We start from the raw sequence: 71,095 nt of genomic DNA, 5'->3' as shown, positions 1-71,095 counted from the left end.
TTTTCTCTTTTGATAGCACCTGTTGTTGTGACGGTCTTATCTTTCCAAGCGTAAGCTTAAGGTACTTTTCAGCTTTTTTTTCTGTCATGGTATTTTGAAAAAAGTTCTCTTCGCTCACTATATGCCACTATATGTGTTTTTCTTATAGACACGTGGTATACGTCAATACCAATAAAAAATTTACAATAAGTTAACAAAAGAAAAAGAAAATAAAATTGCTATAGTTTTTTAAAAGAAATTACAATAACATACAATTTCAGTTAAACAGAAAACAAAGGAACGCTCAAAATTATCGCAATCTTCACTTAAATATCAACCATGCTCATAGACTGTATGTTGTCGTTGAATATATGCGCCCGAAGCAGCGCACTAGGTCAGATAGATAACGGTTACACCGTATAGTGCAGTTAATCAAATCATAATCCGGCTATTACTAAAAAAAAGCAAATCTTTCGAAGCCCTCTTTAGTGTCTTTAAACCTTTATACAAACTGTCTGGGCAAATGGTGTTTTACCTTATGACATTCTTGGGAGTGAAAGGCCATGTATGGCGGTTTTTTTGGAGTAATTTATAGACCTTGGATGTGTTTGAATTGAAATTAAATGGGTAAAATTTTTGAGACTAAGTCTTCTACCCCTTAGATTTGCGTAATCTCAATTTGTGTTGCCAGACCCTCACACGATTCAAAACATTATATGGAGAAAATGCTGTTTTGGGTTCATGTAGCCCAGATGCATAGCTAACATTGGTAAACCTATCGATACATGTTACCTACTGGGAATAATCTTGTAATGTAATTGTGGATTATGGTGAAAAATTCTTGAAGACATCGGCGACGTTTTCGTTTTCTCGTATGGCTTAAACTTGTATGAGTGAGTCTGAGAACATATTTTAGCTCTAGGTATTTGCTACAGTGAACTCCGTTTTACATATACTCATATAATTTTTCAATTTTGCATTTGTATTGTTCAGGTGACAGGTTTTCTACAAAGTTCTGGTCAGGTTTTTTTTCCTTGTTAGCCCAATAAATTTGGTATTGTGGCTAACAAATGCAAGTCTTGTTTTCATAAGTTAGTTATCTTTGCGTGATCTTCTCCTGTTTATTGAAGAAATTAGGCGCATTCATAATTTTGAAGGTGAAGTTCAATGAGGATACCGTTTAAATCATCTATTTATCTCAATGAGTGATCGGCAAACCCTGCGTTTTGGTTAATTAGTCAAGCAATTTAACTTTCAAAATGGCACTTCAAGATGGAAGGTTATCAGTCAAGAAAAATTCAGAGGCAATTTATTATTTCATGACAGGAGATGGCTTGGAATGGAACCCGCGAGTTTGACGCAATTATTTTTCCTCAGAAACAAACGCTTAATCTGATAAAGTTATGTATATTTCTGTTGTTGAAAAGCGGTAAGACTCACAATGAAATAAAGAGTGACCGAATTATCCGAATGGTCCGTATAGAGGGCACTGCAGAATTCAAATTGTGGTAGTTTAGAACAGCAGTAGTACAGGAGTCGCTAATGCTCGAGTACTGTATCTTTTGGCTGAGGAATGAGTAGTAAAAATGTTAAAACAAAGCTGTGTAATAGGTCACGTAATAGGATGTACTTCAGTCTTCTATATTAATGTTAAGCCCTTCCTGTGAGTAAAGTTAAGCGACAGTTTCAGAATTCTATATAGCGTTCTTTGTCATAGTCATATACAAGCGATTAAGCCCATAAATATATAACACTGATCGGATGCCTAATATGTATTTAGGACGCTATTTACAAGATTGGCTGTGATTCCCTTATTCGAGCTAGTGTGAGAACCTGTTTATCATGCGTGATCGTAAGAGATTCCCGTTTTCAGTCAATGCTTTGGTGCATCGTGTCGTATGGCTTATGTAATTAAGACATACATTTCCGGGGGGCACTCCCTTATATGGGCGTTTTGGTCATAAATAGGGTATCGATTTTGGCCATTTTGGTTATAAATAAGGTATGGTTTTAGCACTCTAGTCTTGAATTGGGTAGGTTTCTTAGAAGAAGCTACCTTTTCATCTTTATCGATAAAACCGTCAACAAAAGCCCTTCATAACTTATGTTTGGGGCAACTGTGTCAGCCGCAACGGTCATAAATAGGCTATCGAGTATTTGGATAGGTCATAAATAGGGTAGGAAAAAACGCAGAGTTTGGTCATAAATAGGGTAAGGGTTTTGGGAAGTGGGCCGCACACCCTCACCCAACTTTTCTGGAAGTACCCCCCTACCCCGAGGTACACATCTTCCTTGCCATGATGCAAAGATGTACTAAAACGGTTCTCGATGGAAATGCCGAGATGGCGCCTTCCCGTATGTGCATAGTTTGTAATGATTTGATAAAAAGGTTATATTGACGGAGAAATATCACGTTGGAGAAATCGAGAACATTTGCCAGGATTACCGTTTATTTCAACCGATATAGCTAAGTAAGAAACTAGTGTAATCCGCGTATTTGAACTCCCCCGGTACTGATACATTCCTTTTTCGCTTCGACGCAATGCTAAATGCTATCTAATGGAACGTATAACGACTAACCGAGATGAATTTACCAGTGAATGTTGAGGTTTAAACTGACATAGGAAGTGATTCTAATTTGCCCTTGGGAATGATTTCACAAGAACACTTCTGCCTTACAACTTTCAATTGTTGGTCTTGTCACTGAGGCAGAAATAGTTGACTTAAAGGACGAACGCCTCTCTACCCATGACTACCCATATTCATATTGTGAGGAGTGCACTTGTGGTAAACGCATTTTGCCAACACATTTAACAGTGTTAACTTTCCGGGGGAGGAAGACCTAGGCCCATTAGCTTCAAGTCTAATCGAGTGTCGCCGTCGCGAGTGTGTTTTCGCTCAGTTTAGCTGATGCACGGTACAGAAATTTCCCGTTTTTGATCTGGAAAGGGGTATCATTTTTACTCAACATTTAAAACAATTACAAGCAGTTAAGACTGGGTAATTAATGCTTTTACTTTGCAATGGAATACGTTCGCAAAACCAGTGTTGTTTTTATTTGTAGCAGGGCGAGGTTGCTCCGCGGGCGTAGCAGCGCAGAGATTTCCTCCCCCGGTGTTAACTTTTCAACAACAGCTTTTCTGTCTCAACTTGTTAAGTAGTATGGGTATTCTTGGCGTATTAATCTGGCTAAATTCGGCTCTAATCCACAACATTGATTAATCATGACTTACCTGCTAGTCGTTCAGCGAGAGTCAAAGCCTTACTGGCGTTGCAAGAAGATTGGTCGGCTTTTCTAACTCCCCTTGATAAATCGCCCTGCAAGATGTTTGCCACCGAAAATGGAAGTTTGTCCACCGATTCCCCCATTAAGACTGTTGGACGCTGCAGGGAGTAGGACTTGCACACGAAAACAGCCTCTTGGCTTTTTGTTGTGCTGGCTGTTGCAGCTTTTCTACCGAAGGCTCTTCTTTTCACCCTCCTTAAGGGTGGCATGAAGATCACAATGTAGTTTGCCCAATTGTTTCCTCCTTAATTCGCGTTTCAACACATGCTAAATCAGTTATCCTTGTTGAGAGTACACCGAGAAAGCCATCCCGTAATTTGTCTGTCCTTCTGGTATGACCTCAATGCGATGGCGACAGTAGTATCGATTGCAACATATACAGAGCCTAGCTTCAATCCAGTTTGACAAGAATTATTCCCTTAGACTGAATAGGAACGTTCCGTTCCAACTCAAAATCCTCCACTTTGGAGAAATATTTCTCGTCCCTAGAAGAATTCTAAGTGCCTCGTGGAACCTCTTTCCGACATGTTGTAGGCTAAGTATGCACGTACGTTTGTTTACATACGAGACGTCCCTGGCACAGTGGACGTTTATTAAAATCTTATATACGCTAAGAGGTTAGATGTTATCCAAGGCTCTGGAAGATAATTTATTTGTACAGTTGGGTCAAATAGTTATAATTTTTAAAGAGATCCTGGACCGCGAGCCGAAACTGATTGCTCCAACTAATTTTCAGCTGTTATCTCGCCAACCTTTTCTATCTGTTGTTTTATAAAGTTTATCGCGCTGTGCGAGCTGTGTGCCTTAGCGGCACTGTAAATGGATCCATTTTAAAATTAGACTCATTTAAAAAGCAATTTATCATTTTCTGTCAAGACAGTAGTGACATTTGTAACAGTAGTAATAGATTGTTGATAGGTAGCTTATGGATCACTCTGTTCACTGACCCATGCTCTCCTTAGTCCTTACTGAATATATGGCTATAAGACTGTACCGTTGTGTACATCTCATTTTCCGTAGCGACGCTGACTTTCTGTAGCAAAGCTGATATTCTGTCTACATAAACGGTTTGCTACAAGCAGCTACAAGTGACAACGAAAAGAACATGATCTCAATTGTACGACAATTTGTAATTGTCTGGAATGCAAAAGTGAACTAAATGACCTAGTAGGTTCAGCAAATACTGGTAAGCCCATTCCTTGTTCCCTGCAAATGTCGGATGCAAAACTCTTTCTGAGAGTAAGCACCTCCTCTCACTCTCTTACTACAGTGTGTTACAATATTTTCAAAGACGGATTGCTACAACTAACAAGGTAAGGAAAATGGTTTTTAAAGTAGAGACAGAAGCCAACACAGAAAAATTGTAAGACAGCGTAGATACCAGGATTTTTAACCAATAGCTTACAATTGCGATAAAATTCCCGTCTCCCAGAAAATAATCCTCCAAATCTCTGATGCAAAAATCTTTCCGATAATACCCTTCCCTTTCCACCATGTTGCAGCTGCTCGTTACTTTCGGGACTATCGCTGCTGACGTCATTGTTTACATTTTACCTCTTTGCTATACGACTTTGCGTAAAGAGGGATCATGTTACTCTAAACAGTTGAAGAGCTTGTGAAACTCGTGCATGGTGAAAATTTTAGCTCTTTGGGTGTAATATAGAAAGAGATATTGGCTTTCAAAACTTTCAAAAGCGCCAACAAGACCCGGGGGGGGGGCACTGCCATATATGGGCTATATAGGTATGTGCCGCTGTGAAGGGTATGGTTTTCAAGCAGTTTACTCTAGGATAGGGTATATATATCAGAGCGTTTGGGTCTAGAATAGGGTATAATTTTTCACAAAACTGATTAGTTGGTTGAAGATTTTATCTAGACTAAGGAAACCAGGAATTGCCACTCAAAAAATATAAAAAAATCAAATCGGCAAGTTTAAATTTACGCAAATCAGCCTCAACAGTGTCGATAGATGGGGGGATTTGGGGAGGTTACTCTAGTATAGGGTAGCAAAATTCAGATGAACTAGCTCTGGTATAGGCTAGGGGTTCCAGGGTCCCAGCGGCACATATCCACCCAGAAATTCCCAAAGTACCCCCTCCCCGGGTAACAAGACCACACATTCGTTGTTTCACTTCGTGTTTTTAAACCAGCGTGGCACAAAAAGTATTTCGTTCACTGTTCTCAAATTCCTTGGAATAATTTATAGTGCTATGACTTTCTATAAAAAAACTGCTGTTTTTGTAGCTCAATCAAAAACTAAATCGCTTATGTTAATTAGGCAATTATCGTAAACCCAGACACCTTTATTGGACAATTTAAATTTTGTAACGGAGAAGTGGACGCGGTTGAGAAGAGTCTAAACTAAAGGCTTTTAATTTTACTCCGTGCATGGTGAAATGTTTACCTCTTTGGGTGTAATATTGAAGAGATATTGGCTTTCAAAAGCGCTAACAAAACCACACATTCGTTTCATTTTGAGTTTTTAAATCCTTCGTGGCACAAAACGTATTTCATGCACCGTTCTCAAGTTCTTGGGGATAATTAATCGAGCTATGACCTTTCAATAAAGAATTAATATTTTTTAGCGCAATCAGAAACGGAATCACTTAGGTTAATGAGGCAATTATTGTAAACAAAAATTCCTTTATTGAACAATTTAAATTTTGCAACAGAGAAGTGGACGCGGTTGAGAAGAGTCTGTACTATAGTATTTCAAATGACAGTTTTAATCCGTTTGAAAAAAACAAACCTGCGTCTTTTTGTGATAGAGGTGAGTCGCGACCGTCGCCCCGTCATGGAGCTTTTTATTAGATTTAGCGAACAATTAAGCCATGTAGGGAAAGTAGACCTGCGTTCTTGTCATGTTCTGCTCTACTTTAAAATAGCTATAATGAGGTTAGCCTGATTATGAGGTGTCTGGACGTTGGGAGAGACGACAGTAAATGAAGTGAATAGACTTACAAGATATTTTTAAAATAAATACCTAAGGTATGAGGGGAGCTATCTTTAACAAACTGCTAGATTTCCCTTGCTGCTATAGCCACGAAAAAAACTCGACAAACGGAATCTTTTTTTCACAGTGCGAACTAAGTATGTAAGGTCTTATCGGCTTATAGCTCTCTCAAGGCGAGGACGATATGTAGTCTAGTTGTCCTGCCATTCTCTGTGCAGCAGTGTATGTGGGCAACAGTGCAAGAACAAAAACAGCATAATCTGGCAATAACAAACTTAACCAATTGGCGAGTATGGTCCGCTGACTCCGTGTTTTGTTTAGTTATATATACGCCACAAAGCCACATGAGTCCCTTACTACATGGTGGAAACCACGGTAATTATTTTCTCTTATATGGTCATGAACGTGAGCCGGGTACATCGAAAATGCCGATCTTTGGCAATTTGAAAATCCTGTGGAGCGGTCTGGTAATGAGACAGAGTCTCCTTGAGATACTTGGTATGATGGGTAATGAACTGGAATCAAGGAGCAGGTATTACAATTTGTCACGTTTCGTCTGAGTTTTGCCCTTCTGTTCTTGAACCATATCTGTGAATATAAATAAAAAATATGATATAACCTAGCAGAAGAAACTTCAATCTGAAGCTTAAGATTTATTTAACGCTACCATAAAATTATATAAACATTGTTTTTACACGACGAATCTGTAGTTCTCTGTTGGTGGTATCTTGAAATCATATTAGGAAAGAACACTGGGTGTTTGCTGCGTGACTATACATTCTATTTTTAACTTGCACCCAACAAAAAAAACCCTTTAAAATTATGATCGCTGTGATTCCTCCTCTTCTAAAACGTTCCAGGAGAGGTGTATCTTTGCAAATTTGTAGAGCAAAAGTGGAAAAGCGAACATTTTGCCAAATATTTTTGAGAGGTGTGGGTTGGATTGGTGAAAATGTTATTGGAAATGTACCTGGATTCTTGATTCTGGTAGATTTGTACATGAAGCCAGCTCCTCTCGCAACGCTGTATCCGGATAATGGGTTCTGGAAAAGGTATTTTCAAGAACTTTTAGCTGGTGACGATTAAAGGCAGTGCGTGTACGACGATGCTGTGGTATAGAAGAGCCACAATGTGCCTCTAATATGATATCTGAAACAGAAACAACATCAGATTAGTCGTTTTAATCTGAAGCTAGTAACACCAAGTTTCCTTGTGAACTGCCCTAATATTAGCTCTGACAATTTTGTGATACATCAAGTTAATATTCCCTCGTTGATGATTTTCTCTTCATTATCATTACCTAACGCTATCATTTAGGAAAAAGAGAGCAGTTTTTTTTTTGTATAACGGCGACAAATAACAATTTGAATCAATTGTGTTATCTTTCTCAGATATACTCGAAAATTATAAAATCATGCATAATACAAGAATTGAATAAGATCGTTCAAGAAGGCAAGTCAGGTGTCTTTCGTCATGCTGTTGTCGAGGCTTGAATTTCGCTGTAATAATATTTATCACTGGTGCTTAGTCGGAATAAGCTGATCCTTAAATGGCAGCCATACTTGAATCATGCGGATTTTCAGATCCGCTGTTTTTTTTCCCAGCACCCTAAGTATGCATATGTTTGGTTGTGCGGTGATGCCAATCATATGTCACATCACCAGTTTTCACGTTAAATATTATTTATGAGAACAGTGTGTTAACTACGAAGAACCCCGTTGGAGTTAGGTTTCTTTTTCTGCCTAGCATCTATTTAATTTTATTCAGGAATCTGGAATACTAGGAAATAATTTATGATGAAATTAAAGACCATTCTCATTTCAGGATAGAAATTGGTACACTGTATTAAACTGTGAAAATAGGAAACCTGAACACAAGAGCACAGCTCGATCTGTCCATATTTTGTTTAAGTTGTGGATCAGTTTTCGCATCACCTTTCAGAAATAACCCATCTCTTTATTTTTATAACTGCAGCAAGGGTTTCTGATTGTCCCAAATTACATGTCACGTTAAATTGATTGCCGAAAACAGATTCGTTATTTCATATCATTGTTATAAAAAAAAGGTTCAATCAGTTGCCCAGAGACTATACAATCAAGGTTTGTGCAATCAAGAATTTTAACGCTACTACATGGCTAGGCTGTAGGTACTCGTAAGGGCGAGTTCAGTTTAAAATTAAATAATACCATCAGTTTCTACATTCAGGTCCGTTAGTCTTTACATTGAGGGTCCTACCACTGGCCCACTGCTCTACAATCAAAAATGGTGGCCTCATCCTTGACATCTTTAGTTTTGGTCTTGCGGAGGAATTTTAGATATTCTCTTATCTTGCCATTTTCAATCAAATTCTGTCACAGGGTGTGGGACAATGCTTTCTTGAAGATAAGAAAATCCATGATCATGTTGACAGGGTTTGTGGTATAGTTTGTTCAGTCACTTTTATAACAAAATATTTATTACCTGCAATACACGGCCGGATCTAAAATATAGCACGCATTACGCAGGGTAACTATACTTGCTTCCTCGTGGAACATGCAATTTATCAAAATTATCGTTTCTTAAAATGACAATGACAATGAAAGTATTTGATAATCTGCAAACAAGGGAAGCAACATGTAGCTGTTTAACTATGTTGGATGGAAAAACTTGAACCAGTTGGAAAAGAGCCGTTTGAAAACATGCACGATATAACTGCAAAATTGATAGTTGTGGTCACATAAGTTCAATTCAAGGTTATTAGTTGCAATCACATTTTGTCTCATGTAAAGTAGGGGTAGGTGTTCTTAGAGATCTATATGCAACTATCATTCGTTTGTTTATTTGTTTGTTTCAGTCGTCCGCGAACGCTTTATGTTCATTCTTCGGCAGTAAACGGATTTTAGCTCCTTAGCAGAGCCTTGATCGCTACAAATAAATGCATGTTTGACAACCAAAAATATTGCTTTCTGAGTGATGGTGTTTACTGTTTTCTCCGCAAATTCTAACGTAGATAAATTTTCCCTAGTTCTGTTTTCACAGATATGCCGCACAATTTGTTCATCAACCAAGATGTCGTAACATATTTCCCGAACCCTGAAAAAAAATTAACTCAGGGCTGTCATCCAAAGGGAAAATAATATTTCCCACTTCTGCTTTCAGTGGTTAAAAAGCCGCAAACAATCCTCTCATGTTAGTTTAATATCAAGGCGAAAGCAAGAACATCAGATTAGTCTTTTACACTCAGACCTGCACGTCTTTTGTAAAGCCTCTGCATTAAACATTTCAAACTCTATTAGCAAATAGTTCCGTTCGTTTTCGACAGTTCCGCTCGTTTTGTCAACTGATGGATTAAAAGTTAATTGCGTCTTGCTGGGAGGTAGCACTTTCTACGACAGGTCATTGTGGCGAAGCAGGCAACTGACGGTTGATTATACCAGGGAGTTTCACATATAGAGAATGTTTCAGCCATTTAGCGAAAAAACAAAACCAGCATGGCCTTTTCATGGTTCGTATGTGATCTAACTATACTGTTTTCTCTCAAGCAACTTCAATTCTCCTCAAGATAAAATGAGGTTTTGAAGACCAGCTTAGGGAGTTTGGGGTGAAAATGTTCAGAGAATTGTTTGTGGGAATGAAATATTTCGTGGTGCTTTGCAAGGACTCTTCGTGACTGTGTACTCCTTGGTTCCAGAACATTGTGGCGTCTTCCTTAGATTTTTCAGGTGTTGAAATTGTTTGACATAATCTATGTTGATATGTGATTTCCCAATATCGAGAAATCAAAGAAGGCTTTCTTTGATCCCCTAACCATAGTGGGAAATATACGATTGCAGGGAGCAGAAAAATCGGAATGTCCTGTAATCAATTACGTTTACCTCGAGAGTACAAATTCAAACAGTCCGCTGTCTCAAACTAAGGTTTCATTCGAGCTAGTGCATGGTGAGTTCAGCAGCTAGGATTTAAATTTTCCGATGTTACAGAAAACAAAGGCTTTTTGACTTCAAAACAATGTAATCCAATTCAGTGAATTAGCAGAAGTGTTTACAAAGAAGGAAATATGGCGATGAAACATTCTTCTAACGATATTGTGTTGGATGCGTAGAGAAACAGAATGTTAAGTGACTCTTTACTTTAAAAGAAAAGAGTCAAGCATCAATGTGCTAATAGCCTTGGATAAACGAGTAGTTGCTATACATGAAATGAAAACGAGGAGCAAATATGGCATAACACTTAAAGAGAGGGAAGGTAGTACTCGTGGCTTTTTCTTGATCGATCGGCAGCATTCAGAAGGACTTTTGTGTACAGAAAGGGCTTTCAATATTTGTGGAAGATTACTTATTTTACCAAAATAGGAAACTTCAAACCTGCAAGGTGGGCCGCCACAGAAAGGGCTTTTATTTTTGATGGAGTCTCTTTCGGTTCTTGTTCTCCTCTGTCCCCATCCGGCTTCAACAGATTTTCCATCATAAAAGAGGACGATTTTTCGCTCATTCTCTTTTCTCTGCCGGACGCTGCAGCTGGGCTGGAAGGTGTTGCATGATTCATGTTTGTTATACTTTGATGACACGCAAGCTGTTTATTCCAAGGCGTTCCAAAGAGACTGAAGCGTCAGTAAGACTAGGTACTGAACATGCCAAATTGGGACAGGAACATCTGGTATCTGCATTTTATACTAACCATGTATAACTCGCGTTAGGAACACCTAAATGCAGAAAGGACTTCCATCCGCTCGATTTCCGTCATTTGAAAGAATGGTACATTGGTTACATGCTCAAGTACAACACGTCAATTTATTTCCCTTATATTCCAATCTTTCCATGCGGACGCATCCCATGCGTTAATCCCCGCTTTCTTATCAGATGCAAATCAACATCACCCAATCCAGCGGAATTTGAATACTGTGTTTAGAGAACCTCACGGATTGTTGTCATTGCTTAGTGTGGTAATTCGCAAGACTTACTTATACTCTGTAATCCTTAAAGCATGCAACGTGTTATTTTGTAACAAGTAGCTAGATAATTCATTTTAAACTTTAAAATTTGGTTGCGTGCTTAAGAATTCGGTGACCCTTCATCCCTACCTTGATGCTCGTATTGCATGGTTCTCAAAAGGGGGATCACTTAGGCATGCGAATCAGCGCAGGTTGTTTATGCAAACCACGAATCAGCTGTTTAACGAGGACCTTAACATCTGCATGTATAGTCTTAAAGGAGGTTAACGTAAATTTTGCTTTGTATTGCCTCTTCAGTTTGTCAAGAGTGATAAATTGAACTTCTGATTGTAAGCCACGGGATTTGCGTCTTTATTTTCGCAAGGGCTTTGTATCGATGAAAAATAACTAATAACATAAATTGCTTAACATGTTCATACGTTTCCGTGCAGGAAACGTTTCCTTGCAACTAACTTTACTGCCCCATAGTTCCCTAGTGGAGGGAAACAAACGATTGCTGTTGTGTTTGATGTTAATAGAAATTCTCTTTGCTGTTAAGATGAATGGGCTTTTTACTGGCGATGACAAGATAATTTAATTACTGTCACCAAAATGGATGGCTTTTAATTAAACGTCGGTTAAAGACTACCGCCAGCTGAAGTTGATAAGCTGAACCCCACTGTTTGTTTAGATATTAGAAACGTTATACCTATTTTACTGCGATATAGATAACAGGTATTTTTTGAAAACACCTAGTAAGTAATAACAGAATTAGGTCTAAGGGACTATTTACATTTGTGCGCTCTTGTGGTGTACATTGTAGCAAGTTATTTACTTTAGAATCAGGGCCTTTTCTAAATGGAATACAATTTTCTTATTGTTCTTCGAGTAGAATATATTGGGAATGCCCAACCTTAATTCATCGGATTATTATAAATAGGAACCAGATTGGGCGTGGCAGGCACGTAATGGGATTGATTGGGATCATACTGCTAGGTTTGACGGCCATGTTTAAAGCTGTCGATTTCATTGTGTCTTGAAGTTTTCTTGTTCAATCTCATTCTAGACCTGTCCAGTAGTTGATCGTTTCTCGTCCCATCTGATCAATGACGGGGTACGAGCTCCTGTCTCCAATCTACGTCTTAGTAAAGGAGTTGAAGACAATTCTCGTAAAAATCGATCGTAGACTTGATTTTCAAGCCATAAAACTTTTACTATCATTTTATAGCTACTATTACTCTTTCCGTTCGGACAAAGTGATCTGTTCGCTGGTGTTGCACTGAGAGGGATAAGACGGACTGTTTCATCTTATGATCTATCAAGGTGTGACATCTGCTTTTAGTGATAAGACGTTGTGCCCAGGATATGGAATGCTAGTGGAAACGTTCAGTGACCGAAACCGTAACCTGGCCTTTTTTTGTTGTTGTTGTTGTTCTCGAAGCAATGTCAACGAAAACTATATTTTACACCTTTCCAATGAACCGATCGCTTTGATATCTGAATTTCACTTTCCATTAACGAAGGAAAGGACAAGTTCTGATCATAGTTCTTGTGTTTGTTATGTCTTTTGCTTTATCCTCTCAAGGTCATTTGAATTATGGAGTTTCACGAACATGCACTGTCATTACTCAACTGGGCAATTTTTAATCCACCGCGCGCGATGTTGGTTAAGGTTTTCACAGTTGTTCGTAGGAGATGAAAGAATTAACACAATCCATGGCGGTGAACGTTATTTATGGGATATACTTGGAAAACTGTAACGTTACATTGATGAGTAACAGATTATATTAGGACCACACCCTACACAACGAGAAATATGATAAAGCCACACAAGCGGAGATGACGGCTATAAAGTGGAACGGGCAAGGAAGGGCATTGCAGAGAAAGTTTGCATGTCTAAATATAACCTGCAGAAGAGTGTTGATTAACTCTAATCATCTGAACGAGCTTTCGTAGTTATCATGATAGTCATCCGTTGAAACAAATTACGTATTCGTTTGGAAATTATTCGTCTATAAAATGATGCGACAGATGCGAATTTTAACACGAAACACAAATTAAGATAAGGAAGGAAATCTCAAGGTCATCAACACATCAAAAATGTTTAGAATTCTTCAGGATATGGGGAAAGCCACTGTCCACTTATCGCACGGATTGTGATGGATTATAATTTAATTTGAGCAGGAAACAGTTTATTTTGAGGCTACAGTCAACTACGTGGGGGAAATTATGACACTATATGTAGCAACAAGTTCCATGAGACAAAGACAGTAAGACAAATAATACCGAAGGGCAATATTTTCTTTTTGTAGCCAGTAAAAGAAATTGAAAAATAAACCGATTACCACATATACTTCTCTTTCATAGCTTTGACTGAATGGACACACTTCTGAAATTCGTAAGTCACAAATTCGAAAGTCACAAAGTCAGTTATATTGTGTTAAATAGTAATTAAGCAGCAGGACAACCTAGTTTCAGCAGTACAGAGGTCCCGTTCGTGTACTAAGCTCAGTAGTAAATGTGTTCTATCATATTCTATTTCATTTCCAAGGTTGAACAAAAGATTTCAAAATATTCCAAAGGAGATCTGTATCGAATAGAATAACTGCTCTGGATACCTCTTATTTGGAGAGTTTCTTCCAGATACTCCTCTAGTGTAAACGCATGATTTTTACTCTGTGAAACGAAAGTAATAAGTGACTTATAAGTGGTCTCCGTACTGATTTCACAATAGCGTTTGTTGATGGACCATTGGAAATATAGTTAGACGCACAAAATAAAGATTTCACTGAGGAAAGGCGATCCTTTGCTGACTTTTCAGTTACAAATTAAAAAGCACAAAACGCGAGACAGAGCCATGCAACTCTGTTCAGTACTGTCGTGTTCGAAGGACCCGCAACTGTATGTTATTAGATCGCCAGACAACCGCCGTTGATCGAACTACTCGGGGTACACAGGACGACGTGATGGAGACTCGCTGCCCCCGCTTCCTCAGTAGTTTTGCTCTTCCGAGATTGCGACAGGGAGAGGGAGGGGATGGAACTTGACTTATGGTTGAGTAGTGGGCTGCCGCTGACCCCGACACTGTTTTGGTAAGAAAAATGCCTACTATAAATAAGACAACACCCTCTATTTGAAAGCGCTTTAATGACAAAGAATTGGGTGGAATAGGCCATATTCGTATTCTCGGTATTCAGGACTGGACGGACCTAACTTGCAATGGAGGCGTCATGCGGGGGAATATCATTCAAAAAAGAGGTTACAAAGAGGTAATACCTCCTCCCTCCATGCTGGTGAAACTTTATTTCTGATCTATTAGGTCTGTGAAGCGGTCTCGCGGTCCAAACCCTTTTGCTCACGTGCCTATCTCGCTCTTTTTGAATCAATAATAATTATAGTTGTGCATCGTATCTGGTTTATTCGCAGTGGCCAACCCAAGCTCAGTTCAACCACGCAAAAGAAAATACTCCTTATGGCATGCTGACGAGAACTGCTTCTATTTTCAATCCCATTATGGCAGTCGTCCTAATTTAACGTTTCCCACGGTGAAAGTGGAATAAGATTAATTAGCGAGACATGAGAAAATTAAAGAGTTATTTTGCTTTATGAGGCAAAATTTCCGTAAGTTTAGTTCCCACGATTATTTGCGTTAAGAAGGAAATTCTTTGTGTTTGTTTATTTCTCAGCGCTCTAAAAATAAACGTTCTTCCGGCTAATCCTGTGTATTCTATCAGTGCAAAAGTGCTAGACAAAAACACTAAGCGCTAACTGTTTCTCGAGGTAACCTAGGACCAAATTTTTAAGAAGAGAATTGCTCATGAAAAAGTTATTAACGAACCGGGGCGAATATTTCGCTAGTAAGGCAACTTTTTATGCGTCCACAAGTTGGGTGTTAACTTTTGTAGACTAAGATTATGACAATAAGCACCTCGACTGAAGGAACATGCACGCTGCTTTGAATTTTATCTTTTTTAAAAGAAAATTCTGGATCTGAGAAACAACGTCTAAAGTGATCCTGTTTAGATTAGATTATTTAATTAGATCTACAATTGCATAAAGATTCTCGTCTTTAAGTAAATATACCGGTCAATTACGTAATCTTTTTTAACTAGAATTGTGAAGAACCTTGTAATTTTGCGGTCCTGAATGTGTTTCTTTTAACCTAACTCAGACAACCAGATATAATGTTGGGCCAATACAATTTGCGAAATCAGGCTTCACAACCCATCCCTTGTAGCATGGCCGTTTTTGTTGTTTTCGTCGTCATCGTTGTTGTTCTTTTATTATTGTGATAATTGGTTGCTTGTACTGTCATCCATTTTGTTATGATCTGGGTACTTGTGGTATAGTACTCTCGAGATACTGGACGAGAAACAAATAATATTTACGCCATTCAGTTTTTGCTTTTGGAATGTTGCGCTTGACTTGACACGCGAACCGTGGGTAAAGGCATTAGGACTGACTTAAGCAAAGATGGTATTTATATTTAGTCGCCCAAGTCGGTGTTTTGAATTCAAACATTCTTCATTTATAAGCAGGAGCACCTGGCCCGGAAATTCGCGTCAGCTGGCCAGTTGTCATGCTACCCTTCCCACGCAGACTCTTCAGGGTGATAATTGCGACCAATGGTCCAAACATTCACTGCCAGTTTAAATTAATGCCTCTCCATCCTGACCCTTAAATGCTAGGTGATAGAAATTAAATGTTTACGAGGTTGACCTTATTTCTAATCCGGAAATACACGGAAGGTATCATGTCCGAGTTTGACAAGTTTGATGGTCCACTGTCTATCTTCTATAGCTGCTTTCATAACCCCAAACTATCTATTTCAGTGTAATCTTCAAACTAGACTTCCAGTTGCATTAAGTTGATTTAAAATAAAACTGGAAGATTTAATTTTTTTTTTCTATTTTTTATTTCTAAGACAAATTTTTGACCTGTTGACCAAGCTAATACACAGTATTGTTTTACAGTCACAAACTTTAGAACCTTATTGTATACATATTTAACATATATACATAACTATTTGCATAGTTATTATTTTTTCTTATTTTGAATTTACACTTTACAGTCTAATAGTTACGGTAACTTTAGTATATAGAGTCTATCGAACCTTGTATTTATGAGAGAATTGTTTTCGTTCTAATTTTAAAACTTCAGTCCGACATTTTTATTATCCAGCCATTTACATTTGGTTGATTATAAGTATCAATACAAAGTGAATGTCTGGAGGGATGTTTTAGTGGCCATTCGGAGTAATCTGAAGTGGATGAAGTGCCAAATCAATTATAAAAGTAAAATCTAGTAGCTACCAATAACAAGAAGAATTTAATCTGGTGGTGTTGCAGTTCGTGATTAAGTATGATTCTTTACTTCATTGCATCAGTCCAGATTGACACACATTTAATTGAAGACCAGTTATTGTAAATGGCTTTTTACATCCGTATTGTCGCAACATGCAGTGCACGGCCAAGACCTTCTTGGATTATCAGAGTACGACGGCAGACATGCGCACGGGCTTGAGGTATACAATGGAACTGCTGACCAGGAGTACTGTGCGAAATTGCTTTGAGGTGTAATAGCACTTCCTGGGCTGAAAGGTATACTGTTGGCAGCATAAAAGTGTTGAGGGCTCCAAGGTACTTCATGGCCACTGAAGTGATGCTCCAAAGCTTTATTTTCAATTTCACTCGTGGTTAGCTCTTCTCCGTCTTTCATTTGCTTCCTGTATTTGGCTCTTCGGTTTTTAAACCACACCTAAAAGGTAACATGATCCGAGTTATTTTTCACTGATTTCTATGTGAATCACTCTGTGCTTTGTCTGCACAATCTGCTGTCTGAGCGAAACAAGGGTGTCACATGTCCATTTACTTTATTCGGTAAGATGTCGGTAAACTGTCTAGAGACGCTAAGGGCGATTGAATCAGTTGTTTGAAGAGTGCGTGGTTCTCGAGGGGTCATTGCGAAGGACTCCCAGTCGAGTTGTGGAGGTACGAGTCTGCCCCCTTGCAATCCCATGTTCCTTGACAACTCATTAATTGGGAGGTTCTCTTCCTTCACCCATACAGGTGTGTATATTGGTGTCATTAATCGAATTGTTGTTGAAATCTGACATAATATTGGCAGACCTTCGATGACTAGTATTCTATCTAGGGGGTAAACAGGGCGGGTAAAGCGGATTTACGCGCCCTCGGCACGAGGCTTGGCTCTTAATCTGAAGTTTGTCCCGTAGTACTTGCAAGCTAGCTGTCTCACTCAGCACACAATTTATCCTTGAATTCATTTTCAAGAATACTTACATCTTTGACTCAATTGGTAGCAACATGCAGCTACCCGGGTGGAGAGAACCACTAAAGGCAAATTGTATTTCGCCACGATACTGGCGAAACAGCTGTATGAGACTAGGCTCGTTCCCTCGACCTCCCTTGTACCTCCCACTGCTAAGTACCGCGGTAAGCCGAGAGAGAAGGAGTATTCAGGTATCGTGATAAACCTCGACGGAGAAATCTTTCCTGATAATACTGTATATATAAGTCCATTACCACTATCTAAAGAATATTCCAATAAGAGACTTCCGACTTGCCTGGATTCTTGACTCTGGAATGTTAATATAGGCTGCCAGCTGCTCCCTCATCACAACATCTGGGTAATGTGTCTTTGAAAATGTATTTTCTAATATCTGCAGCTGCTGGTGAGTGAAGGCAGTGCGTGTTCGCCGATGCTTGCCTCTCGATGATCCATAATGCACTTCCAGTATTATATCTGTGAAGACAAGCGTTGTTGTGTTAAATTGTTTTCTGGTGAAGCTGGCAGGTTGCAGAAATTGTTGTGGAAATATTTAAGTTAATAATAAAGTTTCTATCTATCTATCTATCTATCTATCTATCTATCTATCTATCTATCTATCTACCTATCTATCTAAGTTGAATATCACGAAGGCAACGGTTTGAGAAACCTTTGTTTACCGCGAACAAAATCGGAATGCGTTTCAAACATTCGAGACTTTTAATGTTATCAATTTTATTGGCAGGTCCACACCCTGCCATATTCAGACCTGCCTTGTCAGAAAAGTACATGTATATGTATGTATGTACTTGAATCGAATCCTCCATTACTGTGTTTATAATAAGTTTGTTAAAAAATTCAGTTTGTAACCACTCTGCTGATTACTCCAGTTAGGAAAGAAAATTAAGATACGAGCCATCTTTAAGTTTTTCAGGCTCAAACTCAAAACAAAAGTTCTTCATACTGATTACCATACTGTTATAATGACGCGAGTGGAAGCTGTAAGTGCAGTATATCAAGAATACAAACAAATTGGTATTCCAAGCATAAAACTCTTGATCCCTTTTGCAGGCATTATGGACAGCTACAAGGAGTGTGCTTTGTTTTGCAAGGTGATAGATTGATTCTTCTGGGAGAAAAAAGCGATTGCTCGAGGTATCTTCTAGTCGATTTACACCGGCTAACTCCTATCATGTAAATTACTTGGCAAAAACAAGAAAGAATGTTACGCTCTTTTCTGCTATTTTGAGGCCATAATTTTATCTTTACGAGATTTCGCTCGCTAGTGATGTTATCAATTCTACTATGACGCTGTCGTTGGCGAAGTGTGAATTCATCATACGATACTCACCAGCTAGGCGCTCAGCCAGTGTTAAAGCCCGATCTGCGGAACGAGGTTCTTGACTTGAATCACATTTGTCAGGCTTCAGTATGTTGTCTATGGAGAATGACGAAGTACTTAGATCTGACTCCATCTTTGTTGTTGGCTACAAGGTGTTGACACAGGATACCGTGGGCCGCACAAACCGTCAATGATCACAAGTGAAAGCCCTCCGTGGTTTCTTGTTTTGCTATCTGCGGCAGACAGTAGTATGTTAGTGACTTACCGTCTTTGTAAATTAGCGAAGCGCTAGTGGACAGTAAGTAGATAGAGGGATATGTTCAGCCGTGCTGTTTTGCATCGTGAAGTTTTGTTTCCTTAATAGTATTTCGAGACGCAAGTTACTTTAATTCCGCCTTTCCTGCAGCTAAATGCAATCGCGCAGATTACTAACTGATTTCTAAAACATTCTAAGCAGATTTACTTCTTTCTTTCCTTTCTCTTCGGGTAAAATGGTCAAACTTAAGACAAAACGACAGGCTCAAAATCCTATAACGAGTTCTTAACTGAATAACAATGGAAGAGAAAACGAAACATTTCCCGAAACAGTAGAAGTAATACCGAATGACGGAGGCTTTGTTACGTCCTAAGAACAGTTAATACAATGAAACCAGATTGCGTAGCTTTGGCTGAAAAGCATTGTAAGCAGATTTACTTCTTTCCTTCTTTCTCCAGGACTAAAGTGATAAAGAGGAGTTGAGACAGACTTGAAATCCTATAACGAGTTCATAACTGCGTTACAATTGATAAACAGAGAAAGGGAAGAATGTATATGGCGAAAATATCACGGAATCCGATTGTACTTTTTTTTTATCATACCCTCGCTTCTCAAAATCTTTCTTCAAAGGTTCCGGAATCTTCCTTGGCAGAATTCGTGTTACAAATTTACTTTGTCATACGTCTAATACTATACAGTACTTGTGTGAAACCGCAGATATTGTAACACAGAAACAAGCGATTTCCTTCGACTGACCTATTCTGTACCACTATATACACCATGAAAACCATGTGGATATTAAAAAGGTAATCCGTGTGAGCTTTGGTATCAAAACAGCTATGCCGAAAACCTTTATTTCATTTACTTTCCAAGCGTTGCTCATTTCCGAACATAAACTCCAGCAGTGGGGTTAAGCAAATCGTGCTTAAGAGAAACAGCCAACGGACTATATTGCCTAAACCAGGTTTATCACTGTGTACACACCTCCATCGGTTTCGTATGCCGATCGTTTGCTCAAGAAATTCGGTGGCTGACACTGATTGATAGCTGCATAATTACAGCCTTGTGGACCTCCTTGAAGAGGCTTTCTGTTAGTGTACAACGGAGAAAAGGGTAATCAATTTTATAGGAAACTATGATCATCCGGGATCATAACGCGTTTTCGGAACCACTTTAATAAATGCTACGTGACTTGAACCTTTGAGGATGTGTGACGCAACGCACGTAACATTTTTGTTTAGAATAGAAGATAGGCGAAATTGTCGCAGTCTTAACAATCCCTGCCCGCATGTTGTGAATGAGAAAAAGGAACAAAAATAAGGAAGTTGACTCATGCGAATTCATGATCACTAAGTTGGTTAATACGTCACTTTTCAAGAAATTGGTGCCGTTAATAAAGAGATCTTGGAAGCACTGTCGGTCCGTGGTGGAAGACGGAAATTAATTCCCATTTCTTTGAATTCAGTGCCGTACTGCATGATTTACAAGATCAATTTAGATGATTAACTTTATAACCTGGAATGACGTCTTAACGATAGTTTACTGGAAATTTTAGACTTGTTTTTCTTCATTTTATTAGTCGCTTTTTGCGAAGGAAGCTGCCCATATGTTGAATATCCCATTAGTGAGCTGTTTTACCGTGATTTGATATAAAATCTCAGCGAGTTAATGCCTGCTTTCTCACTTCGGAAATTGACTGTAATAGCGTGTTTTCTTTATATAAACAAAGCATGAGAATGACGAGATTGTGAAAAAAGGTCTAAAAAATGTTACCAGAACTATTTTACTGTATTTTGATATTCTTTCAGGAAAGGTAACTATGGTGATAACAGGCATCAAAAGAATAATACCCTGAGTCGATTCTAACATAAATATTGAATAGCGAGTGCGAGCATTAATTATTTGGTGCTAATTTCATTTGATTTTAGTCAAGTGAGGTATTAGATGCATGACTTCAGTTGATTAAAATTCACTTAATGGTGCGAAACATTTTAGCGATACGTTGACGATTGTTAGTCAGCCTCGCTTCGTGCCGGCTAGCCCAGTGTCTGTGCACTGAATACGTGCGTTGGATATCTTTTGTTGCTTAAAAATCCACGCAACACACTGGTATGTTCATTCCTAGGCATTTCTAGACACTAACTAACATTTAATTTGGTCTCGCAATTTCTTGAAAAACTAAAAAAGGATACTTCCGTGTCTAAAGTGTGTCATGCGCGCATTGCGCGTTGCTCGACAAAGCCACTGTGGTTCTGATTCAAAACTGACCGGAAACATTTAAGCGGGAAGAAAAATCCAAAGCAAATCTGTGCCCAATTTTTTCATATGTAGCGCTTTAACGAGGTTCTTGCCTAGAGAAGGATTACAGAAGCACTCTCACGCACAGTCTCTGTAGTACGCTAAGTATGTCCAGTTACGTCATTAACCACGAAATACAAATCTTTTTCCGTTCTCAGCCAAACACAACACTGTTGATCCCCGCTTAGCTTCAGTGAGTTTTTAAAAACCGCTTAACTGTATTTTTGGACGTGCTCGTTTTGGTGATCCTATATTCATGTCACGCTATGTTCTTTACACGCCAATCTTTCTGCACAAGTGAGTGATTTAAAGTTGGCTTTTGATCTTTTCTTTGGTCTTTCCTATCATCTTCAATCGAGGGGTGAAAAATTAAACAACACTTTTGCCGGGACCAAGAATGATCCGGTTTGTTTTTCTGATGTCCAGCACACTGTTTCAAAGTCCAAACTGTTATTTTTTTTTTTTAACGTCCTACAATTCTTTGTAGGACGTTCAAAAAACAACAGGAACAGGAAGTGATCGCGTTCTAGCAAAAACTGCCGATGATATATTCTTGCTATTGGAAGTCGGTTATTTCAGTGGATTTAGTTGCCGGTCTTGCTGCCTGGAGTACATTAGATCGCTATTGTAATTCTTTATATTGCTGCTTAAAAAAGATTAAGGCGTTTTCTTCCACTATACAAACTTTGGAGAAACACTTTCGTTTAGGTGACAAGTGTTGAACACAAGTACTGAACACAGCGACTCTATAGTTTCTTGGCTTTGATGGCTGCAGAGCCGTTGAAGACTCTTTCAGAGTGTTTTGTTGAAGAACTTAATAGCAGTGACGTCACTGAACGAATTCAAGTGGTCTGCGTGTTAACTCTAACACACCGGCATTTGGTGACGACTCAAACTTTGGACGAGCGAAAAATAACGCTTATCGACAAGAGATGTTATTTTACTGTACGTTTTGGATAGTAAAAAAGTGAATCTTTTTTTTATCGTATTCTTCACCACCCAATTATCCAACTATTGTTTTGCCAGTTACTTATCTGTGACATTCTGAAATCAAAATTCTTAATTCACTTGAAGAAGTTTATTTGACCTAGTTGTTTTGATCTTAATTTTAGTTACGCTTGGTCTTTGAGATTTCATATCCAAATAGGTTAAATCCAAGAAAAACAACAAGTCTGCGCGCTCTTTTCTTTAAAATAGTCTTACGTAAAGTAAAGTACGAGCAGTAAAATGCCACGTTGTACCTGTTTCAGTTGGACACGGACTTTTTCTATCTTGCTTTCCTTTATGTATAACTTCTGACGTTGGCAGCTATTCTTTAGCCGTCTCCTGCCAGGGAACTGTTAGACTGTCCCCGTTTAGGCTTTGCACCGCACAGTTAAGCACGTCCGTCACTCGTCATTGTGCCGTGTTATATATGCGTGATGGGTTGTTTGTTTAGTATTGCAGAAGTAACTGCTCCGTGAGCTCATTTTGAAAGCCTAATTCTGTCACTCTGCAAGGCATTTTACTAATCCTGTCTAGCCTACTTTATAGCTTTGAGACATTCATTTTTTCTCTAAAAAAAGAAAATTCTCACTGCTTGAAGTTCACATGGAAAACGGCAAGGCGGAGTTAGAAATCACCAATCCGAACAGCGAAAGGAACGTAGTAAATAAATAGAAAATTGTTTTCACAAGACTAGTGATTTCACGAAGAGAGGAAACGTGTTTTTGAAAGGATAATGCTTATGGAGTATTAGTATTATCGTCATATATTTATACGGACTGTCGGATGGAAATGACTTAAAGCGATTTTCGCTTAGCTGACTATAACTGGAGATTGACAGGGTTTGTGCTGCATGCGAGGCTTTCTCAAAGGAACGCGGCGTATTCCTGGTAGAAAACTGATCAAGGTGGAAGATAATCGGCAAAGTATGTTTTTGTTGATTCAAAAACTGCGGGACAAACATTTTTTGAAGGCCGATAGGTTGACGTTTTCAGTGTTAAACAAATAATGGTGTAATAGGTACTTAGTCTGCAGATTAAATTTTAATAAAGCGATTAACGTATTGCATTTTTGCGGATATAGGCAAGAATACTGAGTTGAAATCTACGTGTTAATTTGCTTGCTCTTTTGTACTGAATGGTGATTCTGTTCTGATTGTTCAGGCATTTTAGGCTGAAATTTTCAGTGCACAGAACTTCCAACAAGAAATTCCACTATTTTTCATTGAAGCTGTATTGTTTTCGTCGAATCATAGTTTACACAGGGATTTAAAGAGATTATTTACTAATGAGCCTTCTTATGTGATTGATTATTACGGGCTGCTCATCGAACGAGGAGGGCTACGACAAGCTTGTGAACACGCGATGGAACCATTTATTACATGCTGTTTCAAAAGCGCCAAATTTCCAAGTCCGCCTTGCCCGATAATGCGTGCGCGAAAACATCGCACGAAATTTATGCTTCGTAAAAAGTAGAACATATATGTAAGGACCTATCGTTATTTGCCCTTGCCGCTAAAACGCAAATGACAAATGGAGGTCATTCACTACGACAGAATGAGAAAATCACTTTATCGTGACATAACAAGTACAAATGAGATCAGCATCGCTAATATGGGGACGCATGCCCACACACGACCTATTTAGGTCGTCGGCTAGTACTCATTTTTTTGGTCTCTACGTGAAGACATTTTAAGCCTAAGGTATTTAACAAATTGTTAGTATCCAAAGAATTGAGTTATTCCAAAGAAAGATTTAACAGAGCATAATACCAAACATGTAGACAACTATTGAAAAATGAGCTTCACTTCATTCTTTTCTTGCTAATTCTTTTGTGCCTCTGTTTTTTTATAAACTGCAGTTACTCATGCCCATAAAATTCTTGATATGTTTCCGCTTTTTTCGTTCTGTTTTGTCAAGCATATTTGAAATTATTGTTTTTAAACGTTATATTTGTTTTAAATTGTTACTTTCCTTGATTAAAGGAAGTCGGTGAATATTTCTACTCCACTGACCGAGATCTCATTGACAAGATTTTCAAACGTTTCAACCAGCGCGAGGATAAAGGAACTATTTATCAATAGAATGTCAAAAGACACAACTTATAGGAAAGATGCAATAATTTGTTTTTCGTACAAACACAGATTTTAAAAGTTTCCCTTTTCCGAGATTATATAGTTTTTATTACGGCTTGAGAATATCTTAACCAGATTTCAGAGGAAAACTACGATTGACTAAATAAGCTGATTACTAAAGCAATCAAACAGTCACGGCATCACGTAATAACACAGGTGCGTTTTGCGTTTTGAAAATCAATGGAGTCTCACGAGCATTTAACATCTTTTCACCCATTGACTTTATTTTAATTTTTGGTTAGCTGATTTCTATGACAATATGTAAATTTTATTGCTGGTTCTAGTACCATAACTCATACCCAGGAAATGTTTAGTTAACGAATTACAGGAAGTGTTTACTGTATTTATAGAGTGCTACATGCTTATACCAAACTGAAATATGACAAACCGTAGAGATTAGTGAGAAAAGTTATTGCACAGAACCTTGTCTTGGACTCTCTCTTTGTATTAGATTAGAATGAATGATGGCAGTATTTAATTTCGCCCTATGCAAGGAGAAACACCATTTACGAGAGCAACGCCCATTTGATCAATATAATACGTGGAAGTAATTTCTTCAGTTTATAACTACAAGCTTTTCATTTTTAAAGCGCACTATTTTGGTTTCCCTTGTTGGTGTGTCATTGTTGGTACGATTATGAGGTTCCCCTTTTAAAATGTATTGAACCACGAGAGACCCAAAACTCCGTTTGCCGGATGGTTAAACAAACTTCAATTCTAGTTCCAGTTAGTTAAAGTTTAATTCTAGTTATCTAAACAAACTTAATTTCGGTTCACTGGATACATTTGCAAACTAGATGAAGGTTAACGTTTTAGTTTTGAATTTTTCTCAAATGAATTGCCCATAATTTTATATCGCATGCAGCTGAGCCCGTTGTAGTGGTGAAAAGTTCCATTTTTGTATCTCGTAGCTTTTGTAACACGAACCTCTGATCCGATCCGATTTTTCTTTGAAGAATCTGCACTCCGGCTGTGATAACAAACGTTTGAGGGAACGAGTACAGTAAATTCTTAAAATTAAATTGTCACTGCGTATACTTGCATAGATAGCGTACAAGAGAGAAAATGCCCTACGTCTTTGTGAAAGATATCCGCAAATAAACTATGCTGTAGCCAAAAAACGTACCGCATGGACCTCTCATGACCTCCACACAGCTAGTGCCTAAGAATAAAGCTGGCTTGGGATGTTTAATACGGTATTATAATAATCTATCACGGAACACACACTACTGGCACTGCTGACTGTTTGGTAATTGCAGAAAAGTGGTCGGGTGACTCATGGATGTTCCCATCAGAAATGTTTCTTTCAAAAAGGCTTTCAATTTTCTTGCAATTTCTTCCGTTAATTGTATGGGTTACTCAAGGGAGGATAGGGCTAAAATTCATAAGGGGATCACTGCACTTGCTCTAAAGATAAGTGTCGTGATACTCAAGACTATTTTCATAGTTTTGTGAGCCACAAGCCAAAGCTTGGCTCACCTTCAACCGGCGGCAGATGGAAACCTTCAGATCGTCGTCTTGGGGGGAGTGTCCGCTTTACACGCAAATCCGATTTCAGAGATCTCTCAAAGTGGATTTTCACGATTTTTAAAATGTTGCGACGCCTTGACACGAACGGAAAACGCGCACTCCCTGATGGTGGTTAGGACAGAGTTATTCACGGGAAAGCACGTAGAAGAATCTTATTCTATTTCTCATATTCATGACAGAATATTTCATTTTCTACCACACAGATGATGGAGAATTTGTAAATAAACATGTATGAGAATCAAATGGGAGGCAATGAGTATTTAACCTTTTTAGCCCCCAAAGTAGCCAGCATTAAATTTCTCTTCACAACGTCAACACAGAGTACACGAGAGTCACGGGAGAAATGCAATTAGTTCTCCCTACGTGTGCTATAGGATTCGTAGATAGATCAGTATAGAGAATTTGTAAGAGGAGTTAGGAATTAAAAACTGATCACCTGTTGAATCAGGATACTCCCGTTTCATCCTTTTGTTGTCTTGAATTTTCACAATTACCGAGCATGAAAGTCATTTGGCGTCATAAACCCGAACTTTTCGATTCATTAATGATGGGTTTTTTTTGCCCAAATGTAAATATTACTCAATACTTTGGCTGTAACTAGTAAAACGTCCGCTGCTCTGCTCTAAACTTCGTTGCAGTCTTTAGACATGCACATTCATGATGCACAATGCAGTTCACGGGAACGTTCATTTAAAAATAAAGTGAAGACGAGGTAAAAGAAAAGAAAAACCCTAACCCTAACCCTACAAGGAAATAGAACTAGTCGTCAGTCCTTGCTGAACGAGGAGAAAATATAACAGCAATCAAGGTACTTAGACAAGACGACTACTTCATTCTGGCAGTCGTCACTCGATGTTGCATGGATTTAGTTTGCTCACACAAATCAGAAGCAAGTACTTCTTCGCAAGTTTGATACCCGAAGAGCGTGCAAAGAGACATTGAGATTACTAAAGACAATTTGCATTATACAGATTCGTAGCTTGATATTCGATTTTCAAGTTACCTTGTTTTCAGTGTTGCAAAGTATTTCCACTGGTGTTTTGAAAAATTCACAATATTTTATCAGGTGCATACTAGATACCGCTCAAGCACCCTGCCAAACTTGTCAAGTTGCCTTCTTAGATTTTTTATGTTACAAGGAAATGAATAGGATTCGTTCGCGCAAAATGAATTGGAACGTATTTTGTATTCTTTGTGAGCAAGCAAGATATAATGATGTCAAAAATTAGAATAATACTGTCGATTTATCTAACCCCCAAAGGAATCGCATATTAGTTCCGAGAAATCGGGAACACGGAATATCCAAGGAAGCTTCGAAGAAAGCTAAACTGTTGAGGTACTCTTTTGTCACGACTAATTAAAGCAGGCACATTTATTTTCGTGAAATTTAGTAAAAGCGTCCATTCTGAGACAAAATTGGTGAAATGCAGGCCAAATCGACAGAACAGATCCCGAAGGATACATGGCAGGCGCTGAATTTGCACAGCTCTCAACAGCATTTCAAGCCATAAAAGCACTACTGTATAAATTGAAGTTACAACTGTGGATACGCTCTTACATTTTTTTTGACCAAGAAACCTTTCTCTTCAATGTCTAAAATATTTCAAGAACAATTAAAGCAGACTCGTTAATTTTCGTGAAATGCTGTGAAAGCCTGTTTGTTTTAGATGCAGATCTTCATTCTCAGACAAAACGTATTACAAAAAAAGGAGTCCAAATTATTAGAGCAGAATGCTAGGGATGCAGGTGGTAAATCCACCCAACTCTCAACAACATTTCAATCCACATAAAAACAAAATATCTTTTGTATATACATAAAAACAATGTACTCTCAAATTAATTAAATAGCGGGTATGGATATGCCCTTGCCTCTTTTCAACCGAGACCTCTTCTCTACAATGTCAGAAATTTGTCCCAACTAATTAAAGCAGACACGTTAATGTTTGTGAAATGCTATTGAAGCCTGTTTTTTGTGGATGGCGATGTTCAGCCAATTCGGCAGATAGGTATCCAAAGGATACCGACGATAAATCGACCCAACTCTGAACTGTATTTCAGTCCATGTAATAACACTGTGTTGTGCCTCTTTTGAACCCAAAAACTCTTCTCTTCAGATTTATCGTTTGCTATGTAATGGAAATAGAGAACTTGCACAACCTCAGGATCAACAGGTACCAAATTTTGGAAGGTTCGAGTTATCGAGGGTCGATTTTTTCCCACGGGAAAGTTTTTTCGAGTTATCGGGGGTTCGAGAAATCACAGGTAAAATAGTATTGGATTGAGGCAAATCCAACAGAAACGACCGTTCACTCGAGCTATTGGGAGATATGACAAATCTCAGCTCGCGAATTCGCGAGAATTAATTCTTGTAACATTCTATCATGTTAAAATTGAATTAACAATACCAAATTTGATTACAGCGCAATATGAGAATACGAATGATAGAAGATGACTGGTTATTAATAAATCACAAAATTCGCTATATATATAGTGATAACTAGTGAAGGCGATAATGTGGTTAGCCATCAACCGTCGCGTCAAATAAGAGTAAATTGTTAGGTCAAACGTCATGGAGAATAGTTCTTATCAGTCGTCAAGTAGTCTCAGATTTATTATTTTAACAGGTCCTACTTAAAGGTTTCCTGTTAATTGTTCAATTACACAGAAGCAACCCAATGGTATTTTGAAGAAGTAAGCTGCCAAATATTTACATGATATAACTTCGTGATAGAATTCACTTCCGTTTTAAATTTACCCTAGCTTCTCTGAGTGTGTGTAAAACAAGTTTTAAATACTTAATACGTCGCCCAAGAAGACGTTCATACTTACAAATTTTATAATACTTTCAGAATTTAAAAAACAAACCAGCAGTTTTGTCAAACCCTGAAATTTTCTAGCAATTGTGTCGGGCGCAAGTTTTGTTTCTGAGATCAGCGGTCAACGGTAAAATGGCCTTCGTGTGATGTTGTTTATGTTCCAACGCCGGCGTTGGAATGGGAAGTCTGCTCCGAATGTCAATTTTAAACTTGGACCGTTCGTGGGAGTTTAAAGGGTTAAAGTTCTTCATAAATTGGATACAAAATTCTTTATCGGCTACGGCTGAGAAGATTAGTTTAGTCGGAAACGGAAAAAGAAGGCGTATAACGGTTGCTTTTACTGATAGTTTTTTTTTTCTAGTGATAGGGGAAGAGACTATGGCGTTACCTTTAAATAAAGACCTGTCTGTATTGCACTTACTATACACTAATGTTAAGCATTAACACAACATGAGTAGTGTAATTTTTCTTCTTATCTGAATTTCATTGGCAGTCAAGGCGGCGTAAGCATTTTGCTGTGCGGTTTTTACTGACAGGAATTTACCCTTTACCCACGTTAAGCGCTAATGATAATACTTGGTTTTGAGAGCTAAAAACCGACAGTTGAAGCAGGTTTTTTTTTTAAACTCAAATCCAGCCTTGTGTTGCAAACTGATAATATCATTCATTAGGAAAATTAATCGAGACTACAGTAGCTATAAAAGGGCAATGCAGAGTCATTGCACTCAGCACTTCATTAATCTGTGAGTTGCAGATAGCTACGTTTCAACTCAACATGTACCTATTACCGGGTTGCAAAGTCGAATTCCTTTTTCTTGTTTTTCTTTGCAGTTGTTATTGCTCCTTCTGTTTGAAACATGGTGTACGACCTTGGTTTCTTGTTCTTTTTGTCAAGAACTTGAACCACGAAGCTGAGGTTTCCATACCCGTTAATATTTTCCATAAATTTCTAAGTTGAACGTTCAGTGCACGAGATAACTTTCCAAACGATCTGGAGACAATCTCAGTGGATACACATGCCTATATAAACTGTAAATTCACCATATGAGGAAGTAGCAGATCCCATTAAAATAGTGCTCAATACACATATAGTGTAGAGCTGAGTATATGAGTAATAACGAAGAGGCAAGATTTGCTGTTACTCCGAGTTTCGTGCTTACGCACTCATCAGACAGTATTTAATGATAAGCATTCCTATCAACTAGATATATATACACGGTATTAAACAATAGGCTAATTGCTGGACTAGTTGCATTACAATAAGTGATAGTTATACTGGAAAACAATAGGTGTGAAGACAGAAATTACGGGGACGAGTATAAACTGCGTGGGTGCAGTACAATATAAAGAACTGTACTGCACCCACGCAGTTTATACTCGTCCCCGTAATTTCTGTCTTCACACCTATTGTTTTCCAGTATAACTATCACTTATTGTAATGCAACTAGTCCAGCAATTAGCCTATTGTTTAATACCGTGTATATATATCTAGTTGATAGGAATGCTTATCATTAAATACTGTCTGATGAGTGCGTAAGCACGAAACTCGGAGTAACAGCAAATCTTGCCTCTTCGTTATTACTCATAAACTGTAAATTCAATTATACATACGTATAAACTCTCTGTTGAAAGGAAGTTTCGAAAAATTAATTAGTCTACTGTGCAGAAAACTTTCCCATCGGAAAACGTGTACAATCCTTCATCTTTGACGTCGTCTCGACAGGAAAGTGAAAAACAAGTGTTCAATATTTAGACTAAAGTTGATAACTTTCTGGTGGCTCCCAAGTTCTTCGACCTTTGAATTTTATCTCCATTAATTTAACTCATTAACATAAAAACCCTCTACTTTTCGTATTGTTAAGAGTGGAGTTTAGCGAATCTTCGCAATACCGCCGAATTAGGCGTTTATTTATGAAACATGACCGGATTCCGAACGGAATTGGGACTAAATTTACAAAATTAATCGCTTTAAAAATCCTTTTAACACACAAATTTTCTCATTTTTGCCATCAGTTCTGGCTCTAGTTTGGAAGATTTGCACGTTCCTTACAAATCAGTGTCTTAAATTCTCTTAAACGCGATTTCCTGCGCTGTTTTGATGCTAAAAAAGGTTGTTTCTCATACCTGAAACGTTTGACCCTTTCTCCCTTAAGTGCACCAAAGTTGAAACTGAAATCACTGAGGAATATCATTGAAATATTGCAAAACACGCAACGCTTCTAGATACTCTTCTGTTGTTTGATGACACGTTTGAGTATAGTCCCGAAACTTCACAGTAAGAACCACATTAATTGATTAATTGATGTTTAGCTCAGTTTAGTAAAAAGGGTAATAGAAATATTTAACATTCAGGATGAAGCTTACGTTAATTGCATTGGTTAGGTTCAATCAGGGATTAAGTTTTTGTGAGAAGCGTCGGAAGCTAAGAACACAACAAAATGGAATATTTTCATGAAGTTCTAGCAATGCTGTGGAAGATCGCTTTAACGAACAAGAGCAACAAAATCTTCGTTGCTGTAGAGCATAATTATAAGGTTGTGGTTTAATTGAGAACAGGACAAGAGATTGCTGTGACATCGTGCGTGTGTGCCTGAATTAGATTGCTTATTTCGGTCTAACCTTAATCCACGAAACAATCTTAATTTTTATATATATAACCCACCAGTTGTTTTCAAGACCAATACAAAGTTTGAAGTCTTATAGATTATAGAAGATTAGCAGAGATTAAACTTTTAAAAAGTCGGGTAAATTAGACAGGTAGACATTTTCTTTCTCTTCCACGGGACTTAAAAAGCAGTAGTTGTCATTTTTGCACGCATGGGCAAAGACACTCTTCCGTTCTTCCAATCAGCGAGTTGGTTTGAAGATGATTTTGGTATTGTCAAAAGACGTTTTGGGACATATCGTGTTTCAGCAAAACATGCACAACAAATTGAGAAGAATGCTTTAACTTTTATAAAGGGAATAGTTTTTTTAAGAAACTTTTTTCCTTGCTGTAATTTTTATTAATAAAGTCTTGGATTTATTTTCCTTCTAAAACCTTAAACAGCTTAATTGCTTTGAAAGATCTGCCGTTGGTCAATTAATCTGACTATACAGCTATACATTCCTGCATTCGTGATCTACCTCAGTAACCAGATACATGATGGCTCTTTTTGATAGTCATACATTTTTCAAAATAGCTAAGGTGAAGGACATATCTTCCGACGGAGGCAGGAAAAACCAAATCCGTGATGCGATAAATGGTGGTGTTTCCTGTCAGAAGGATCAGATTGTTTTTATGCACGATTTAAGCTGGCAGTTTCCTTCCATTCATTATCTTTACCAAGCCTGTAACTGGAAGCAACAAACGCCCACATTCCTTCCTGCTTAAATACATGTATCGGCAGGCGAATTTCAACATTTTCTCTTTAATGCAATTCCGCTTTCGTGTTCCTGTATCATTTCTCATCTGGGTTAAAAATTGTTTCCGCTTTATATTTTATATAATTTACAAATGATAAATATTGTTTTCATCGACTAAAGTACATTATTGATATTTGTCGTTCACTGTACTTACCCATGCAAGAGTGCATTCAAGTGAAAGGCATGCACGTCCATCCTTATTCGTTGGTGGCGGCCTCTATAATCCAGGCTAGGTCCACGTCAGTGGAAGCGGGTTGCATGGGCAGAAACGCTAGAGAAAAATCCGTCGAGGCTTTCGAAGGCGCATTCCGCGCAAACGACTGAGTGATGATGACGAAGATGATGATACTTCAGGCGAATAAAGCTTGTTGTGCATCAACTCTTGATAAATTAGGGCGGTAAATATGATTGCGTCTCTTACATATGGATATGCGTTTCGTCGACATACAGGCATTCCTGTCTCAATGTACGCTTGAGAGAGGCACATAACTCGGATGATGTTTATTAGTCTCAAATAAAGAACGAATGGTAAGAGAAAAGAACGCGGCAAAGCATTCAATTAATGCGATCGATAAACAACGCTTTTGTCGTAGCCATCCTATAACAAACACATTTATTTTTACCTCTTTGATTTTCCCACAACCTAGGGTTCAATGAAGGCGGTTCCACAACATGACAGTGTTGCTTTGAACTCTGATCCCATGTCATTTACCTTCTGTAAGATGTGTCTTTTTTCCTTTTTTTATTGTCATTTTCTTGTTGACCAATTGTGCATTGGATAAGAAAGGAAAATTCGACAAGTAACGGTATTCCGGTGGGAAACTACTGAACACACGACTCCTGCTGCTTTGGTCCTCTGTTGAGAACATTCTTTTCATAGATAAAGAAACAACAAACGGAAAAAAAGAAGTATCCTTTACAATTATAGCAAAAGTGAATATCGCCACAGAATTACACTCATTTGCTTTAAAAAATGATCTCTGACAAGAAAGATTTCATACTTGGTCAATAATTTTTCTAGCAAACAAGGTTAACTTTACTCCATTTACAGAACTATCACCTCTTTGAATGATTCCTACGATCTGATGGATTCAACAAACAAACAAAGTGGAAACACGATGTCTTTCCCATGCAATTGAACTTGTTCTGTCGTTTTAATTTTTTTATTTTTATTTAATCAAAGACTTTCAACTTAGCTGACATAGCGTCACTGTATTGAGAACAAAGGATAAACAATAGGTTGATTACAATTTTGCGGATAAGATTCTAGAACTTTGTTCTAAGGAAAATAACAAATATTATCATAGAAATATCTAGTGCATGTAGGGTTGTGTCACGAGATGACGTCATCCGTGCTTGAGTACGCTGATGGACCCTGATGTGTTTTGGGCATGGAACCAAACAAAACGTGACGTGATCTATTTTGTCTATCATACATGTCTTTGCTTCCACGGTAAACTTCAGAAGGAGTTGAATCAGTTAACGGTAGTGATAGAGCGGTTTTCAACTGAGTGTCGTAAAACCAAATCCAAACCAGTTACTTACCAATTAGACTACTTAGCCAATCTCAAACCGTAGTAAAACCAAAACCAAAACCAAAGTAATTGCCTGATTACTTTCGACCCTCAACTGAAAACTACGTAATTGACCTATATTTTGTATTGAAAAGATGGCGATCGGCACATGCCAATTTCATTAGAAACTCAGAAAGTGTTTCAAAACTCGCAGACGCCTTCGACCGTTTCACTACGGCATAGAGTCAATTTTATAGCGCTGGAACGAATGCAATCTGAAGCACATCCTCATTTATGATTTAGAACTATTAAGATACTAATGCGTCTGAAAACAAATTTATACTAATCCAGATTTTTGGGTGATTGTTGTAGTTTGTTCAACACCTTGTCAAGAAGCCTTTTATAATCGATCAAAAATTCCAGACTTGGTGAAATAAACTACGTTTCTGTTTTAACGAAAAGGAGCATATAGCGTTAATATTGATCTAATTTGGACATCTAGTATTCCTTTCCAACAACAAACGTATTTGTATTTCGTGGTGCTAAACTAAAGCGGCCGAAACGCAAAATGATGATATTTTTATTGGTATTTCATGACTTTACGACATACGTTTATGACGATAATTGACAGTACTGATAAATATTGTCGGTGTTATAAATCCATCTTAATTCTCGACCTAAATGCTCTCGACGTGTGCACTTGAACACGTACGCTTTTTCCATGTCTTAGCCCCCTATAGGCTGTTGTGCAACCGTGTAATTTGGGGTTTAGTCACTGTTAATGCTGTTCTTGTTATTTTTTTATTGCTGTTGTTTGTTGAGTATTTTTGCTTCCCCCAAACCGGAACGATGGCTGGCTTTACAAGGGACAATGCGTGCGATGATCTTGTGTCCCGCACAAATACTTCTATTGGACAACTGATTCATGCTTTAGCATGGATCACTGAGTTATGATGCACGCACGGGGAAAGTGCGGAGAGCACGAAAGAAGCGTAAGAGTTTCTCGAGACGCAGCCAAGTAATGGGAATTCTAGGAGATAATTCACCTCTTGTTGGTCATCGTTAATTCATATCTAGACGGACAATACACCGTCGTGGCACTAACAGGCTTGATTGCTTTCAGCTTTTCACACGCCATTTGCATTTTCCCACAAGCCATCACTCCATTAGCTAGTTTCATTCCCCTTAGAATATACAGCGACCGAGATGCAACCTTTTGTTCGTCTGATGTAACTTTAACGTGGCTCAAAATAGTTTCTGGTACTTTCCAAGACTTAAACTTCGAAAATTTAAGGTGGCTCTGAACCCCATGATGATTTGCTCATCTAGAGGAGCAACTGGACCTCGCAAATCATTTTAACAGACAGACAAATCGATGGACAAATTGACACGACTTTTACGTCCAAAATTTTCTTCGTCCCGTTTTCACACTAAGGCGACTGTGTCCGCCCAGGAGATTTGCCGTCTCTAGTGTGAAAACGGTCATTGTTAATTCGTAGTGTGGGAAATTACGCCATCAGACATAAATGCTTAACAGTAATCAGACCGGGATCGTTATCAGATTTGATAACCATGTAACGTCACAACATGGCGGCCATTTCAAAAACCGGGAATTTTCGTATTCACTTCGCTTTGCTCGTTATTTGTTCGATTATAATCGGGTAATTTACCCATAATTCTATCCGATAATTACCAGAAAAGAAGGAGCCTCACGTGTTTTGAAGATGGTGGTTGAAGACCAGCGTAAACGATGTAAAATGCTACTCGTAAAGTGAAACAGCGCTTGCAATTTTGCATCCAAACCAGGTATGTTTTTCATTTTGTCATTAGATTTAAGTTACTTGGAGATTTTTGCGGAAATCACAAAAAATATGTCGTTAATCTTCACGCCATATTCTTGGGATTTAACGTGTTTTTAGTGTTGTGCACGATCTGTGAAAAAAGTGCACGGGGGTATTTTGATTTGCGATGTGTTGTTCGTAACGGCGGCCATATTTACAGCTGCAATTGATGTGTTCCTAGGTATTGAGATGGCGGATGCTGGTACCCATAGAATCAAAATAGCAAATTTATGTCGATTTTGTGGATATAGCTTGGTGATTACATAGGGTAGGTTTATTGTTGTCGAGTTTTGCAGCATAAAATTTTCGTTCCTTTTAAACACGCACCATTCAACTTTAAGAATTACTGGTGGAAAATCAAGGAGTACGTAAAAGTAACTTACATAAATCATCTAAGCCCCTTCAGAAAAAATTATAGCTCTTAGTGAGTCGCTCGATTCATGGTACGGCAGTCCAGGTGGTCGGGAAACCACTTGCGAATCTAACATTAGTTGTTTATTTTCTTTTGAAGGGTTACCATGAGTTCAAAATCAAGGGGCCAGAAGGAACTCCTTTTCATGTCCTTCCTGAAAATTGGAAACAAAGACCCGTTCGCACTTCGTTGTGTTTTGCCAGAAATTAGAGAAATACCCGAGACACTTCTAGGCGTGCCACAGTCTGGTATCCAAGAGCGCTAAGAAAAATTACACTTTGAGAGAAGTTGCTGGAAGACAGATAGGCCGGGTGCAATACTTCTTAAACAGGGAACTAAGACACCTTTCGGATTGCGGGAAAATCGGCAATCACATTAAAGGGTAAGTTGCCTATATTTTAGAGTCAATTTCAACAACTCGCGGTCCTGAAATATTTTCCGGAAATGCCGGCTAAACTAGGTCAGTTTTCTGGCACACCAGTCGTTATATAATGAAGCTTATTGTTGGATTTAGCGATTGAACTATGGTACGAAAACATATTACTTGAATCATAGTTTCTTTTATATGAATCGGTCATTAAAAGCGTTTTTCCATATCACCGAATGCACAACAATAGACTACTGATCTATAACTAAAACAATTTTTTTCCGGAAATGCCAAGACTTCCAAGTTTACTGTCACATCTCACAACATAAAGTGTTGCATGTACCCACCCATTCCACTGAACGGAGGTGTATCACGAATTAAAGTAAATATACCTGCTATATTTTTGCTGTTGTGCCAGAACCATATCAGGCGAGCCCACAACGACAAAGAGAACTCCAGTGCTTCAAAGATGGAAACGAAATGTACAATACGGCAGAGGGGATTGAATTAGCAATCGCAGAAATGGAATTAGACGAGGGATGGGATATGGCCATCGAGGTAAGCTATTCTATCTTCAGTACATCTGGACAGAGAGTCGACAGAGGGAGGGTCGCGAATTGTTTCGATACTGTTAGTGATGAATCATAGTAGGAGATGTTTCGGTCCTAACCACGCTTCGCTCATGCAAATTGAACGAACTTCAGTTGCAGCTCTCTGCTTGGAATATAGAAGCAAATTGTTCAGTGTCAATTTGTGAACTCAAGATGTATTTACTGTTAGTGTTTCGTTTATATTTTATACAGACTGTTGAACAGCCAGCTTCGCCAACTATCAAGAAAATGAAGCCTGAGTGAAAATAGAAGCTATCATATTAGTATCAATAAACAACGCTTTTGTGAACAGAATACCTGTTGTCTACCTTCGTGTGTTTTAACTTGGAACAAATATTATACGGTGTCTATCTGAAAATGAAACTTTTCGCAGTAGCTTTTGGACAAAGACAGTTTTCTTCCATACATCTCTGTTTCTATTCCATAATCCAGTAACCTATTGTGAAGCAAACATACAATTAATTAAATGAAATTGTATTGTGATGTTGTGAAAAAAGTAACTCCTTTCATCGCAGCGCCCCGTCGACTGCCATATTGAATTATACACTGTTGCTACCAAATAATGTCACGTGAACGAAAACTTGTGCAGCGATTGGTTGATGGTTTGTTTTGGTCGAGGTTATCAAATCTGATAACGATCCCGGACTGGTAATAAGGGAACGACGTAGATCTGAAACAAAAACATCTATACTATTTCAAAAACCCATAACACGCTGTTTTTGAGAGTATTTCTTGGCATCTGTGCTTATATCTAACAAACAGTACATGAAAGCCGCTTATCAATACGTGCGTAGGAAGTTAATCAATGGAATCAATGGAATACAAAGAAAGAACAAAGAGAGGTGCAAAAAGTAATAAAAAAATAAATAAATAAATAAATAAATAAATAAATAAATATATTTTTATTATCAAAACTTTATTTATAGCCTTGCAAGAGGCAACAACATTTACGTTATCTTTAATTTTCCTTTCCTAGAAAGATAGCGACAAGTAGCCATGGTAAGTTAAAAACTACATCACAATTGCAACCCGGTTCGAACTTGGTTATTTTGACTTCCCCGTTATTAAGAACTCAAAACGAATTCCCTTGAATTTGCCCTTCAGTCGGTTACTACAAGTTATTTCGAACTTCCGCGCTATTTCGTTTTCCCCGAGGGTTCGGAATAGCGAAAATACGTGTGTAGGAAGATAATCAATGGATTATCAAAGAACAAAGAAAGGTGCAAAAAAAGTAATGAATAAATAAATATATTTTTGTTATTCGAATTATCAAAATTGTATTTATATCCTTGCATGAGGCAACAGCATTTACATAATCTTTAATTTTCCTTTCCCAGAAAGATAGCGAGAAGACGATGTAAAGAGCCCAAAAGGATCCTTTTCAATCCTAACCACTACAAAATAAAGACCACAGAACACTTGGATCCCGGTTCGAACTCGGTTATTTCGACTTCCCCGTTATTAAGATCTCAAAACCATTTCCCTTGGATTTGCCTTTCATTCATTTACAACCAATTATTTCGAACTCCCGCTATTTCGTGTTCAACTGGTATTTACGAAAAATAATGAAATTTCTTGCATGGCCTTGATTCTATATTTAGGGGTACTGGTGCTTGTCATCGAAGCTGTTTGGTTTAATTACTGCTACTGTGTAAGAAGCTTTAAATTTATTTACAATGACGGACGTACCAAAATAAACGGCTTCCTGTGTCCCATGCGTGCAATATTTTCAATGTCTCTCCAAATTTTCACTCCGAATTGGAACCAAGTGCAAACTGAACTGGGAAATTGAATAACTCATTTTGCATCAGTTTGAAAATCGAATGGCGTCAGGTGAAAGTAGCGCCCAATAGCTTTTACTTGCATGGTCATACACGGCTGACCGACAGTGGGTGTGACAGGGTCTAATAGAAAAACGTCATTCTCTCCAAGTACAACAATTCAAGTTGTTTTTCCAAACATTTGGCGATGAAGACCATTTTCGTGTTTATGAAAGAACATTTCAATTGTGTTTTCTGATGCCTTCAGTATTATTTCAGACCACTTTTCAGCAGTATAAATATTTAATATAGCGGCCTAATGGTCCGCGGCTGATTTTAGTCAAGAAGAACTTTGATCTTAATTTAAGGAAAATAAACAGTTTGAATGTACTGCATCAGACGTTTTGGTAAGACGATAAATTATCTTCAAGCATACTGACTATAACTATAACTACTGCTAAGAGGTGGTGTTGTAGGGGTGCTTAGATTGCAAATAATTGCCAACTATTCAAGACAGTGGGATTAAGAATTAATCGAAAGAACAAAATGAGTATTTGCCATGTTAATCTACAGTCGAACCTACGGGCGGAGTGTCCGTATGATACACTCTTTTTTATATAAGAATATTGCTTTTCCGGCCAGGGCTTAATAGTCTTATTTTTCTGCAAATAGTAGGCTGAAAATATTCTTGTGAGTATTTCTAGATTACAGCTTATGACATTTCTGTTTTGGAATGTATTTGATGTCTGGATGGTGTTAAAGTAATTTTGCAGCCAGACTGCAGGCATTTAAGCCTGATATGACATTCATGACGTCTTGCAGAAATGTTATTAGCATCGAACATACGGCTAGTGCTCTGATTTTGTTGCTTTTTGGCTAATTTTGCTGTTTAGAGAAAGGAAGAATTTTACCATAGTTTAGTTAAAAACATATAATTGTATTATATTTACAAATTTTCAACACACAAAATTATATTCTTTCAAAGTCTCAGCCTCGGGTTATTCGTAATATATTCTAAAAATTCCGTAGACTTCAGCCTCGATATAAATTCTTATAAAATGTATTTTTATAAAACAAAAAAGAGTGTAGAGGTAGGGTTTATATCAATTCTGGTTTCTCTGGGACCACGTCAGCTGTCCGTAAAATAGATGTGTCCGTATTGCGGAGGTGTCCACAAGGAGAGGTTCAACTGTACCTACCTTTTGAAAATTTCCTCTTCTACTCTTCTCATCAGAGCGCTTTAGCAGGCACCGTCGAAAGCAATCATCAGATATTGATTGATCCAAGCAATTTAGAGGATCAGTGATATGCTTCAGTGAGCCAGACTGTTAAAAATCCTATTTTTTCAGGCATACAATAAGTTGAAAAGTTTAGAAAATACGTATATAATGACTAGACTTCACGATTTTGTCTAGACACGCCCGTGTTACCGTTTATTTTCATATTGGTTGTGAATTAGCCTTAGTTTTTCATCAGTTATAAGAAAATTGCCCGATGCTTAAGCTACTTTGACGCACTGGCTGACCGAAAACGCGTAAAACAAACATTTGTTCTACAATAGGATCAGTAAACACTAAATGACGGGTATTAAAAGAGGTCAGTCACGGCATTTTGAGATATCTTGGCCACGTACAAAATAACTTTTAAATTGAAAACCTGAAAATAATAGTTTTTCACTAAGATAGAGAAGCACCAAAGAGAAAATAATAAACCATAAAGGAAAAAGGATGGTTAAGGATGGAGAAGATTGACACAGATTACAAACGACGAACTTGAAAAATCGAGGCTAAACTATTCAAGATGCGCAAGCCGTTACGTAATTCCTTTAAGCGTTCTCTTGATCTTAGAAATGTTTAGCCTACCAATTAATCAGGCCAAGTGACGAGACAATACCTTTCAAGACGAGCACATTAACTCACGTACCTTTGGTAGTTTGATCGAATTTTTGGGGGTAACCTTGACCCTTATAATCAGGTCTTCTTGATCGATGTTTCCAAAGTTTTTACCAGCCGTGCTTTTTAGTGAAGTTGATACTGCCATGACACAGAAAAAGTCAAATATGTTTGTCTCAAAAATAGTGTTAAAATATGTCGCATATTTGACAGAGGCAAAGTTTTCATTTTCTTTTTGCTGATCTCTGGAACTTTCTTATTTGATAAGATCATTCGCATGAAAATTAAGTTATTTCTCTTATCTACTGACCATTATTATTCAAGATGCGCAAGCCGTTACGAAACTCGTTTAAGCGTTCTCTTGACCTTGGAAATGTTTAGCCTACCAATCAATCAGGCCAAGTGACGAGACAATAACTTTCAAGACGAACACATTAACTCACGTACCTTTGGTAGTTTGATAGAATTTTGGGGGGTAACCTTGGCCTTTATACAGAAAAACTCAAATTATGTTTGTCTCAAAAATAATGTTAAAATACGTCGCATATTTGACAGAAGCAATGTTTTGCTGATCTCTGAAAATTTCTTATTTGCTAAGATCGTTTGTATGAAAATTATGTTGTTTCTCCCTAATTACCATTATATTACAAATATTACAAATAAAGGAATGCGATTTATTTAAAACTAAACATTAAAATGTTTTAATCCTGCCATAGTTTATGTGGCATACAGTTCCGTTTAAGATTTTTTGTATTGACCTCAACATGAATTAGGTAATGCGCAAAATTTAGGTTTTTATTGATTTGGGGGTTTTCTGGTTATCATTACCATCATGACAATATCAATTTCACTTTAAGAACAGCAAGCGAAACTTAAATCTAAACAAGCGAACCGGCGAACGTGGAAAAAGCTGGTTGAAGAAGCTAGGTATGTTCTCTCAAAAACTGTATTGAAACGCCTTTATCTACGGGGTCCAGTTTGTGGGGGGGGGGGGGGGGGGCGGGGCGTAAATTGTATCGGCGCGCAGAAAAACAATGGGCATACATATAGTTTCTGAATGTGTCTTGTAATTTAAAAGGCCCCACGTCTGTCATGGGATGCGAATATGTGGAAAAGTTAACATTATTTAAAGTATTCAAATAATACGTTGCACACTCTGTTAAAATACATAACGTAAAAGTTAAAATAGCAAAGGCACCAAGCTTTAGGTGCATTTCGTTCGAGATAACTAAGATAGACTCTAGTTAATGGTTAAAGTGCTCCGTAATTTCGAGTTTATCGGAAAACAAAAACAAAAACAAAAGAAAAACAAAAGAAAAAAGAAAAAATAGGGCGATAAATCTAATATCATTATCATCCACGCCACAGATCTCCCAGATGCTTATGATCCATCATCAGGTTTGTAACTGGCTGCCAACCGTGTATTCCATGTGCTGGTGCCAACTGAGTGTGTGAAGTGAGTGTGGGGTACATGCTCGTGGAACATCCAAAAGATCTCATTGAGTCTATAGGCTCGTTATAGTTGAAATAATATGGAACTGTGTTGCACTGAAAACAAGACGGCGGGGCTTGGGTCGGTGTCACTGGACAAGCAGTAGAAATGTGCTCCTCATCACTGTCGTAGCTGTCTTGTGGAAGACACGTTCTTACTTCCTTGCGGTATTTGGCACGTCTGTTTTTAAACCAGACCTAAAACCGAGATGTGAAGAATGAATTAAACATTGATATGTTCAAAGAGCCAATAATTTTAATTTCGGCTAAAACGTGAAAATGGTTTGAACGTTCGTTTAACTTCCTTTGAATTAAGCCACAAACAACCAAACGAGCAAACGCTTGTCAGCGTAGCTTAGAATGTAAACCCTGATACTATAAGCACTATTCATTTTGTCGTTTTGTAAACGTCGTTCATTGCAACTTTTAGTTTAGTTGTAAACCATCACGTAATCTATTTACCTGAATCCGGCTTTCTTGCAGATTGGTCTTCTCAGCCAGTTGCTCTCTGAGCTCTACATCTGGGTAATGTGTTTTACTGAAGGATTTCTCCAGGATTCCCAACTGCTGGTGCGTGAAGGCTGTGCGCGTGCGCCGTGGTGTACGGCGAGTTTTCTCTTGTCGAGCTTCTAAAATAACGTCTGAGAGAGAGAAAAAATCGTGCATGTGATTGGGCTTACCCGTTAGACTAAAACACTCATTGCACTGCGTGGGACATTGTGTAACATGCCAGTAATATATATAATAATAACGAAAATAATTTTTAACGAGGGAACCCAAAACAAAAATCAAATTAATTCCAGTCGTTAATTTTTTTAGAGAAAACTGCGATATATAGGAAGTATACGAGGCTCTCGTTATCGTATATTAGTGGTCAAGCAGATTCAGAGGGAGTCTGAGGCCCACTTTCGCCATGAATCAAACTGGCAAAAATAGTCTTTTTGCGTCCTTTAGATCATTTCCATCAATCAAACAGAATTGAAAAATTGCCAAGAGCACCAATGTCCGGGGGGGAGGTGGGGGATCTAGTATCAAACTGACGGAATGTTCTCGTCATCATACTCCGGTGGGATTACCAGCACCTTATTTGGTACCGCTTGGAGATAAACATGTGTATGACCTGGCATCTTGAAAGGTATTTTCATTTTTACAGCAAAATAAGTGAGTGTTAGACTGAATATGACCAAGTCATAATAGTCTAAAACAATATTTATAGTCGTGACGAATGCTAATTAGACAGGATAATCAATTTTTGATTTCATTATGGTACCTCTTAGGAAGTAGAATAACAGATACAGTACGCCTATAATGGGCTGCTAGGGCTTTTTAATCTATATTTCAGACAGACATCTCTGCATCTCTGTCAGTGTTAAATATAAGGTGGCCGCCCCCACTGGACCAACTTGCTTGGGCTTCAAACGTGCTGCTCCATTTTATCTAATGTAAAACCATACTTAAATGTCAACCACAATAAGTTTAGTGTCCTTGACATCAGCTCGTTTAAACGGATAGCCATTTTGCATACTTTTACGGCGCCAGATTGGTTCAAAAAGACATTTTGTTTTGATAAACTTCGCGATAAAGAAATAACCAGGTGTGGTAGATTGCTATCCTTAAAATTTGTAAACGAGATCACCTCGCTTCGGTTTAATGAGCCTAGAGGTTAGCCTGGATGAAGATACTTTTGACATTCTGCTTATTACGGGTGTTTGAAGATGGATTTCTCATTAAGATGTAGATAGCTCTTCGCTCCTTGTTAGCTTGTTTGCATTGACTCTTAGCAGACATCGGTGCGTGTTCAGCCATTCAGCAAACCTTATACCGCTCTAGTCAGCTTCAACAGCCCAAGGCTCACATCATTGATGCAATAGCATTTAAAAGGGCTTATCAAAGTACTCAGTAACTAAACTTAGAAACATTGCAAAAGCGAGTCTGCGAAAATGCTATCTACGAGTAATGATGTTGCCAAACTATTCCTTGGAATACCATTACTAATTATGCGGTTTTGCGTTCATTACATTAGAACTTGCATTTCTTTTCTTTGAATCGGTAATATAGTCTCGTACGATGAACCATCACTATTAGAAGATTAACAGATATTCGGGGAGAAAACCTAGCTTTAATCTGTAATCATTTATTCCTATTTAAATAAGGTGTTCTGTTTTGCCAAGAGGCAACTTGTTTTGATTTGACATAAAGCTAAACGTCTACGAAATAACTGCTCACGTTTCGTTTTTGATGGGCCATAAAGAGTTTAAGATAGTCCATCGAGGTAACCGAGCACCATTATAGCAATCCTGTTCTATTCTACTGAAGTACGCACTCTGTTATTCAAACATGCGATTTGTTTTGATTGAGATTATAGATCTCAGAAGGCTAAAACTTAGAGATTTAAACGTCGCATTCAACATCTTACCATCAATTATTTTACGGACGAGGGGGATATGATAACACATTTAATTTGTTGCACAGTTTCTTCTCCCAGACGATCTGATCTCAAAATAATGCCCTAGTGTGTTTTTCTTTTATTTGTCACCTTTAACGCGGATTCTGGGATCTAACTTAATCGACACAAGACATCTTTCATTAGACACTTATGGTTTACTACATGTATGGACCTGAATAAGCGTCATCTTGGATAAATTGCAACTTACCAGCTAGTTTCACAGCGAGTGAAAGGGCCTCTGTTGATTTCGAAGGTTTGGGTTCCTCTGTGTTATCAGTCGGCGTGGACGAGTTCTTTTTCAGAATGCTTTCAATTGAGAATGGATTGGTATCCATTATGGAATAGCGTACCGCTACCTTCGATGTATTTGATTCTTTTCTGACAGACTGTCAGATTGTGTTCTATCCCTGACTGCAGCACCTCAATACTTGCAATGCATGTACCTTCGCATCGCAGACGCTCGTATATGTGTGTCATGTGTGCTTTTCATAATCAGATCGTGTTAGCTTACAAGCTGCTGTAGCTGCTAATGTAATTAAGCCACGCACGTTGACATTGATAAATGCTCCAGAAACTGTCGCAGATGCCAGTAGTTAACGTAACAGCAGCTTTGAAGGACGTTTTTAATCGTGCAATGCATAACATAAATCACTCTAATTCGTAGACGTTTGCTCCAAAAGGACGGAGAAAATAATCATTTCCTAGTTCTTTCATCCTTACTTATTTTAAGAATGATGTGCTAATGCCATTAAATGAGCAATTAGACACCTTAACGTTTACATTCTGTCAAGGACCGCTTATCTCCTTGTGGAGTTAAGTTGCAAGATGTTTCAACTTCATTATCAAGAGAGCCAAGTTTTAATGAAAAAAAACCTGGATTACCTGGTGTGTATCAGGCAAGGCATATGTGATGGGGCTGTTACTATTCACGTGTCACAGGATTATAGTATCAATGCATACAAATCCCCCAATAGTGATACCCTTCCAAGGCATGATTTATTGGTCTCGCTTTTTCTCGACGGCATCCATCAGCAGCCATTTAGTCAGTTTATTTTAAGTTTTCGTTCTGTTTACAGGATTAAATTGTTTTCATTCTCAAATGCTTACCGACAGAGGCGGCGTGTGTGAGATTGTGTTGGAATTTTGTTCATTAATACTCGCCGATGTTTATCGCCTATCGGTTTATAAATTAAGGCATAATCCATGGTTTTAATTACGAATAAACGCCGAACATCCGTAAAGTAAAGGAACTAAACAGATTAAACATGTAAGTATGCAGCGACAACTAGCCGTTTTATGAGTCTTTCTGCTACAAGTGCAAATGAGCAGAAATGTCGCGCAGCAAATGAAGAAAGTAGAGTGCTATTGTGTCACAGCTGTAGTCTGTGTTCAGGATCTCTTGTTGATTCATTAGTTTTTCAAAGAGAAGAAGCAACCTATGTTCTTAGTATGCAATACGTTTGCTTTGTATGTTTCTACCAAGGGGAGTTAAGAACCAACAAATATTGAATCTCGCAATGCAGGATTATAATTAGTTTCATTGAGACTCTCTAAAAACAATTTTCACCAGTTTTTCAAATGGTATTTGGAAGCAGTATCTACCATTTATTATTTAATACATGTTAACACAATCAGTGAAAAAATAATACCAATATGTGTGTGGGACCCGTTTTACCCCATGTATCGTTTTTCAATTTATTAATTATGGATGATTAATTACATGAAGTTTAGGATATTGTATGTCCATCTTACTCCAATTGCAGGAAATCGTTTTTCATTCACGATTTTCGCACATCGTATAAAAGGTTAAAGCTCAGCTTGGGATTTAACGATATTGTTTATACTCAAAAAACAAGTTTTACATTAATTCACAGAGATTGTACCAAGAAAACAGCAAATAACGCATCAATAAAACATGCTGATTTCTTTACCTTTCTTTCTCTGGTTACCTTTATGTGAGCGAAATATTACATTTTGCAAGCGGCTTGAATTGTCGTAGAATAAAAGTTATTTTATCACAAAACCAAAAGTTCTCAAGATTCTGTCATCAATAAGTCGAAAACGTTCCGTTTTATATTATTTTTTCCTTCTTCTTTAGCCTTACATATTATCATTTTACCTCTTGGCGAATATTATGTCAAATATTCTTTAAAAAATGTGTGGCAACAGATTATACAAAGGGACAAAGTACCACCTGGCTTGCTTCTCTATGCTGCAAATATTTCCATCTGTTGTTCCAGACCACGGGTCCATTTAGAATTTACCATGCAGTGTTCCAATAAAGTAATTAATTAGCGCCGACCGCCTGAATGCACTGTCCGAAGAGCCGAGGTCGCATGCTGTAATTGCATTTGTCAAACGGCCAGTAGAAAAACAATGAAACCTTTATTACCTTATAAAGCCTATAAAACAAACTTTTAGGTAATGCTAGACGTTACTTCGTAAGATGTTTTGAGGGGCAGGCCCTTGATTAGAAGATAAGAATAAGACTTCATGAATAGAGCAATTAACTGGAGTGAATGATGCAAAAAATGCAAAATCTGTCGTGATTTTACTCTAACAGAAATACATCTAACTTTTAAAGTATATTTGTTTTACAATTTAAGTTAGTCGAGTAAGTTGTCTCTTCTCCTTAGCTAGTTACATGTAATATTCTCAATATTTCCTCTCTTTTTTTCTTTTTTCCTCTAGAAGCGATCTTGTATTGCATCACCATGGTCTATCTTTGTCTTCTGGCGCCAAGATGGTAAACTTAATCTCAGAAGTGTTTCTCCGATAAAAAAAATAACTGATCAAATCGAGTAGAGCACGAAGTCGGCGTGATGATACGAAGTTGTGGAAACGTAACTTATTTACATTAAGCATTCAATGTCCTGCTTTCCTGCTTTAACGGTAAACTTATTCAAGAAAATCATTGAACAGTGTCACTTCCTCGAAGGTATTGAAACAGTGACCTCCTCACTCCTTGTTATATTGTTTACATTTTTTCTCTGTCGTAGTGACCCTTCGCCACGTGCACGAAAAAGGTTGCTTTCTATTAATGAGATTACCAAGCGCTTTTGTTGGTAATTGTCTTAAACCGTTGATATTTTACTGTAGTTCTTTATCCATAAGATAAGTAGCGAACGTTGTTTTGACCTTGAGGAAGCAATTTAATTATTTGACTGTTCGGAAAACGTCATCTGACAAGGGGTTGAATCACTTACATTATTTCCCATAAAAATACCACATCATTCGATTTGCTGTATATTTTGTTACTCGGGGAGAAATTAAAAATATAGGTCCGCATTGCGGACATGTGTATTCCAGTTATACGAGATATTTTATTGACTTGCTACAACTAAAAAGAAAACAAAATATGGAAAACCAAGTGAATCGGTCCTTATGTTGACTCCTCTCGAATGACTTTTCGTGTAGACTACATGAATTACAAGAACCGGGAAGCAACTGCATTGTTCTGATGGATTTACTCATTCTACATTGACCCACTCTACCTTGGAAACTTCTCGTTACCTAGTTGAAACCGATAAATTGAAGGTTGCCCAACATTTTTTTCTTGTCGCCTGAAGACGAAAGGTAGTCTGCTTCACGCGATAGATCGAGTTCTCTAAGCCTTGCGTGTGTTCCGGCGACAAGTCAGGATACGTACGTTGATACGTACGCTGCTCGCAGGGTAGCTGCGAAAGATCTTCAGAGAAATCGAGGATTCTTTTCCCCATGAATTAAGCCATCGGGTGCGATTTGATGTCGACTATGCGTAACAGCAAGGTCAGGTAACATCAAAAACCGTGTTATCAGATTGTCGGTCCCTAACCTGAAAAAAAAGGTTAAACAAGAAAAGAAAAGAAAAAAAATACGATGGTTAAGAAAAAAAAGCCGGTGGATCCCAGTATCGAACCCGGGTCTACTAGATTGAAAGGCGAGGATACTAACCATTGTACAGCGTAAGATCTTAGCTAACAAATATGCGACGTGTTCCCGTAACCTAACAAACTTGGGGATGCCGACTTAGTGTGGCTAGCAAGCCACACCAAAACTACTCCCATTAAATGTCTGCCCTGTTCTCTTAGCTTTGAGCTTAGTGATGACTGCGTGAACTTAATGTGAGATGGGGCAATGGGCAATCTTTGCTAACGAAACCGAGTGGTACCAAAACAATGACACTATAGCCAAGCTGAAAACAGGGTCTGGGTGGATCGTGCAGAAAATGCTTTTCTCCAGGATCATATCCTCTGGCGCGAAGGCGTTTTTTCTTTTCTTTGGAACTTGAAATGAAACTGAAATGCATTGGCACTATACTACCATTTGATTTACTTCATGCACATAACATCGCTTTTAAACCGAATCACTAGAGCTGTAACTGTGAGGGTCTATTGAGGATATATTTCATGGGTCCTTCATGATTATGTGAGTTTGCAAGATTACAAACAAATTTATTATTTTGACATTTAAAATATGACATTGATGAATTGTTTCTGTAACCATAAGCAAAAGTGTAATCTTTGCTGGGTATGATGTGAGCCGGCATTTAATGCTGTACGTAGACTTTGTAGAATGAAATTATTATCAATCATTTAGTTAACTAATCATTTCATAACAATCCAACGGTTAAGTACAATTACTTTTATAAAGTCACCTATATTAAGACACATCAGTATGCGTGTTATCCCAGTGTCCGAATGAAGCGAGCTGTTAGAATGAATGCACACCCACTTAATACGGACAGTTGTGCCTGTCTTGACGAAAAGGCCATGCGGTTGGACCCCGCTAAATCGAACTCGGTCATTTCGAATTCCCCGTTATTTCAAACACAAAACCATTTCTCTTGGATTTGACCCTCAGTCATTTACCCTGAGTTATTTCGAACTCCGGCTATTTCGGCCTGTATCTGCTTTCCCTTGAGAGTTCGAAATAGCGGGGTTCAACTTGTTAGGCTTAATACCTTATGATTAATAAAAGGTGTCCGCGTTAAGCGGGCTCATGAAAGAGAAATCATTATCTTGTGGCAATAAAGGACAATTAAACTAGCTGACATTAACTTTTGTAAATCTTCAGTTCAACTGTGCAAACTTTTGCGTCTCGGGCACGGGTTTTTACCTATTGTAGTCTAATCACACTAAGCTATTCAAATACGCGCAGGCAACTAATTCGCAACCTCGAACATCGTAGACTAAGCTGCATTTCCTCAGGTCTGCAAAACAAGACTGGCATTCGTATTCCATCAGTTGACAGTTATTTGAAAAGAAAAGTCTGTCTGTATGTTTTTGATTGTCTAATTGGAAATGTATGCACGCCTTTTAAGAACTATTTTACAAGGGTAAGTCACAATGTCAACACAAGAAATAGATTTTCCTCGATCGAACTGCCGAAAATGAACTTGGAGTTTGGCCGTCGGAGTTTTTCGTTTTTAGGGGCTTCAATTTTTAACAGTTTACCGGTGGACATAAGAACTCTGAACTCTAGGCTTTTATTTAGGCAAAAGGCCAACGAACATTTTTATTTGTAATTTTTAATCGTGAGTTTATATGTTTCCCAATGTACTAGTTTTGCCTTTTTAACTTTTTACCTATTTTAAACTTTTAAATTTTTAAATCTTACAGGACCCCTTTGATAACAGTACTTTATAGTACTGATGGGTTAATCCTGTCTAAAGATTCGTTATTATTATTTTTTTTTTTTTGATTCTTACCGTTCGCAGTGTCGGAATTCGTCCGACGCAAACTTCACTTCCCCATTCTGAAGGTTGTTTTTGGAGAGGTTTCTTTTCGATACATGAAATTTAAAGCCAAATTATCTTCTTGTAGCTCTGTTTATCGTAAACAGGCTTTTGAAAGAGAAAATTCCAAGTGAATCATGCGGCAATTGAGGCATTTCCTTCTACACGCAGCAATAGCAACAACAGCAACACACTCCATCTACACTGACAAGCTGCGCCTAAAAGCTAAGTAAGCTCGGTAAATAATACATGAACGTGTTTGCAACAAAAAGAAACTAATAGTAAAATAAATTATGAACGCTAAATAAATTAAATAACTCAACTATAAAACGCTGCGACAATAGGAAAAAACGTAAAACCATTTTGGCTGAAAAACAACGAAGACGTTTCGACGTTCGCTTAACGACATTATCAAGTCAACTGAGTGAATAAAATGGGTACAAATACTATTCACTCAGTTGACTTAATAATGACGTTAAGCGAACGTTGAAACGTCGTCGATGTTTTTAAACCAAAATGGTTTTAAGTTTTTCCATATTGTCGCAGTGTTTTATAGTTAAATTGTTAAGAAAATCTCTTCCTCTACGAAATTAAATAACAAACGCTAAATTATTTACATTGTTCATCTTTATGTTATTTTTACTTTTCACGTTTTCGTTATTGGAAAAATTAATCGCACTTTTTTCCACTTGTTCTGTCTGTGAATCGTGGTCAGCAGCCTTGCTGTCGCTTCCCTCTTAAATTGCATGTGAGTGCCACAATTCTTCCCGGAAGACGACTTGATGTAAGCACCAAGTTCACGAGTATCGCATATCCCGATTTTCGCCACTAACGCTATCCGATCTTTGTTCCCGCAGGAGGCGATCGCCCATCTTCCTGTCCTTGTTTATCCTCGCCACACATGTGCAATGTGCGCATGATCCATTACTTGGTTATTCGCATACGACATGGGATACGACAAACTGTTAAGCCCATTGGCGTGTGCCAGCTGAGCATGTGAGGCTAAATGGGTACACGCCGTTGACGAAAATCTGCAGAAATGTCTAACGGTTTCCCCGGTACCGTTACAGTTGCAGTAGCACGGTACTAGCGTGTTAAACTGAACATAAGATGACAAGTTTTGAGTTGGTATCACCTGATAGGTGGGTGCAATGTACTCATCCTCGCTTTCATAGTTCTGATTGCTATGCACTGGGAGACATTTTTTCTTCTCCTTTCGATACTTGGCGCGTCTGTTTTTAAACCAAACCTAAAAAGTAAAACATGTGCCTCATTATAAAAATGAAAAAAAAATAGGACAATAAAAATGAAAAAGGCGCCATGTTTATCCCGCATAGACGCCAAAAGGAGTTTAGTAGGATCTCGAGATGCATACCGAACCCCACCCCATCCCCGCACTTTTTTTGCTAGCTATCCATTCGCCTTTTCCCATAGGAGAAAGAGGGTAGCGGAAGGTCTCCTTGTTCTCTTGTTCCCCTCGGCCCGCCCGCAATCCTTTGGGTCTTAGTCAATTAGAGAGCCAAATCATTTTTGGTTGTAACAAACAAGAAGACTCAAAACACAGAAGAAAGTTAGCTGACATTACTAAGCAATCTATTTACCAGTTCACCTGAATTCTACCCTCTTGCAGATTGGTCTTCTCAGCCAGTTGCTCTCTGAGCTCTACATCTGGGTAATGTGTTTTACTGAAGGATTTCTCCAGGATCCCCAACTGCTGGTGCGTGAAGGCCGTGCGCGTGCGTCTCGGTATGCGACGAGTTTTCTCTTGTCGAGCTTCCAATATAACGTCTAAGTAAGAGGTAAGCGTTTGTGAATTACTGATTAGCAATAATATGACCATGATCATGTGACAAGGGAGTTTAATTTTGTCTCCATGAAATGTTTCCTTTGGTCCACCGGTACGATACTCAATAGTTTTTGGGCAATCAAGCGCATCATCGTCCGCTATTCTACTAAAATTCGTCAAGATATTCGCATAAGCATAGCCTTGGTAACAAGCCCCTTTAAATACAAGAGATGAGGTGTCATAGGTAGAATTATAAACATTTCGTGCACGGGCGTAATCAAATAGACATTGCATTCCATGTAGCTCATGGAATGACTATATCTTGCTCACAAATTTGATAACCGTGACTGATGTTAGCAGCTGTTAATGCAATTAAGCCAAATTAGATTTGGTTTTGACAAATATTGGAAAACGATGCGATCTAAACTGAGTCGACGATGGACTCCTACAACTCTACAATGTGAGTCATGACTCAACTGGTTCATCGAGAAATAAGCGATGAGATAATGATTTCAGAGTTTGATCGATCCTTGTGCCTGAGATGTAAAGGAGCAATAAGACAGCCAACTTAACATTATGGCACATTTAGGCGCTGAGGCCATGTTAGATGATCCACAGATACGAAATAGTAGATAAGTTCATAACAATATTAGAAACTGCTGCCAAACATTCGTTACCATTGGTAAAAGTGAACAAGAACTCCGAAAAAAGGCACTCTCAAATTTGGTTTGATAGTGACTGCAGTAATGTAAGAAAACTTTTAAGCCGCCTTTCACATAAAACCCATAAAAATCCTTTCGACGAGCAAACTCGACTAGAATATATGTCTGTAAGAAGACAGTACAAACAGTTATTACGACATAAAAAACTCAAATATCGGGATAACAAAATTGACGAACTCATTAAAACTAGAACCTCAACCGAGTTTTGGACCAATTTAAGATATTTATCGACTCAGAAAAAAGCTTCACCTGACTCGAATGTTCCTTTGCGCAAGCTATACAATCATTTTCAACAATTACATTCGGCACCAAATGCCGATAATCTTCTGTGAGAAACAAGATGAAATAATCAAAGAGTTAGAAGACAGAGAAACAATCCTGTCACAATTTGCTGAATTAGATCAACCTTTTTCTGAGGATGAAGTTAAACATTCTATAAAAATGCTCAAAAATAAGAAAACTGTCGCCCTTGACCGAATAAGGAGTGAAATGTTAAAATGTGGAATTCCTTATCTGACTACCTCTTTAACAAAATTATTTAATTTCCTACTCAGTAAAGGAATCTATCCAGATAATTGGTCTACTGGAGTAATAAGTCCTATTTTCAAATCAGGGGACAAGTCTAATCCATCGAACTATAGAGGCATTTGTGTCACTAGCTGTTTGGGTAAATTATTCTCGGCTGTCTTAAATAAAAGATTACTCACTTATCTTAAAAATCACAATTTATTACATTCCTCTCAAATTGGTTTCCTTAACGGTTTCAGAACAACCGACCACATCTTTTCCTTAAGAACACTAATTGACAAACATGTGAAACATACAAACAAAGGCAAATTATTTTGCTGCTTCATAGATTTTCAAAAAGCATTTGACTCTATCTGGCATAGTGGGTTATTACACAAGTTACTATACAATAAAATAGGACAGTTTTATCGTTTAATCACTGATATGTATTCAAAAACTAAATGCGCTATAAAAAACGGAAACAAAATAAGCTCCTTCTTTAATTACAACAGAGGAGTGCGACGAGGTTGTATTCTTTCACCATTGCTATTGAATTTATATCTAGATGAATTTCCACGCATACTAGAATCCTCAACTGGTACAGATCCAATTATTTTACCAAATGGGTCTCCTCTCAATTGTTTATTTTATGCAGATGATCTCATATTAATATCAAGCAGTGCTGCTGGTCTTCAAAACCAACTTAATACCCTCCAAAATTATAGCGAGAAAAGGTTATTAAAAATTAATCTAAAAAAGACGCAAACCCTAATTTTCCAAAAACAAAATCGTAAATCAACACGTGACAAATTGTCCTTCTTTCTAAATGGAACTCCAATTGCCAAGGCTTCACAGTACACCTACCTTGGCGTTACTTTTAACACTAATGGAAGCTTCTCAAATTCTAAAAAGGCTTTAGTTGAGAAGGCTAGAAGATCTATTTTCGCATCCAAACGTTATCTTGATTTCAATAAACTTCCTATCAATATGTGTAATAAACTATTTGATACCCTATTTCAACCCACACTTTTATACGGATCCGAAATCTAGGGAGCATATGATAGCATAAACCTGAAAAAATGGGAAAAAGACCCTGTGGAAAGACTTCATACACAGTTTTACAAATATTACCTCGGCCTCAACAGAAGAGCACCAAATATTGCTGCTCGAAACGAAACAGGACGGTTGTCGTTAAAATTTAATTTTCTTCCAAGCATTATTAAATTTTGGCTACATCTTGTCTCTCTCCCAGAAGATAGCGTTGCCAAACAATGCCTCGATATTTCGAATCAACTGGCAAATGAAGCAAAGTCCTCTTTCATGTTAACAGTCAATGAAATCATCAAAAATTATTTAGATGACGAAAACCATCCGCATAATATAAACACACACAATTACAATGAACAAATCATCAAACATAATTTACAAAAACTAAAATGTCACATCTCAAATGATATGAAAAGACACCAAATGGAGATAATTCGGTCTAACAGAAAGTTGAATTTCTACTCAAGTTTCAAAAGAGATGTAAGCAAATCTGAGTACCTAGAACAAGTAAAGAACCTCAAACATAGACAAGCTTTGGCAAAACTCCGATCTGGTAATCATAATCTTAGAATTGAATCTGGGCGACACTGTACTCCTAAATTACTTGAAACTCTTAGAATTTGTCAGTACTGCTGTTCTAGCCAAATTGAGAATGAAATGCATTTCTTATTTCATTGTGACCGATACAATAATATTAGACAACAAGTCACAAATGACATCATCAAGAAATATCCAAAATTTGATTCCTTTAATAACACAGAGAAAACAATATTTCTATTTAACAACGCTGACACTTTTATTTGTAAAAAACTAGGTTACTTTACATATGAAGCACTACAAATAAGAGAACTTTGTAACCCTAGAACTTAAAATAAAGAATCTTGTAACTAACTATGTTTATTTTTCTTTCCGGTTGCTGTTGTAATTTGTTTCGTTTTTGAATTTTTATTTAACGATTATGTATTTAGGTAACACCATTTATATGGGAATACCAATAAACATGAAACGAGAAACGTGACCTTCGCCTTGCAGTATCTTGAATTCCAGAATGCTTCCACGTCTTATCAGATGCGTTGTGGTTTTAAGTTAATAATAAGAGGGACATTGCCCGAGAAATTTGTCAAGAATCAAGCTTAACCTTTAACAACGGTCTTAAGCTTTTCTCGTATCAAAGGATTAACGTATTAGTACAGAATTTCCCTCTATCACCAGACCCTGGGAAATTGTGATTTATTGCGAGTCCTGTTTTCCCGACAGCCATCTATCACCAGCCATTTAGTCAGTTTATTTTAAGGTATTTACCCCTGTGATTTGCAAGATTAAATTGTTTTCATTCCCAAATGCGTGCCGACAGAGGCGGCTAGAGTGTGACAGTCTTGGAATCTCGCCGAGCTACATCTGCCATCACCTACTTGTACAAAGGCAGAATCCATGGTCTTAATTCTGTTTCAGTTTAAATAGAGGACAACACAAAACTCCCTTCAAATATACTGACGGCCCCACTTGCGTGAAAATCTTGCAAAGAGCAATGTTAAAATGATTTTTAAAAAACAAAAAGATGGTGAGGCCCGCATTCCCGAGACTCTCACTGGATTCGGGTGCAGTTCAAGGTGTTGTATACAACACGTTATCGATTCCTAGGCAATTACACCGTAACAATATGTATGACTACACTTACCAATTTATTCATTAAGAATGATTAATTACTTAAAGCCTTGGAGTGTTGTATGTCCGTCTGACTCAAATCGCAGGAAGTCTCTCCTTTCCTTTATTATTTTCACACATCGTCCACAAACTTCCGCTTTTCTTTCAATCTCGTTCATTGTGTTTAAACACTTGGTTTTAGTGTTTTTACTCAGGTCCTGATTGCTTTTAAAGAATATTTGCCAATAAAACAAAAACCTTCATTTAGACCATCAAGAAAGCCGATTTCGGCCAAAAATGGGCCCCCTTGGACCCCTCAGCCATAATCTGCTCCTGATCATCACACTACACAGAATTGAGGCTGACCTTCTAGCGTTGCTTAATCTTTATCTTTTCTCGAACACCGGCAAAGCCACCTTTTCCATCAGTACGAATCCGTAGAGATTTTCTCTGTTGACACTGCCATAACAATTTATCGTGCATGTTGAACGCTGAGTAAACACGCAGAAATGTTTGCTGTAGCCAGAAGCACGAATGCACGAGTCGCCAATGTCAGGTGATTGGGTCACTGATAACAAACACGACTAATTTCGATGTATGCTAGGAGTGGAAGACCATGCAAGAGTAGGAAAATTGGCCTGTGATTCTTTCGTAAAACCTCTACTGCAATGTTCCTTAACTCCGTGAATCAGTTCGCTGAAGTTTCTGTGAGCTGTGTAAATTACTAATGGGGGTAAACTGAAACAGTATTTTTGCTCCTATGGTTTGTTAGTTTTATCTACGTGTTGTATCTTTTTCTGGCGCCAACTGGGCAAACAAAGGAACGTTCAGTCTTGTGATAAACACCGATTAGTGGAAGGTCACGAAATTGGCAGATTTTCTTTGAAACAGCAATCGTTTCATTAATGTTGTTTTTTGCCGTTCATTTCTCTGATTTTCAACAATAATTCTCATAGTATGCTGAACCGCTGTCGCAAAAGAGAACTTGAAACGTCAACACTTGCATACTGCATCACTGAGAGACACGTGCAACTGAGCTCTCGGCTCAAACAAATTGGAAATGAAGCTCTTCACCCCTTGTTATCTTGTTTACATTAACGTTGAATTTGAAGCCTCCTCGTCACTTGGAGTAAAGTTAACAAGATCATTGGTAAAATTATTACTCCTAAAATATGGATACAACCACGTTGGCAACCTACATGTTATACGCCTGTGTTATCTTGGAAGAGAAAATAAAGTATACCACACAACAGTCAGGTCATACCATGCGGCCAATGTTGCGCACGTCAGTTCAATTTGAGTGCGCTTTGCTCGTTTAAAGTTATAGATGCGCAATAGGCTGCTCATAGTCATTTATCCAATTGATTATTCTACCTCAGTAATTCTTGTAACGTCACTCGAAACGAGAAAACAGTTTATTTTTGTTATCAACTTCGTTGCGTTTAAGAAGCCCTTAATCAGTGAAGCAATCGGCGTAACTAAAATCCATCAGCACAAGAGAAGAGCGATCCTCGTTTGAAAAGAAGTCTTTTGTGAAGTATTAGGCTCGACAATATATCGTTTCAGTTAAGCTATTAGCTGAGGTAGAATAGCTTAAAACGTATCCCAAGGGTCATTTCAAAAATGAACGCTACGTTTGGTAATGAGTGGCTAATGTACTAGTAGAGGGCAAATGTCCTTCTTTCGCATCGGAGAACTTTTAGCATCGAAGCTCCGTCGCTAACTAAAACTACATTAGTCCTAGTTCAAGTGGACTTACCAGCCAACTTCACAGCTAATGATAGGGCGTCGTTGGATCTTGAGGGTTGGGTTTCTGTCGCCTCTTCAACGCTCAAGGTAGAACCTTTCTTCAGAATACTTTCTATAGAAAATGGATTGGCTTCCATGGACGGTGCTTCTACCTTTCTATGCAAATAACGAGAGCTTCTTTGTTGATAAGACTGAGAGTGTAACTCACTGTCAAACTGTAACAGTCAATTCACACCAGTGTATACTAGTGGTGATCGTGTGAGCTTACCAGCTGTTAATGTAATTACACCGACTGACTTGACATTGATAAATGTACCCGGAAACCGTTCAATAAAGGCCAACAGAATTGCTAGTCGGGTCCTTTTTTATCATGCGTGGAAGACACCGTGTGTGGTTGTGCTTTCCAAACTAAAATCATAACAAGTTTTCCCAGGTATCTAGTGTTAAGGTAGATTTGAAGAACTGTTTTATTAACCTGAATTTCTTTCATCTTAGCTAAGCTGAATTTATAGTATACTAATTCAATTACGTGGGCAATTAAACACCTTAGGTTTTCTTATATTCCAAGTTCTGGTCACACAGGGGTACGAAGTAGATCCACGAAAGAAGCTTCCAAGTGACGTAGCGAGACATCTGCGAAGGACGTCATTGAAACGGGCATTCAAAAGTTTCGTTTGGACCCACTCCATGCCCTTCCAAAATGCTCAACCCAGCGCTAGTTTATCTTAAGTTCTGATCAGTGGGCATATCTTTCAGCCAAAAATAAATTTTTCAAGGATTTACGAGTCACAAGATTAGAAGTTTAGAACAGAATAATCACCTTGTGCTACAATGAAGTATTACGACGTTTTATATTTCCGACAACCATCTATCAGCAGTAATTAAGATAGTATATTTTAGGCATTTACCCCTTTTTGCTGATTAAATCGTCCCCATTCCTAAGTGCGTATCGATCCACCCTTTCAGTTGTTGTGGTGTTCTGGCTAAGAAGTCAGTATTCGTTCGGTTTAGTTTTGTTTCGGCCGAATATTCTTATACTCGACTTATCTATTCAGCTCCTTTTGATTCAGCCCGTAGCTCGAAGAATCAAAATACTACATGTAATCTCTTTTCGCTTGTTCGGAGAATATTTGGTGACAATTTTGCTTGACTATGCATCGTTACTGTGATGAAGGTCCTGGAAGCCTTGTTGATAACATGCACCTAGGTATGTTCGAGATCGAGTTATTTCCGTCAAAGTGGTCAAGTCCCGGGGGGGGGGGGGTACTGTCATATATGGGCTATATAGGTATGTGCCGCTGTGATGGGTATGGTTTTCAAGTAGTTTACTCTAGGATAGGGTATATAAATCAGAGCATTTAGGTCTAGAATAGGGTATCATTTTTCACGAAACTGACCAGTTGGTTGACGAGTTTACCTAGACTATGGAAACCAGGAATTGCCACTCAAAAATATAAAAAAATCAAATCGATAAGTTTAAATTTACGCAAATAAGCCTCCACGGTGTCGATAGATGGGGGCATTTGGGGAGTTTACTCTAGTATAGGGTAGCAAAATTCAGTTGAACTAGCTCTGGTTTAGGCTAAGGGTTCCAGGGTCCCAGCGGCACATCCATACCCAGAAATTCCCAAAATACCCCCCCCCCCGGGGGTCAAGTACCATATCCAAACGTGAATTCATGCGATGAAAGTCTTTAACCGACTTTTTGTGGTCACTATGATTGAGTGTAAGATAATTTTGCTACTGATTACATGCCACAATTATCATCAAAAGAATGCAAGCCTGATAGTCTATGTTCGCTTGACGAGGTCGGGTATAATCTACGTTCCAGCGACATTTCCGACATTTTGATCCAAAAAGTGACTGATGGGAAATCAGAGATTACTAACAGAGAGTCCTTTGTTTTTGTATTCCGAACAAACTTGTTATCTTGAGTTGTTTGTAAAAGCTTGTAGCTCATGCCCTCTTTATCTCTTTATTTCGTTATTTACTTAAATTCTGTCTTTGCGTGCAGTAGTCTTGCTGTCTCGTTTTCCATCATAGTTTTGTCTCTGGTTCATTCAGACACTGACCGTGACTGGATTAATGCATTAAGACGATTAAAACCACGGTCATAATCGCCGATTAACCCTAATCGGCTTCCGAGCAACTGGGAAATAAAGATAATTAATTATTTAGTTTAGAAATAAATTGGGATCTCATTTTAGCGTACGTCTAAGACTTCCATGCCTGTTTAACACAGAAAAATTAAATTTACCTTATAGTTGCCTGCGAATTACAATCGACTCAAAACAAGAACTGGAAGAACTTATTCATATACCTGGTTAATTTCCCTTGTCCCATGTTCTGTACAAGGCTTAGAACAGTCCATCATTTTCTTATGGTCCATATGGTTTGACTTGTCGCAAGCACGCGAAGCATCGTTATGTCTCGAATTTGTCCCGCTGTCTTGTCTTCAGAAAGACGTCCATCTGTGAGATAAATACTCGCAGGGATGATAACTCGGCTGAATGTCAAAGAGAGTGGAGGCGGTGCGGCCTAGTGGCTGGATTTGTAATCCGAAGGTTCCGAGTTCAAATCCTCCTCCATGCCACTAGATGGATTTGTGTTTGGTGGTCTCAGATTCAACTCCTCCACGCTTTGTAAATAGCCAACTGGTCAGTCTCCCGCCAGTTGGGATTTTGAACAAGTTTCTGTTTAAATTACAATATTTGTTTGCTTAATTTCAGTGTCCATGATTAGTACAGCAGTACTAAACACTTCGACACTCAAATAAAGTTAGAATGTGGAACCAAATCCTTCTGCCGGTGAACGATATTCATGAGTCCTGACAGAGGAAGACAGGGAAACCAAAGTCAGAAAGAAAGGTAGCTTACAGCTTTTATACATCGAAGGAAAACATTACATTCCAATACATTGCCTACTATACACTGTAATACGACACTACGACCCCCCCCCCCCCCCCTTCCCAACTGACCCCAGCATTAAATTCGTCGATATCTTTTCATACACCTGGGTGGAGAGAGGCTCTGTGAGAGTTAAGTGCCTTAGCCAAGAACACAACGCAACGACCCCGGCCAGGGCACGCACCAGGATAGGCTCGATTACCAGCCGCGCGAAAGGCGCCCTAGCTCCTACCCCCGAACAGACTCGAGAGAGCGGCGGAAATCGACCGTAACACCAGGACCACGCGATCCCCAGTCCAGCATTAGGCCACTGCGTCCTTTCCCTAACCACTCAATACCTGTCACTCATTGTTATGAAATGAAACTGGGGAGTGGCAGTAGGCTTGTAACCAGATGGGACTGGATTTGGAATTAGCAGATCATTGGCTTTAACCGGGAGTGTCAGTGAACGAGATAATGGACTCCCAATAAATACCTTTAGATATACAACGCGACCACAATATTCCGCAGACTGGATTTTACACTTTCTGGGTCTGAATTGTTGTTTCAGCGTTTCGTCCTCAAATAACAAGAGGGGAGTGATCAACTGAACCTCACCTGAGACGTTGTGGATTACCCATCTACCCTGGGAAACGTTTCACATACTTAACCATAGTAACGGGTTTTAAGGTTAGTTTACATTTATTACAAATTGGCATGATCAACAAAAAATCAATTACACGTACATTTTAATAAACGAATGTAAGTTTCGAAAGGCACTGGTGTAAGCTTAAATATATTACAAATATGTGTATTAATAAGTATAAATAAGACCTTTCCTATGAGCTATGAGCTTGTATTATTGTGGTGTTAGTGATGAAGTGTTAGTGACACTAGATGAAGTATTTACAGTTGTTCTATTGTTGTCTACTTTTATTTATTATAATCACAATTTATTTGCGGTTTTTTTTTTGTTGTTGTTGTTTGTTTGTTTATGTCTTATGTTTTCGTTTTTCTTGAATGATGGGGAAAGTTTCGTAGCTGGGAATTTGTGCGCTGCGTGACACCAATTGACGACAGCAAGGGAAGTGTGTCATTCGCGATAATAAGCTATTTTGAAGTACGTATGTTGCATCGGAACGGTAACTAACGCTTAAGTAATATGTAAGTTAATCTGAACACAACAATATCTCAAAGAGCCATGAAGCACGCAAAGTTTAAAAAGTGTGAAAAAGCATGCCATCTTGGTAAAAAAAGAAAAGTATACTTTCAAAATAAAGCAAAATAGTTAACAGTACTAAACAAAATCATGACAAAGTATACATTAACTACTGTAATGGTGAAGTTGCAAAACTCTGCAATTATAAAGAATCATGATTTTTATGCTATATAGAAACTCTCTATGATGCCTTAACACATGTAATACGTCTTACATCAACCGACATGCACTACTGGACCTATTGTTTCTTTGTAGCTTCCTTTTAAAAATTTGTAGCATACCGCACATCTACTATTTACAATAAATTAATGCCTGTTAAATCTTTGTTACAGCAAAGCCTCTCTTGAGTAATAGTCAATGAATAAGTCCCACGTTTGGATATAGTTGTTGCGCGGTCAGCGGACATTGGTGGTAATTTACACTGTCGTAATAAACCCAGTCAGGCATATAAGAGCTGCCATACCCTGATGCTAATCTTGGGTCAAGCTGCAAAGACCTCTGCGAATAAGGTGATGAGATGTATGCAGAGCTCAGTGGTGTTGGGCGTGCGGGTATTACGGTACTACGATCATCCAGATCTCTGTCGACTTTCTGTCTTTTGCTTGGCGGCTGAGGTTGGGGTCGGTGCTCGACGACCGACCCTTCCTCCTCCTTAAGATCAGTGTCCTCCCTTGTGTCGTTCGTTTTCGTTTCCGGTCTGTCCTCCGATTCCTGGTCTTCGCTTTCTTTGGATCCTTTCAGTTTACGATACTTGGCGCGGCGATTTTTGAACCACACCTAAAATAACGTCAAATGTACGTTAGAATTCGCATATTATAGATGATTTTGGTCGAGTAGAAAATGCGACTATTCTACATGGTTTTCCAACTGGCCAATTAAGTATGCACATCTAATTTCAACACAATACCGTACCGGTGCAGGTACATGTTGGTAAGTGATGCAAACAAAGGAAATTGTACCACCAATTCAAATTATGGAAGTTGTAACGCAATGTGTGACAATTTGTGAGGAGAATCGCAATAAAATTGCATCCTTTAAGAGTCATTCCATAAATAGATGTAACTGTTTACCCAGAGTGCATATTCTTTTGGGCTTTCTGATAGGCTTAAGAATATTGCAGGGCACAAAGCGCACCAAAACAGACTTGAAAACAGTTTTGTGACTGCACGGAAGTTTGGAAACGCCAGAGATACCTTAAGTGAAAATTTCTGAATTTTAAAGTGATATCTGATGTAAGCATCGCTGCGAAACGTATTTCCACTCTAATTTGTTTTTCATCCGTAAGCCCTGACGCTAAAGCTCATTTCACGTTATTTAATTAGTTCGGCTTGGCCCTACATCGAGTCGTCAAGGTGTTTTTTCTACAAGCCGAGCAGGTAACGCGCAAATGATAGACTGAAATTTTGATTATAATCCTTTTTAAAGTGAATGGTGTTGACTCCCTTTGTCAGGGGCTATCACTTTTAAGCTTGTGTTGAAGCACCTAACATCCATTATATGCTACGTTTGTAGATTTCGCTTAATCCTTTAAATCCCTTTGTTATCGCTTAGTCGTTAATTAAAAGACTAAGGGAAATCGAAGTTATTTTTGGAGTAAAGGCATTGAATTTACCTCCCACAAAAGGCCTAAAAATAGCACACCCATATAATCTCATCACGCAAGGAAGGATTTTGAGTCTATATTGTCCAGTTATGCAATGAGATTCATTTATGTGGATAGCGCACAGAAACGGCCCCAAAACAAAACGAAAGCTGTGAAATTTTCAATGGGAGTTATCGCCTATTTGAAAACGTTCATGGATTTGAATCCTTTCAATCCTCAGGATTTATCTCTACGCTTTTCTTGCAGCTACTTTGGTAGCTAGCTTCACAATTGTGACTATCTTTTTCATTCGTGCACTGCATGTTTACCACTGTTCACATATAGTATTGCCATGTTGTGTAGTTAATGAACTATTTAGTTCATAAGTTTTACACCTTTGTTAAAAAGTTAAAAAGTTTTCGTCCATTTAAAAGGTAATCACTATTCAGTGAAAGCAAATCGAGGTACTACCGACTTGATTTGTTGGTAATCATGATTTTGTTTTTGTTGTCACTCGTGACGACCTATATATAGTAGGTGACATGGAAACTTTTTATACTCTCCGCCTCACATTACTTTCCATAATACAGCAATCTCGTTAATAACTGGCCAGGTCGGCCCCTCAGTTGATTGAGCACTTTTGTTTATCAGATTATTTCGTCTCAATTTAAGAATACTGGTTGAAAATGATCTACTGCCAGTGTCTGTGAGCCAGATTAAATCATTTAGGGACGACTGGAAAACTGGTTATTATCAATGCCTCTGTCCAACGGCAGTTCATAAACAGCACGCAAATGATAAAATGAAAACCTTAGAAGCTGTGTGATGCTAACTTTGAAGTAATCGCGGTAACTCTCAGTGATAAGTATAACTGACCAGTTTCATGATAAACTTTTTAAGGGTAATCTTAAACTTTACAGCTTTTACGTTCCTTAATATTGTTAACTTTGTAGTGTAATTCACATTGGGGCCTTTTCTTCGCATAAAATTATTAAATAGCACTTGCACTTCTGAAACTAACCTGGATTCGTGATTCAGGCAGACTGGTGTAGGCTGCTAACTGCTCCCGTAGCATCAGATCTGGATAATGAGTTCTAGCAAACGTCCTCTCGAGGGTCTCAAGCTGGAACTGGTTAAAGGTGGTCCGTGTGCGTCGAATCTTTCTTCCCTCCATGCAGCTGACCTTCAATATGATATCTGCAATGAAGAGTTTGTTATCGCGTAAGGAACAGTATATAGCGCAAACATTCAACTTCCAATTTCTCTTAACATTGCGACAACTTATCGTCAACAAACGACAAGAAAGACGAAAGTCGTCAACTAGACGGATATCGCCTTGACATACATATATATCACCAAATCCTCAGAAGCAACTTACAAGAGCACACATAGCAATCTGCAGAAAGGAGAACCGATAGTTTGAGCATATCAGCCTAGGCAACATTCTAACTTTGTGATCGTCCAAGAAGCTTCGGGTCCATCCAAAATTAATTTCCACTGTTAATCTGTATACATCAAAGTAAACATTGGATGGACTGAAACTACTCTGAAGTTTTCCTGATCTACAAATGGACAGCACAGTTACTCGAGTCTATGTCGAACGCCCTCCTCTTACTTATGACGTCTCGTTAGACGTCTTGCTAGAGATAAACGAAACAAAATTAAAAATGTGATGAAGGTGCTGTTACATTGTCGACGTACCTTACTAATAGACACCTTGCAATCTAACGTTTCCTATTTTGGGTCAGTCTGGTACAGGTACAGCTGTTAGATAAATACTTGACACTTATTTAATACAGCTTGGCTAGAAACTTTTGAATACGTACAGCCAAATGTAAACGGAACAAAGTTCTGGTTTCTTAGACTTCTCAAAGTCTTGGATGCTAATCTGACATCCTAATTCGCTTGGGAGAATCGGATTTTCGGTCAAAGTGTTTTCTCAAGAAGAGGGGGTTATTTATTCTGTCGTAAAAAATTAACTGACAAGATGAAAATCGTCAGTAGGCTATGTGTAGGTTTGTGATCATCCTTTGGTACGTCTATTCACATATTCCTATAAAAAAAAAAAGAGCCTAACACTTATGCACTTATTTACCATCTAAAATGGACCACATCTTTGGAGTCTAGGAAGACAGTGGCTATGATTACAATTTTATGCCCACCACATGCACAGGTGCTACCTAGCTTTGTAATAAGTTTGTACAGTTAAAGCTGGTTAATCAAATGGACGTTATATACTTTATCATTGTTCTTGGGAAATGAATTTAACGCACTTGTTTATACAGTTTTTTGATTCGGAATTGTGGTGGAAGTCGGAACAGCTTGTGATGTGACAGCTCTGCATTCAAAGCACCCTGCCTTTTGTTACTGTTTAGTTGCAATTTCCGGCGTCCTTTGCAGCATGTAGCATAACCAGACAATCAACGACTAATCGCTGATTATAAAGACCGTTGATCAAAAGGTTCTGATTACGGAGATTCATGCTTCTCAGATCTTCCGTTAGCATCAGAGTACGTGTACACAGTGTTTCGATCAAAATGAAGTCAGCGCCAGTGTTTATTGCTCTGAAACAAATAATGCTTGAAAAGCTAATTCTTACCCAATAAAAAGGAGCAACTAAACTTAAATATTGCTCGTCAACACCCCTATGATTGGTCTATTTTTTTCTACGTCTCGAAAACGATGCAGTTCACGAAACCCGACGGCGAGCTCTCCACGAGGAAACTTACACAAATATGCAGGTCTCGCTCTGAGATTGACGAAGAATAAGCTATTAGATTTATCAATGTATCTCTTCACAGCTGAGACGATAACCCAATGTAATTAAGAGCTTTCTCTGTACGCTATTTGAGAACGCAAGGGGCTGTCAGACAACGTATGCGATAGAAATAGACAAAATACCCCTGTACACACAAATCGAACTGCTAATTTAAGTTCTCTCATCAAGTTAGAGCGCTTGTGTAAACTCCACCACCTGGAACTATCCAGAACTATAATTAATTGTTCCCTGCAACCCGACAAAATGTGCTAATAAATCTGATTAAGAGTTCTTGTGTTGACTTACGGTGTACCGATCGGGCGCAAACAGGGCTTTATGAGTTTGTCAGAAATGACATTTCCAATTAGGCACAGTAACTAGCGAACAAAGGCAAAACCCAGATCGTGATTAATGGGACTTTCGATGAATCAGTGCTAAAGAAATTGCGATATCAGCATTGCATATCGTAAGCAGGGGCAACGCCCCTTGGAATTTGCGGCCTCACTATGGTCATACTTAATCACTTACTTATAAAATCGTGTGCTTTTTTAATATCAGGACATTAATAGTTGCAGTTTGTCGCATCGCTGTTCCAGAGTTGAGACGAGTATCGTTAAGTGTCTATGGAAGTTGAACACACACGCTCCTTTGTCATAAATTAGTATTAAATTTGGTTGACTTCATCACATATAATATCAGCACCCACATGCAGGGAGAATGAACAAGCTTTATTTCATTTTATGTCGCTCAACCACAGCATTACTCAGAGGTATATGCGGTTGACTTGTTTCGGTAATGCTTAGTAGATTAAGTCTTGTTTCAGGATACCGCTTAAACAATGCACATTTCCGTACAAATGGTCATCCGCTTTCTGAAGTAGTCAACGGTCACGAACTCAGTTTGCTTCCATTTTTACGCCATGAATAAATAACCTGTTCCGCGCTTTGCTGGATGGCACTCAATTGAACAAAGGACACTTTCCTGCGGCGCATGTTTGCTTTGTAGTGAGATTTTAAAATCCCTTGTGTATAAAAGATTGAGGAAATTAAAATGAAAACGAAAATCCCAGCTGAGAACGGGGACAATGGCAAGCGTGCTTTTTCACACGAGACTCAGGATTACCAACTTGCCACAAACAAACCGACCATTTTTCTTTAATGATTTCAATCGTCTAGCGTAAACCCTGCCAATTTCTTTAACGCATGAATTACTGCATTTTCTTATTAACATAAACATTTGCTTAGTTTTGTAGGTCCTACTATCGAAAAAGAATTTAGTTAGATTAGATTAGAGGTCTGAAATTTTGGTATAACCGCAGCTATGGGCTTACCAATGATACCTCCAGCTCAAAAAGGCCAGCTCTATCTATGTCCATGAATTGTTGGCACTGCCTAAAGCTTCCGATCTGGGGGAGACTGCTGGCCTGGCCTAATACAATCCGACGCTGCTGGCTCCTTAAATTCATTAACGCCACTGATTATGTGGTTTTCGAAACGAAAAGACCTCAAACAGGGAGTTCACAGAATGATTCGAGAATTTCTGAGACGAATTTTGCCGACTTGGAATCCAAAGCGTCTGCTTGCGATATCTTTCCTTCCACGAATGACGAACAAGATTTTCAAAGTTTCCGGCACGCGAATGCACAATACTTCGTTCTCTAAAGGAACGATTGTGAATAAAGAACCATTCATGATCACCTAACCCTTCTGTCCTTTACTGCTGCCTCTGTGTCCTTTTCTGCTTCTTCTGCTACGTATTAGCTCTAAAAAGAGGATACGTTGGCACCAGGACACTTAAGGTCTCTGTCAAGGGACAATACGAAGTTGACTAACCTGCCATTCGTTCAGCCAGGGCCAACGCTTCGGAAGTCGGTGCTATTTTCAAAATACTGCCAGCACTTCGTGTATCTTTCAAAATGTTTTCAATAGAGAAAGGATGACGCTCCATGTCTCAATCTTGCTGTTCAGCTGGCTGTAAGTAAAATGAGGTAAACAAATCAGTTACTCTTGCCATATGGTTAGGCGATATGTTTTATCCGAAAAGAATGTTGTTTTAAGAATGTGATGAAAAGTTTGATATAATCCTCTTACGATGAATGTAGTGCATTTGTTCCAGCAGCGTTAAATTTTGGAGAAGTGACAATTTCTTTGTTAACCAACAGTGCACGATAACGTCATAATTTCCAGCAAGGCTAGATTCACATCAGCAGAACCTTGGCCCGGCACATATATTCTTTTCCTGAAGCTTACACCAACTCTCATCGCACAGTGTTTTCGATCATACGCCGTACGTTGACGCCGCACAAAGCGAAGACTCCATTATGTATATGTTTGCAAATATTATTTGAGGCTATTGGGAAGTTCATGTTGATTCACGCGAGTTAGTGTAAGGTGGCCTAACTTCTTAGGTAATAACAACGGCCGACTACTTCTCGACTATTTAGTGAAGTCCTACAATAACCTTGACGACAGATTTTGGTTTGTAAGTGGGCTCTTCAAGAAGTCTAATTTCAAAAGGCACTTGGAAATTAAATCAAAGCAAACACTTTGTTGAAGCTCATAAGTTGAGTGCACGATGAATAAAATTCACCGTAATTACCTTGTAATTAACTTGAATAGCTACCTGAAGATGTCAATAGCACGTACCGTATTCCACGTTTCAGTGCTCCTTTTCAGTGTATTGGTAAACTGGTAGACTACTGCGTGGTTCTCATTACCCCTGAATTTAAACTAACTGACTGGGAGTGGCCTAATGATAACATAATAAGCTGGCTGTCAGAAAACTGTCGTGATAAATGATGGCGGCAAGTTCATGAACACAACGTCGCGGACTTGTCTTTTATTTTATTCCTGTGATTACTATTCGCCGAAAAGCGCGTGCGGAAAGTAATGTTGCGCTCCGTCATTGTCTGCAACGCTTCGTGGCTTAATCGTGGCGAATTATTGATTTTAACTTTAATTCGCAAAGTGGCGGACGATGGATGCCAACACGAAGATTTAATTTACTGCTGGCTGAACGCCTGAAGGAGCACGGAGTTATGTTAATTCCTAGTTCAATAAGGAGCACGATTTCAGTCAAAAGAAGCGGGAAAAAAGCAAATAACGAATTCAAACAAGGTACGGGATTGGAATATTCTTACACGAGGCACAGTGTTCTGTTAAGTTTTGTAACTTTCGTGGCGTGCCTGGTTGTAATCATTTGTAATAGCAAAAGTGTTGTTTAAGAGTTTTAGGAAAATGATTGCTTTAGACTGCGGAAACATAAATCGTTTTATCTGAACAATGGATTCCTTTCAGGGCTCTCTGCCGATCAATGCGATACTCGCCCACATCCTGCAAGTGTAAATACCTGGTTAGCACATCTTATTGTGTCAGCAGAGGATTTCATATCACGGCCGGAGGATTACTTTAATTCTCTTATTAACCCGGGTCACGCATCAAGACTTACGTCATCAAACTTTGGGCTTTTAGAAACAAACAAATAATCTAATTATGGTTAAATTACCACTTGTCTTCGAGTAGTCAGAGGTTCAAATGAGATTTCACTTTCTATGTGTGGAGTGGCCAAGCTTTCAAATCGTGCGAGATTAAGCGAAAGGCTGCAATAACATTAATGAAGTAATAGCTTAATAGCGAATTGCCCTTTAAATGTTTCTCAAGCCAATCGGAAATACTTGTTTTTTTCCTACCTGCCCCCTGCCTCGTATTAAGAACATCGCATTACCTCCTGATCACGTATTTCTTGTCACAGTGTCTCACTGATTTATCGGGGTCCTCAGTCCCTGGTATCTGTGGCAACCAAGGCGTTAGTCGTTTGCGGTTACGCTTGCGGATTCATAACGAGCGCTTATAGCCCAATGGAAATCCGTTTAATTGGTTCATTCTGATCAGATTAGATCAAAAGGGAGCAATAGATTTTCAATAAAAGAATTCATTAGCACAACTTTGACTTGGTAAAATGGATCTAGCACGTCATTCACAAAAGAAGAGACGCTTGGTGTGGCTATTACGATCGTGTCGGCAAAAGAAATCCGCTCTTTCGGAATCGCGTGAGCCTTTTGAAGGAAGTAATTCCCGACGAATCGAACAAAGAATACAATATAACACCTTTTATATGAATCAGTTGCCGACACTCAACGAAGAAAACTTATTAACCAGATGCTGCGGGCAAATTGATCAAAAAACTCTACTTTTTAGTACCTTTTTGAAGCCATTCAAGAACATTAAGCCACGTCCAAAATTACCATTATTATATTCTTAGGAGGTGGTTTTTTTACGATCTATTTGTGAAGATAGCGATCTGTTACGCGCTCAATCCCAAGTGAGTGGATACTCAGGTGTCCATGCGATGTAAAAACGTGTAAGGGTTGAAACAATTAACCACGAATCCGTTCGTTTTCCCCAATTCTCAAGGTGAGTGTTACTGGTTTCGATCTCCGTGTATTCTCGAGTTAGTGTCGATGTAATTCTCCCAATTACAACATAATCATCCGCCACCATTTCTCTTAGCTTTCGCAGTAGATCATAGAGTCATAAATGTTTAGTTCGTTATTGAGACTAACTATAAGTCAGACAGACGCTTGCATAAATTTTCGATTTCGAAAATCAAGGTCGTGTTCCCTTTTTGAAGATTTAAAATCAGTTTTCCTGAAAGATCATATCCATCTTTAACGTTTATTTAAAAACTACTTGATCTCTTCTATATACATTTCTCATTATATCAGTATTAGGTATTTTTATAGGTATTTTTAAAGCTGACGATTTTTGTACCGTGGATGAATAAAGATTGTCTATCTATCTACACTGTAGATTCTTAGCAAAAAAATGTCATCTTGAAATTCGTTCGAGATCAGTTTAGGTTATCACAAAGAAACAGAACGAATCAGTGCAATTTAGGAGGTCTTTTCAATGAGGCCAAAAGAAAAAGAGAAGCAAGTTTCTTTCTGCTCCCAAAATAATTCAATTTCTAT

At 38.3% G+C, this 71,095-nt stretch overlaps 6 protein-coding genes across 8 annotated transcripts in view; all 6 read right to left on the bottom strand.

The window, feature by feature from the left end:
* LOC145497216 (diencephalon/mesencephalon homeobox protein 1-like) overlaps positions 1-4,007 on the bottom strand; it is a 5,412-nt gene extending 1,405 nt beyond the window's left edge. The window contains exon 1 of the mRNA XM_081477025.1: positions 3,213-4,007. Within this exon, the coding sequence (XP_081333151.1) occupies positions 3,213-3,474 (262 nt within the window). The 5' untranslated portion in view covers positions 3,475-4,007. The remainder of the gene's footprint in view (positions 1-3,212) is intronic.
* A 962-nt stretch (positions 4,008-4,969) lies between these two features.
* Positions 4,970-11,074, bottom strand: LOC145498086 (diencephalon/mesencephalon homeobox protein 1-B-like). Its single transcript, XM_081477963.1, has 3 exons — positions 10,562-11,074; positions 7,189-7,367; positions 4,970-6,806 (listed from the first exon to the last, which is right to left on the bottom strand). The coding sequence occupies exons 1-3, from the start codon at positions 10,740-10,742 to the stop codon at positions 6,540-6,542; spliced, it is 627 nt and encodes a 208-aa protein (XP_081334089.1). The 5' UTR covers positions 10,743-11,074; the 3' UTR covers positions 4,970-6,539.
* A 3,929-nt stretch (positions 11,075-15,003) lies between these two features.
* LOC145496872 (retinal homeobox protein Rx2-like) lies at positions 15,004-22,950 on the bottom strand. Of its 3 annotated transcripts, none has more exons than XM_081476640.1 (4): positions 22,550-22,950; positions 18,764-18,987; positions 17,711-17,889; positions 15,004-16,884 (listed from the first exon to the last, which is right to left on the bottom strand). In XM_081476640.1, exons 2-4 carry the CDS (start codon positions 18,885-18,887, stop codon positions 16,546-16,548), a joined length of 642 nt encoding a protein of 213 aa, XP_081332766.1. In that variant the 5' UTR covers positions 18,888-18,987; positions 22,550-22,950; the 3' UTR covers positions 15,004-16,545. The 3 variants fall into 3 exon arrangements, with proteins under 3 accessions (XP_081332766.1, XP_081332767.1, XP_081332765.1); XM_081476641.1 differs by lacking the exon at positions 22,550-22,950 and adding an exon at positions 21,279-22,536; XM_081476639.1 differs by lacking the exon at positions 22,550-22,950 and having other exon boundaries at positions 15,005-16,884; positions 18,764-22,536.
* An 18,712-nt stretch (positions 22,951-41,662) lies between these two features.
* Positions 41,663-45,019, bottom strand: LOC145497523 (diencephalon/mesencephalon homeobox protein 1-B-like). The gene is made up of 3 exons (XM_081477338.1): positions 44,720-45,019; positions 42,528-42,706; positions 41,663-42,263 (listed from the first exon to the last, which is right to left on the bottom strand). The coding sequence occupies exons 1-3, from the start codon at positions 44,844-44,846 to the stop codon at positions 41,928-41,930; spliced, it is 642 nt and encodes a 213-aa protein (XP_081333464.1). The 5' UTR covers positions 44,847-45,019; the 3' UTR covers positions 41,663-41,927.
* Positions 45,020-50,671: 5,652 nt separating this feature from the next.
* Positions 50,672-57,882, bottom strand: LOC145497558 (intestine-specific homeobox-like). Its single transcript, XM_081477375.1, has 3 exons — positions 57,693-57,882; positions 51,837-52,015; positions 50,672-51,476 (listed from the first exon to the last, which is right to left on the bottom strand). The coding sequence occupies exons 1-3, from the start codon at positions 57,817-57,819 to the stop codon at positions 51,114-51,116; spliced, it is 669 nt and encodes a 222-aa protein (XP_081333501.1). The 5' UTR covers positions 57,820-57,882; the 3' UTR covers positions 50,672-51,113.
* A 1,450-nt stretch (positions 57,883-59,332) lies between these two features.
* On the bottom strand, positions 59,333-70,759 carry LOC145498402 (uncharacterized). The gene is made up of 4 exons (XM_081478330.1): positions 68,772-70,759; positions 67,959-68,097; positions 64,390-64,565; positions 59,333-62,563 (listed from the first exon to the last, which is right to left on the bottom strand). The coding sequence occupies exons 2-4, from the start codon at positions 68,071-68,073 to the stop codon at positions 62,141-62,143; spliced, it is 714 nt and encodes a 237-aa protein (XP_081334456.1). The 5' UTR covers positions 68,074-68,097; positions 68,772-70,759; the 3' UTR covers positions 59,333-62,140.
* Positions 70,760-71,095: the final 336 nt, after the last annotated feature.

Source organism: Orbicella franksi, chromosome 9 (assembly GCF_964199315.1).
Source record: "Orbicella franksi chromosome 9, jaOrbFran1.1, whole genome shotgun sequence".
NCBI classification, from domain to species: Eukaryota; Metazoa; Cnidaria; class Anthozoa; order Scleractinia; family Merulinidae; genus Orbicella; species Orbicella franksi.
This window is presented reverse-complemented; position numbering and strand designations above follow the sequence as displayed.

Coding starts and splice junctions, on each gene's coding strand:
- LOC145498086 (XM_081477963.1), bottom strand. CDS start 10,742: ATGAATCATGCAACACCTTCCAGCCCAGCTGCAGCGTCCGGCAGAGAA. Junction 7,368..10,561: donor TGTGGCGGCCCACCTTGCAG/GTTTGAAGTTTC, acceptor TTTCTGTTTCAG/ATATCATATTAGAGGCACAT. Junction 6,807..7,188: donor TACCAGAATCAAGAATCCAG/GTACATTTCCAA, acceptor TTATATTCACAG/ATATGGTTCAAGAACAGAAG.
- LOC145496872 (XM_081476640.1), bottom strand. CDS start 18,887: ATGGAGTCAGATCTAAGTACTTCGTCATTCTCCATAGACAACATACTG. Junction 17,890..18,763: donor ACTGGCTGAGCGCCTAGCTG/GTGAGTATCGTA, acceptor TTGTCTTCACAG/ATATAATACTGGAAGTGCAT. Junction 16,885..17,710: donor TTCCAGAGTCAAGAATCCAG/GCAAGTCGGAAG, acceptor GTTACCTTTTAG/GTGTGGTTTAAAAACCGAAG.
- LOC145497523 (XM_081477338.1), bottom strand. CDS start 44,846: ATGGATACCAATCCATTCTCAATTGAAAGCATTCTGAAAAAGAACTCG. Junction 42,707..44,719: donor ACTCGCTGTGAAACTAGCTG/GTAAGTTGCAAT, acceptor TCTCTCTCTCAG/ACGTTATTTTAGAAGCTCGA. Junction 42,264..42,527: donor TGCAAGAAAGCCGGATTCAG/GTAAATAGATTA, acceptor TCTCGGTTTTAG/GTCTGGTTTAAAAACAGACG.
- LOC145497558 (XM_081477375.1), bottom strand. CDS start 57,819: ATGGAAGCCAATCCATTTTCTATAGAAAGTATTCTGAAGAAAGGTTCT. Junction 52,016..57,692: donor ATTAGCTGTGAAGTTGGCTG/GTAAGTCCACTT, acceptor CCTCTTACTTAG/ACGTTATATTGGAAGCTCGA. Junction 51,477..51,836: donor TGCAAGAGGGTAGAATTCAG/GTGAACTGGTAA, acceptor TTTACTTTTTAG/GTTTGGTTTAAAAACAGACG.
- LOC145498402 (XM_081478330.1), bottom strand. CDS start 68,073: ATGGAGCGTCATCCTTTCTCTATTGAAAACATTTTGAAAGATACACGA. Junction 64,566..67,958: donor CCTGGCTGAACGAATGGCAG/GTTAGTCAACTT, acceptor TCTTCATTGCAG/ATATCATATTGAAGGTCAGC. Junction 62,564..64,389: donor TGCCTGAATCACGAATCCAG/GTTAGTTTCAGA, acceptor ACGTTATTTTAG/GTGTGGTTCAAAAATCGCCG.